This window comes from Melospiza melodia, chromosome 2 (genome assembly GCF_035770615.1).
Source record: "Melospiza melodia melodia isolate bMelMel2 chromosome 2, bMelMel2.pri, whole genome shotgun sequence".
Taxonomy (NCBI): domain Eukaryota; kingdom Metazoa; phylum Chordata; class Aves; order Passeriformes; family Passerellidae; genus Melospiza; species Melospiza melodia.
Genome location: NC_086195.1, coordinates 73245073 through 73317161, shown reverse-complemented (window position 1 = coordinate 73317161; position 72089 = coordinate 73245073). Strand labels below are relative to the sequence as shown.

General features: G+C 37.9%; 1 protein-coding gene and 1 long non-coding RNA gene across 2 annotated transcripts in view; one reads left to right on the top strand and one right to left on the bottom strand.

The window, feature by feature from the left end:
• The window catches only part of LOC134414361 (uncharacterized), a 6042-nt gene extending 1645 nt beyond the window's left edge, over positions 1-4397 (top strand). Inside the window, exons 1-2 of the long non-coding RNA XR_010026708.1 lie at positions 1-1612; positions 2186-4397. The exon at positions 1-1612 is cut by the window's left edge and continues 1645 nt beyond it. This is a non-coding gene — a long non-coding RNA (uncharacterized LOC134414361). The remainder of the gene's footprint in view (positions 1613-2185) is intronic.
• A 21188-nt stretch (positions 4398-25585) lies between these two features.
• DEUP1 (deuterosome assembly protein 1) lies at positions 25586-65424 on the bottom strand. Its single transcript, XM_063148849.1, has 14 exons — positions 65381-65424; positions 61460-61631; positions 60031-60126; positions 54731-54865; positions 51754-51867; positions 49136-49348; positions 44981-45126; positions 44217-44322; positions 42421-42618; positions 41350-41436; positions 39301-39411; positions 38652-38851; positions 32116-32416; positions 25586-25932 (listed from the first exon to the last, which is right to left on the bottom strand). The coding sequence occupies exons 1-14, from the start codon at positions 65422-65424 to the stop codon at positions 25762-25764; spliced, it is 2094 nt and encodes a 697-aa protein (XP_063004919.1). The 3' UTR covers positions 25586-25761.
• Positions 65425-72089: the final 6665 nt, after the last annotated feature.

Here is a 72089-nt window from a genome sequence, read left to right as displayed (position 1 = left end):
GCATGGCAAAGATTTGGCTGACAGCCAGAGTGAAATATTCCAGCAAAAGCTGCTGCAACAGAAGCCATCTCAGAAGCAATTCGCTGAAATTCAGGGTGATGCTCTAACATCATCTTTTAGTAAATTCTTAAGACATGAGGGACCTTAAGCAAAAAACCTTTCATGTTCCACGTTCTTGCCTCCTATTATTTCTTTTTCATGTCCAATTTTTTTTGTTATTCTTCTCTTAAAAAAGATGCATACAAGGTTCTGGGATGTATATATCCTGTGATTTAATATCCTTTTTTGGCTTTCTGCTTATTTCAGTGTTGTTTACATAAAAGTTCCAAATGAATGCAAGCAGTGATGCTTGGGAAAACGTTGCTTTAGTATGAAAGAGGCAAGGCTCTCAAAACAGGAGAGTAAGAAATTGCCCCTTGTAAAAGATGTGTGTTCTGGAGGTTTTGTATATTTTTTTCTTTTCTGAAAAACTTTGTCTCTTCCTTGCTTTTTTTCCTAGATCTTTAGATCTTTTTCTAAGATTTAAGTAAGTTTTGCATTCTCAAAGATGTGAATAAGTCAAAAAAGTAATTTCAGAAATTTAGGAAACCCCAAGTCCGTAACACTCTCCGTTTGTCACGGACATAACTGCCGTGGTTGAGTGAGCACGTCAGCATACCTGTGGGAAATGGGGAACTCAGATCACTTTGTTTTTATGGATGATCTGTATCATACTTGAAGGAGGTGAAGAGGAAACTCTTCGATCTAATGGTATAGCTTGTAATAGTCACCTGGTTGATTCTGATACCTGTTTAAAAACAAAACCAGGATGAGTTGGAAAGGAGAAAATACAGCAGAAAGGCTCAGTATCATGTAGCATATCAAGGTGTTTATCTCGTGCCTTTTAACTGACTGGGCTCCAAACAGTCCCTATCCCTTCATCAAAATAAAGTTTTTCACTTGGGTGCTAAAAAACCGTAATTTCTAGGAAAGCATTAAGAACAATAAGGGATAAAAGTAGCTGGGAAAAAATACACATTGGATTTTCAGTTCTGGAGGAAAAGCTTGTAGAATAAAGATGAACTGGGTTTTTTTAAAGGTTTGTATGTTTTGGTGTTTTTCTGGGCTCTTCCCCTTCTCCTTGAGGTTTTAAGTCCTATGAAGTTGAGTTTTTCTCAGAGGGGAGAGAACAATGAAAGGGAGGGAGATCTATCGTATATTCTGCATTTAAAATGGGCTGGTTTCTCTTTGGCAGAAAATAAATAGTAAATAGTGGATTAGCTCTTAACTTTGTACTCTCAAAAGAAATCACAATTCTAGAGTTAAGTAATGAAACCTCTTTAGGAAAATCAATGTTACCTGTATCCAAGCTCAATTTATTCAAGAGGTCAGCTTTGTTGCTGCCCCGGCATGGCTTGAGTGTAATGATTAACAACCTCTTAATGACTGTTCATGTAACTTCCATCTGGTATTTTATATAAGCGCAAGCCAAGATGGTAACAGAATGCTGTAGTAAAGCAGTATGTGCTATTCGGGGGAAAATCTCCTTCCAAATCCTGTATGCAGCATGCATCAGCCCCAGTGAAACTGAGAGAAGCCCATTAAGAAATCCGATTAGCTGTCTGCTCTCTAGGTGAGTTAAAATCTCTGTCCAGCGTGGTAATCAGTGATGTCTAACTGCTGGCTTATCTGGTAATAGTGCTGTCACCTTTTATAGGCGCCTCTCTTGCAGCTCTGCCTGGCTTGTGTATTCATTTCAGCCACGCAGAACACCGAGCAGCCGAGTTGAGACCCTGTTATAAATTCTAAAATCCTCTTCAGAGCCGAGGCCGGCACTGTCGTGTTCTGTTGTGTTGCCCTTTGTTCCTGCAGGTTTCCTTGTGAGATCTCCAGGTGCCATGTAAGCAGTGGCACACAAGAACAGGGAGAGTGAGCTTTGTGTGAAAGCAGCATGGAAAAGTGCAGCATTAGGTTCAAGTTTTAAAGTAATGTCAAGTACTAGTTAGTGTGCTTGCTCCAGCAGTAGTTTTCTACAGGTGAGAAGAAAAAGAAACATATCATTTTGGGAAGAAATAATGGAAAATATTTCAAAAGCAGCTTTAGTTAATGTAGTAGCCTGTAAAGTCTAAATTGTTTTCCTGTTAAAATGCAGAATGTGAAGGAGAGCAATTCTAATGTCTGCAGTTTTTGACGTATTTATCTCCAGATCTGGTGTCCCTTCCATATCTATAGTTGTTCATGTCCATGGAGAGACCTGGCTGAAACCTGTGGAGCACTGCAATAGCAATCAAGATGAGTTGCCAAATGGGAACTGAACTTTTCATCAGCTCTTGCCACATAAATATAGTCCTGAATCTTTTGAAGATGTCATCTGTTGGTAGTTCCTTCCCATCGATGTTTGTTCATCTTCTATTCCTTTTACTCAGAGGAGGTGAATTTAGACTGCAGCCGTTTTGATAGCTGGGGTTTCTTAATTGTTGTATGTTTTCTGCTTGTGGGTTCCATCAAGTTACTGTGATCTCAGCCATGCTTTGTACCTTATTTTGTATTTAATTCTGTACTTGGTGTTGTGAAATATTTTAATACTGTGTCATTTCTGTTTAGGTTTATGAACAATTTTGAACTGTTTTTAGCATCCTCAGCTGATTGAAACTTCAGTGTGCCCTCAAGGAAAGTGAGGTGATACCTATGGTACAGCACAGTAGATAAGAGGTTATGCTTCTCTCTTCCCCTTCTCAGAAATCTGCTTTGCAAGTTGTAGTTCTAGTTTCAAATCTCGGTTGATTTGTGAAATGAAATCTCACTTCTCTGTGGGGAAAAGAGGGGTAAGCAATGGCTGATGGACTCTGTCATAGGAGGAGTAAGCAGATCTGGTACCTCCAGCCCTTTGTAGGAAAAAGATGGTTCTCAGAGTCCACCCGAGAGTGGAGGTGGTGTATCCTGTCCTCATCTTGAAGTGCACAGAACATGTTTGTTGATTCTCTTGGGTTTTGGAGATTCATGCTCAGAAGCATTATTCTAAATAATACCAATAACTTGGTATTATTTAGAATATTTAGGTTTTGGTCTGGTTAGTAAGAGGCTCTGTTAAACCACTGCTGGGTTTTCTGCTCAGATATTTGGTTTATCCCTCCCACTGTGTTGAACCTCCATTACTTTTCTTAGTCTTGTCTATTCTTCCCGATTCAAATTAGTTGCAGTTTTGGAGGAAATTGACATTTTCCTTGTCTTTACACTTCCACCAGAAATTCAAAGGATGAAATTCTCCTTCTTCACTCTCAGGAGTGAAGTGCAATTTTATAGTACCATCAGATTAAATACTGGGGTCACTAATCTACTCCTTGCACCACAGTTCTTGTATAGAGGAACAGCTTATTTGGAGCAGTATTTGCAGAACCATTTCAGTACATCTCACTCGCTATTTCCAAGTCAGTACTGCAACCTTATATAAGCCAGTCTCCATCCACTTAACTCCAGGACAAATGTGGTGATTAATATTTATATAAAAGCTTTCATGTTTCCACAGTGAAATTGTCTCACTTTGAAAAGAAAAGGTGTCTTTTTCCCTGTTGACTTGGTGTGGAAAAAAACTTGCAAAGGCTTCCAGCAGCACAGCATCCAAGACAGGCATCAGCAGAAGAACGGAGGTCATCTTTAATTCGGTATTTCATTTTGTGAAATTGCCTATTCCAAGAGAAATAAAACATTTACATGTATATTAACCAGTGTTTGCCAGCTCTTGGAATAAAGCCAGTTCTCTCAGGGCCAAACAAACGCTGAGTGAATGAGTAATAATCTGCAATTGTCACTCCTAATTTATGGATGAGTAGATAGAGCAATGTTTGCCATTTTAAGTTGTCCTATTTGCTTGAAAGACTAGAAATCATGATTAGCTGTTGGCTTGGAGTATCAATAGCATGTCTGTTTATAGCTGATTTACTCAGGGTAGCTGTTGCAAAAGTTCAAGACCTCCGCACATGATAAGAAGTAATTTTGAAAGAAGATGAGAACACATGAAGGTTACAGATGTTTTGGGACAGTAATTTGGAATCCGCAGCCAGAAGCTGAAGGATAAATGGCATCTCTTCTTTATAAATGACATGCAAGGTCTCCCTGTGCCTCGTTTATTTTCTGAGGAAATCTGTATCGTCATGTTAAGAGAAAATGTAAAATTCCATGGATTCCCAAGATAATGTCTGTATTGGCTTTTGTTGTTGATAAGTAAGAAGAGAGCATACTACTGATTGTCTTACAATGATGTTTCCTGTCTCTGAGCCTTTCTATTTGCCTAATTTGCCAACAAATGCAGTTAAAAGCAGTTTTGGAAACTTTGTTTTACATATTCATGAGCGTGCTTTTGTCATGAACTTAACAACAATGTTGCGTTGATTGGGGTGAATAAAAACAGCAATCAAACTCTATTTTGTTGGTAAAGAGGAGTGTTTTTAATGGAAATACTTAAAATCCTACCTTATAAAGCCCATATTATATACTGCAGGGAGTCCAAAAGCACAGCCCCTCTGGAGTAGGAGTTTATGGGAATGAGAGTCACTCTTGAGATTAAATTGTCTGCAGAGTATCCTGTGAAGTCTTCCATGAGGTCTCCCAACTGCTTGTGGAGGAGGCTGCTCCATCACGCCTAAATACGTAGGCAGGAGATGGATGAGAAGTAGAAACGTCAGCTGTCAGCCTCTAAAAGCAGACACACAGTGCAGAAGTGATACCCATCACTGATGTCGGTTTTCTTTGATGGATGGGCTCTTCCATCCACTTCTTTCAGACTTTATTTTACTTCCATGCAGCTTTTCTTCTGTGTGCTAGTTTGTCTTTGTTATCATTTTGTTTCTTTTTTTCCCTGCACACTAAGGGGGCTCTCCTGTGCTTTCTGTCTGGGCTTCGTTGTCTTGCTCACCTACTTGCACTACATCTTAACTTTTTTCTTCCTCTCCCCCCACTGCATTAAACTTCCTATCTGTCATCTTGTCAAATGAAATAACAGCAAGACCAGTTGGTGTTGATGTTGTAGATACCAGGATGTCCACAGCCGAGGGTGCAGCCATTACTATTCTGTCAGTAAGCTGTGGAAGACAGACTCTGAAGATGTGCCTAAGGACATGATTCCTCAGCCCCTCTTGAAAGGTCAGACATAGGACTTAACTCCTGTACTGTGTAGCCTTAGCTGTCACTTGGTGTTTGCAAGCACTTGGATAAGATTAAAAACTAATATATCCCTCTTTTGAGAGAAGGTCAAATAATACGTGATTCAAACCCTTCACGTACTGGATCGTGGCAGGAACCTTTAAACACCCATTCCCTGCACATGCACAGCTCCCAAAACCATCCATGAGCTCCAGTGCTGACTTCCACTGTTGGGGTTCCAGGAGTAACTTGGTTTGATTGTTGAGTGCCTGCTCTTAATTGACAAGAGGGATCTACTGAGTACTCCAGTAAAATGATAAATATATATATATATAATACACATATCAAATGTGGCTGGTTTAAACAAGGAAGCAAATTGAGTTGTATTTTTAAGAGCTGGTCAGCAGTATATTAATAAATATAGGGGGGTACCACAATAGGAATAGGGTACCACAGTAAGAATTTTAAAATCCCAAACAAAAACCACTAAACTAAAGGAAAAAAAAGACAAACCACCAAACCTACTAAAAAAGCAACACCCCAAAGAGAAAAAAAACCCCAACCAATCCACCCAGCAGCTTGCAGCAATATTTCTTGAAATTGCTTTAAAATATGAAACTATTAAGATTAATCCCAATCAGTCTATGCAGAGTAAGACAGAAATGTGCTAAGATCTCAGCAGCAGCAGGTGCTTGCAGTATTATAAATAGAAAGCAATACAAATTGAGCTGCTTATTAAATTTGCCTTTACGATGCTTTGAAGAATTGCCCTAGAACAGAAAAGAAAAATTACCATAGGCTCTGGATTAGAAGGATGACTTAAATAGCTGTGCTGCCAAAGGAAACAGAACATAAACTAGAATAAGTGATAGACTTGTTCAGAAAAGGTTATCTAGCAGTGATTTGTCTCTAACGTGGAGAGGTTGGCCAAGAGCTTTGGAGGGATGTGATTGAACACAGGAGGGCTTGATTTTTTTCATCTTTTTTAATAGGTATTGAGTTTTAATATATTTTCCGGGAGATTGCACTGTAATCCTTTCTAGTACTTACATTTCTCAGGTTTTTCCTTGTTTCCCTCTTCCTCTTCCCCCATCTGACAAGACCTAATTCTACAGGAAATGTTCATGTTTGTGAAATGGACTTGTTCAGAATTTTTGTGGCCTTTTTGGATAAGGCCATGGTGAGGACTCTGTGTCTTACTCAGAACTTTCTAATATTTGTGAAATACTGTAGGGCCTCTGCAGACAAGTGGCTGAGCATAGCAGCTAAGGAATTGTCAGGTAAACCAGATCAGAGCAGCAGGCTCAACTGGCAGACTAATAAAAATAGATCAAAATCTGTAATGTTTTTTTCTTGAACAAGATACTCAAATTGATTTAATTTGGCAGGGAGCGTACCAGGAAATCTTAGCATAAGTGTGTTGGGGAGGAGCGAATTGCTGTGTGTAATATCTGCTATCCTGCTCTTGAGTAACAAAGCACATACATCCTTGATGGTGGAAGAAAGGTCTGCAGTGGCACACTTGCTCTTGCACCCTTCCTGTTGTGTCACTGTCTAGGAAAATGCACAGAAACAGCAAGGGCATCTAGGTTGGAAATTTTCTCTGAGTGAAGGGGGAAAGGGAACATGTGTAGACAACTGGACTTCTGGCTTCCATACCCAGATCTCCCTGGCCCTGCATGCATGGGCTTACACAAAGGGCTGGTGTGCCATACCAAGCATTCAGTGTGTTTTAGCTGTCATTAGGAAATCATTGCAACCACATCCTCAGGAGTTGCAGGAAAATGACAACTAAGGCAGTGCACAAGCATGACTACCCTTGGAACAATGCAGCAGGGAGTGAAGCTTAGTCTTGCACTAAGCTTACTGTGGTTAATCCAGTATCCTGTATCACTGGTGACTGAGAATGATGCTGTGAATGTAGCAGATTGTTTTAAAAACAACCTGAGTGGAAAAGGAGGCTGTTGCATTAGGGGGAGGTGGTGTTTTGGTCTTGGTAAGTGCTTTTAAAGGAGGTCACTTGTACTGTACTATGTTGAACTGTGGTACTGATCAATAGTTACTTGCTGGGTGTTGTAGAGGAACTTGAGACATCCTTCTCTGACGATCTGGGCTTGTTCAGAATGGACTCTGTTACACACATGGCTCCACAGCATTTGCTTTTGGTTCCCAGTTTTTGAGATGGGGGAAAGTCTTGGCAGTAGAACTGTAAGTAAGAATATATATGAATAAATAGGTGGTGCAAGAATCAATGTTGCAGAGTTGATCAGGCAAAACAGGTTTGTGTTTATAGGATGGCTTTGCCGAGCAATCCCCTTTGGTTAGAATGTGCAAAACCTTCTTCTTTCTGTTTGTAATTTTATTAAGTCTTAATTAAACTTTCTGCATTTAAATTAGTTTACATTAATGTCACGCTGTCTTATTATGTGTATATTGACAGACACTAACAGGGATTTGATCAGCCTAATCCAGCTGTATGTAATTATGTGCCTTCCCCTTAAATAATTGCATAGAGTCTATCAATCATGGCAGGAAAGCCTACTGCTTTATTATAATGTGGGATTGTTTAGTGAAATGTAATAAGACTTCAGGTTTAAGCTGGGGAGTAAACAGAATGAGATTTTACTGAGACCAGTAGTAGGAAGAAAAACTTCCCCACCCATCCTGTGTTGCAAGTCTCAGTTCTTATCTTTCCTCCCCTCACCCCCCTTCAAAAAAAGGTGTCCTGATTGCATTGTTTTCACACTGATGTTGAGAACGTTTCTGTAACTGAAATGAATTTGGGAAAGGTGTAGATTTCTGGCTGCTGGAGGAAGAGCTCTAGCCTAAAACTGTAACACTCATCCAGTGTAAGGTGGAGGCTTTTATTTCATTCACTGATAACTTGATTATCCAGATGAAGTGATTGTGTAGAAAGCAGCAGAGGTGGGAATGAAATCTGCCAAATGGCAGCACTGCATAAGCTCTGAAATAAAGCTAGGAAAAGTGAGTGAGGAGGGGAGTAACAGGTACCCACTTCATAGATGGTATTTGGGTTGATTTCTGTGTGATTTAGTTACTCTCCAGAGTCATGCAGTCTTTCCCTGTCACACGTAGAAGCAGGGAGAGACAGGCATGTTGCCAGCAGTCTTTCCTTAGCCTCCTACTGGAAAACTATCTGTGCCAAGAAAAGCTTGAAAAACCAGAACTTCAGACAAGCCCCAAAGGGGATGAGTTTGAGATCTGAATCCCTCATTCAGTGTGTTCTGACATTGCATCAGGCGTGCTTTAAATCTGTGAATACCTCTAAGATACTGTATAGAATAAAATGGTAAGTGCTTTTGTCAGTGCAGTGCTGTCCATTTTCCCCTGTGGGACTGTCTGGGGGATTTCAGGAGCCCAGATGTGTGCACGTCCATCTTGCATATTCCCGTGCCAGATATTTCTGTATGTTTGAGCTAGAAGAGCAAGATTTCCCTTTGTGCCTTCTGAAGAAACTGTTTCACAAATAGTTCTGATCCAGCATACACACATTGTGGTCAGGAAGTACACATTTCTGGATGTTCTAGATTTGTGCTTTTTTGTACTGTTCTTCCAGCTTTTCTCTTCTGTCAGTCACGCTGCATCCTTCTCCTCTCCAATGCACACTCAGGTGTACACACACACACACACACACACACACCCCTGCTGTCCAGGCTCAGCTCTCGCCTCTGCGGTTTCTCTGGTTTTAGATTTAACATTCCATCCTTTCTTGCTGTGGGCAAGGATTTTTCTGCCTGCTAATCTTTAGCCTGCAATGAATTTTCAGTGCCAGAGTTTTGAAGACAGTAGAATTGTAATGAAAAGCAGTGACAGTCCCTCAGCTCTCCTGTTTGCATTAGGAAACTGTAACATCAGGCTTCGGACTTGCTGGCATTGTGCCTGGCACATGCCTTGGGGATCTGTCTCAAAGGCGTTTATAGTGACGCTGTCTCACAAAGAGTGACTGTGCTGGGAACCCCTTAGCTTGAACAGGGGAAGCAACAACCAGACCTCATGTAGGAAAAGTGTGTTTCCCATCCAGGTCGTCGTCATTTCAGGAGATGAGCGCTGCTACCCTCTGGTGACAGTTCAGCTGGAGGTGTGAGCAGTGACACTCGAGGTCTGGGTGGGCTGACACAGCTGAACCGGAAAACAGAAACATTGTTTTCACACCAGGTCCCTGTTGCTGCCCCTTCTGGCAGATGCCAGAGGTTGGTCTGGGAAAGCAGCACTTAAATTTTGAGGATCTCTGACACCAGTGACTAGGTTATTATTTATTTAGTGTAGCTGTTTACAAACTGACTGAATTTATGTAAATATACTGGAAAGATAAATGTTTTGTATCCAAAGGAGCCTTGTCAGGAACAGCTGAGAAAATTACCTTTTATGAAAACAGCTGAGCAAACACATAATACCAAGTCATATGCTAGATGTTGTGGTTTATTGCATTTATGTGCAAGATCATCTGTAGCTGTGGAGATGCAGAATGCCAAGCTCTTCTTTTACAGCCTCCCCATGGAATGTAATTCATGCAGTGGCAGAAATTACATGTTTATTTTTCTTGTGTTTTCAGTAAACATTAGTTGTATTTCTTCATTGGACTGCCTGTTGCAAAAGTCATCTAGATGTTGGTTCTCTACTAGGAAAAATACGGGTTATTTATCCACCTGTTCATGAAGCAAAAGAACTTGCCTATTTATTTATTTTGTTTTAATTGCATTCTGCTCAGTTTCTTTGCTGCATTCAGGGCAGACAGGATGGCACTGCAGGTCGCCTGGCCTCTGTTTAACAATGCCTCCCCAATGCAGAGATCTGCAGCTCTTTGTTTCTAATGGAGATTGCTTGCTATACCCAAGTCCTTAGAATTGTGAGAATCATACAGAAATAGCTTTCTGCTTTGGCGGCCTTGCTCTCTCTGACTTTCTGGCAGCATTCAGTGATGACTTTCATTTTCCAAATGCTGTGAATAGTTTGGAGACTCTCAAAGCTGCATTTACAGTAAATGTGATGTTGCAGTAATGATGGGTCAATTCAGCTTTAGAAAAAAAGCCACCACCTCTCACTAAAAAATAATGTTAAACTGACTTCAAACAGAATCTTAATAGTTCCATATTGCTCTGTGTATAATTAAAAGCTTTCACCCTTGAAAACAGGGTTCTTTTCATTTGCTAATTGTAATTCCTTGCTACAGTCAAATAGACTGAGGTAAAATTTTGTGATATTAGGAATTGGCCTCATGCTGTAACGTGAAAATCCATTTTTCACAGAGCAAAAATTTTTCTCTTAATGCTTTTCTTCATCTTTAGCAGACTCTGAAATCATGAAAGTGTCACTGAAAGAGAGGATCCCAAATTTAGCATTGCAAGCATTATCTTCAGGTATGCATCAATTCTGCTGTGCAGCTTCGGTTTAGAAGGAATGCGTGACCCAGAGCATTTTGATCATGGACAGGGAAAGTTATTTTTTTGGCTGTTGCTGCAGTCATTGCTTGTTTTATTAGGAGATGGCTTGTACAAATTAAAAATTGGGGCTTTTCATGCCATTGATAATAAGTTCCCCTCTTTAGTGGTTGCACAGAACTGTGTTCTAGTACCGTAAGAAGGTCTCCTGTAGCTGGAATATTCACTTGGCCATGGAACTGCTTTTGTGTTGTTTAGAGTGGGTTGTCTGGGGAGGTTTGGGAGAGGGATGGAGTATGTGACTAGAATGGAAGGGTTTTGCTAATCCTTTGGGCAGGCCCAGACTTTAGGGTTCAGAACTCCTAATCACTTTGGCAAATCTTTGCTCTGTCACTCACAAAAGTGATTACACAGAACCAGTCAAATAATGAAGATTTTTTTTAAACTATAATTTTACTTTTAGTGTCAAAAATTATGTGTAATAATTGTGCCTGAATGTGATGGAAATACTGTTGGACGTTTACTACTGCAGTTGCCTAAAAACTGTTAAAGTCAAGCTTTTTTGTCTTTTTTTCTCCCCGAAAATCTTCTTCCATAGAGCCAAGCTTGCAAGGCACTGGGTACCTAATGGGTCTGACACAAACACGGGCAGATTTAGCCTCTGTCTCTGTGTGGGAGAAGAATTCCAAACTGGCCCAAGTGCTGCTCCAAGTTCTACCTGGGTAATAGCCACACTAAGTGATGAACATGTTCTCCAGAGAAGATGGAAGGGTTGTTACTTTTTACTTATCTGCCAGAACTAAAATGTGAACTAAAATGGAGTGGGACCTCAGTTGATAGAAAGGCTGTGTACTGAACTGTACTCTCTGGAGACCTCATCTAGAGCTCCATGCACCAGTGTTCCTGCTTGTACATCTGTTCCAGACTCCTACTGGAATGCTTTTCAACATTCCCATTTAGCTGCATGGCCAATATGGTCAAATCACCTTAGAAAGTGGTGACCTTGCTGATACTGTTCCTGCAATGGCCAGACCTTAGAGTTTCAGGAAGGAAAATTCCCCATCCAAAATGTGGTGTGTCACCTCAAGGTAAAATCAGTTATGAAGTAATGATAAAAGAATTAGTATGTGTCCCATGGAGAAGAAGCCTGGAGAAGAGGAGGCTCAGGGGTGACCTTATCACTCCCTACAACTACCTAAAAAGAAGTTGTAGTCTTCTTCCAATCAGTGGGACAGTCAGTGACAGGACAAGAGAACACAGTGTTAAGCTGCACCAGGGGAGGTTCAGGTTGGACAGTAGAAAGAGTTTCTTCACAGAAGGGGTGATCAGACTTTAGAATGGGCTGCCCAGGAAGGTGGAGTCCCTGGAGGGGTTTAAGATAAGACTGGATGTGGCACTTAGTGCTATGGTCTATTTGACCACTATTTGACATGGTGATGTCTGGTCACAGGTTGGACTTGATGATCTCAGAGGCCTTTTCCAGTTCAGCTGATTGTGTAATTCTGTGATTCTGTGGGGTAGCCTAAAATAAGACTTGTCCTTTATTAAACAGTACCCATTGTTTGTGTAACAGCATTACATGCAGTTCAGTTATTCATTACAAAACCTCAAAACGTTTGCCTGGTTTCAAAGCTAGGAAATAACGTGTCTCTGTTGCTTAAACCCCACTTTTGTTAAGGATGGAAATAAGAATGATATTTCTTCAGCTAACCTGTGGGTTTTGGGCTCGCCATGCTGGGTGGGGCAGCATGTCAGGGTTCCTTCTGCTCTGCCAGAAGCTGCTGTCCCTGTGCAGCAGTCAGTGCCTCGGCTGCAGGGAGCTGAAGTTCTGTGAGCTAAGGTGGATTAAAGCTTTGTGTGCAGGGGGCTGCACTGCTGCTCTGGCTACACAGAGCCCCTGTGTCTGTTCTGCTGGGACTGTGCAAGGAGAGGATGCTGTGCCATGGCCTGGGCTTCGGCAGCACTCAAGGAACAGTCCTGTTTCTCTGGTGGCAGGGATGGTTTTTGTCATGAGGATGAGGAGTGCTCCTGTTTTAATGGCCACACAGTGCTGAGCAGTGGCTCCCTGCTGGCCAGGCTTCCTCTTGCCTTTGGAGTAGGTCCCCACCTCCTTTTTCCAGCTCTTGGGCCCAGTGGCTCTTCCAGCCTCCATGCAGCAGCTCTGGCTGCATGACCCTGAAATAATCAGCCCAGCAGCAAACATAAGTAACAAGCTGATAAGTTTGTTGGTTTGGCTTCTTCTCAACTCTGATGCTGGTGTGTCTCGGTGATTGGGAACTACTGGTTTGGGGGCTTTTTAATGCTCAAATAATATGAAGAGTATTGTCTGCTTAGATGTCTTGTGTCCCTTTTTCCAGCTGCTGGCAGGCAGTCTGAATACTTTGTGTCCAGATTGTCTGCTGGTTTGTTGTTTGATTTTATTTTTAATGTCTCAGTAACATCCATACCCCAAGGGAAAGTTTAAATTATAAAAATTAATTCCTGTCAGATTATTTGTTTGAATTTCAAGTTGTTTTGCTGTTCCAGGAATGTTGCAGTGTTGGTAGCTGGATCATGAAGCCAGGTTCAGCCAAATTGGCTTGCATACATTTGTAATTTTGGATTTGTAGAAAAATTAGTCAGTTTAACATGGTTAATACATTCATGCTGTAGGGTTGGTGATAATAAAGTTCTTTAGACATCGAGACATGCAATTACCCGAAGTGCAGATAAACAAAATCTTTTGTGCATGTGTTGCATATGCAAATTTTCAGTACTCCATGAGCAATGGTCTAGGCTGAGTTGAGGCTGCCATTCAAGACTCACAGGAATAGCCTTGTGTGGTGTGAGGAGCTTTTAACTGCAGATTACTGAAGCTCAGGGTTAATTTTACCAAATAAAGGAGATGACAGACTGAATAGATGTGGTTGGAAGATTGTTGGTATATTTGGAAGGATATCAGTCAGGTTCCACTATAGTATTCTGGTATAAAATTGTCCCTGCTTAGCCTCAATTGACTTGGTCTAAGATGCTGTCAAATACTTCAGCATTGGTATGAGTGACTTCAGTGACTCAGTCCACCAATTCATGTTTTTGGGTTTTGGCATTAGTTCTGCAGAGACAGTTGAGAGTAACTCAACCCAGAAGACAGAATGAAGAACACTTTTGTAAATAAAAAACAATGCTGATGATAGGCAAAGAGGCATGTAATTGCTGTAGTAAGCAATCCAGAATACTAAATTAGTGAATTTGTGTTATGTTGAAGAAGGATGAACAATGAGGAATGATGAAGAACGTTGTCTTTAGATTTCTTCTCCATAGCCTGAACTTTTTTGCTGTTTTTTTCTCCTGGAAACCTTAGCTCTTCAGTATCAAGCTGGGGTAGGCTTTGTGAGATGGGCATTTCAAACAACTTTACCAAGTCAACACTCATTGTCTTGACTTGGCAATCGAAATTGTTTCTTTCTAGCCAGCAGGTTTCTGCTTTTGGGGGAAACTTTGCTATAGTGCACTTAAAAATAACCTCGTCACCCCTTACAATTTTATTATTGAATTTTAAATTTCAAAATTGATAAAAGTAAGGTGAAGTTACCGTGTCTGGCTAGTGCCAGGCTGCTGTAATATTGTTGTGGACTACAGACATGCCACTTTTGCTAGAGGGTTAATCCCTTCTGTTGATGTTCTGCTTGTGTCCCTGCTGAGGGAGTTGCTGGCTTTCCAGTTCAGGCAGTAGTTGGACCAGTTGGGTGATCACTTTCCCCCTTGCCAGATGTTTGGGCCAGTTGAGCAGTTAATACCCATGGGAAGCAGCCTTAGGAGGATGGGATGTGTGCAGCCTGTGGCAGAGAGCCCTCCCGTGTTCAGGGGAGACTGGCATGGAAAGGAGACTCGGCTTCTGTCTGAGGAGGAAAGGTGAGCTTCCAGTTCTTGTGCAGCAAGGTTTGGGTCTGCACAAGACTGAAGTACCTGTGGGACAACACTTTCTCATTGACCTTTTGATAGTGGCTTGCTCTGAGATGTTTTAAATGAGCAGTGCTAACGAGACTGTTAATTACACCCATCCCAATGCTGTATTACTTCCTGCCTCTCTTCACTGGCATTCAGCCTTCCCAGAGCACAAGCAGGGTGGTTGCTGGCTGAGGGAGGATGTAGCTCAGTAAAGTCAGATCATTTGTTCTCGTGGACTGTGCGCGCCACAGGGAACAAGACCCTAATGTTGTAATCCTGCCCCTGTCACTGCATTGATGTGCTTTATGGATCTGTTTCTTTCTGCCCATAATTTTTAGTAGTCAGTGAAGTCTGCAGGGACTGGTAAGAGGCTTGGCAGTGTAAAGCACTCTGAATGTGCTTGTACTACATGGGCTGTAGAGTTAATTCCTATCCAGCTGAGCACTAGTTTTTCAGCACTGTTTCATTCCAGGATGAACATAGCAGAATCTACAACATCCTGGACTTTTCCTATGGGAAAGTGTTGTCTCTTGCAGCAACTGTCCAATCCTGGCAGTCACAGCTGGGCACCTGGTGGCAGCAGGACCCTGGCAGCAACTTGCAGAGATTCACCACGTCCATGTTATGGTTCAGTTAAGATGAACCCTAAGGCTCATTTCTCTGAAAACTCTGGGTCAGTTTCTGTGTGAGTCCATCTCTGCCAGTAGCAAAGCCAAGGAACGCTATCCAGTCTACTGGATACGTATTTGGAGATTGATGCCAGCCTCCCAAACTAGAGAGTGTCAGCTTGCAATTCAAGTGGTGCTGACGTTTGCAGGAAGGCTTGCTGTTCAAAGCTGTCAGATGTTAGCCAGTGTATGTAATTAACTTGGTAGAATTCTGCTTCAGAATGAAATATTCATTCAAAAGAGACTTTAAAAAAAACATCCTGATGTTTTTAGTGTCTGGATAGTAAGTGGTGCTGCACAGAGCAAGGCATATACTTATTGTTAGAGAGATTGGTTTCATGGCAGCTCCTCTTTGTTACTGTGGTACACAGAAAGTCCCAGAGGCTTTTGCTGTCCATCACTTCTTGGGTCTTGTGGTAATCCAGATACAAAATCCACAGACCTACATTAACAGTGGAAACAGAAAATATTACCAAAATACAGCCTGAAGGGCTCTGGTTGGCTAATTATCCCAAAGAACAAAGGTAAAACTTTATTTTGCATAGTAGTTTTTCTAGAGATTGGTAATAAATCTTGTGAGCAGAGGAGGAGCAGGAATGGAAATGGAAGGGGTAAAAAATTTGTTTTGCCCCAGAGGAAATTCAGGAATTAGGGAAGTGATAACACCATCAAACCAGAAACTCATGGCTTGCAGGTGGTGTATATCAAAAGCTTCACCCTGAGTCAGAGAGAGTTGAAGATTTGCTGAGAAGAAAATTATGGAAGTTTAGAAATTACAAAGGTCATTTGATTTAAAGATGGGAACAGGGTGTTGTGTGTAGTTGTGCCATCCAGGTCCTGTTTACCTCTCCACTGTGAAGTTCATTGAGCACTTCCGGTCTCTAAACCTGTTACATGTTTTGATTCTAATGTTGCACTGTGCAGAAGGAAATGATTCTTTTTAAGACTTAAATTTTATTGTTTCCTCTTTGAAAAATATCTTAGGCACCAAAATTCCCTTTTTGTGCTCTATCAAAACAAAAATGAAGGGTTTGCCTCAGACTGTAAGCTGAACTTGTTAAGTTTATGATCAGAAAACAACTTCCTGAAAGATGGAGAGGCAGAGAATATAAAATTGACAAATCCAGCTGAACACTGAGATCTCATCATGCTTGAGCCTTTTTTTTTTGTTGGGAGTGAAGTTTTTTATGGTTGTTTTGGTTTTGTTTATTTGTTTAGATTGCATCCAGGGTGGACCATATAAAACCAGAAGTATTGAGTCTTTGCCTTGTTGCTGGTTTTCTGGTACCACAGGCTTGCTGTGATAGTCTGGTCACTTCTATCAGTCCGATTTTACCAGAGTTATTCCATGTTGTACCTTAAATGATGTGAAGTAATTGTCTGGATGAGATTCGCGGCAGGCAGGTTGTTACCTGTGAGGAAGGATGAAAAGTCCTTTGTAGCTGCAGATAACCTCTAGGTGAGGATTCTTGTTCTGTATGTGAGTGTTTGAATGTTTTTAGCTCTGTTGTGCTTTTGTGATGAGGCTGATGAATGAGATTGAGTGGCAACACCAAAATAAAGCATCTCACTCTCAGTGAAACCTCTAGTTTTTTGAAAAAGTAGTTATAAGACAAATTGTATCATCAACCAGAGATGACAAATCAAGAGGAAATCATGTCTGGGCTGAACTGAGCTTTGCACCTTTGCTTGTTGACATATGCTGCTCATCTACAGCAGCACATTAAAATCATCTTTACATTTTCATTTAAAGAAGAGGGAAAGAAAAGAGGAAGTTGCAGTAACCCACTAATTTCTACATACATTTTATTCTGAGTATATTAGAGTGATGGAAAAACCTGAGTACATCATTTACTTTGATTCAACTCAGTATTTGATACCAGTAATTTTTACCCTCCAAATCTGTGTTTATTTATGTGTGGCCTGTGTTCAGCTGTTGTGCCATGGCAGAATTGGGGGATGTGGTGGAGAAGAATATAACCAATGGCTGGCATCCACCCTCGTTGTGCAGTCAGGGAATTGCACAGCTCCAGGCATCTCAGGGGCAAAATAATTTTGGGTATGGAAATACTAAGCCCCTACTAACTCTCATTTCAGAGAGGCTTTCACACCATGCTGTGTTTTTGTTAATCTCACTTAGTAGATACTTCTGTATTTAAAAATTGTCTAGGAGATACTTCAGAACAACTAAATTCTACTTTATTGATGACTGCTTGTCTACACCAGTGGTTTGTTAGCAGACTCATTATCGCTTGGGCTTCTTTTCAATTGTCAATGACAGCTGCAATAAGTGTGACAGCACTGAGTCATGTTATGATTTAGACTTTGTTGTGTGGCAGCAGAACCAGAAGTATTAAATTAAGCAGCTCTTTCTCCCTATTCCTTCCTGTTGGAGTACCTTTATGCCAATAAATACCTGTTGTGGATGATAAAGGCTTGTGGCAGGGTGTGTGCTTGCCCCTCCTTGTTCTGCAGGTTTGAGGGAGCCACAGCCCCTGAGCAGGGAGCCTCCTCCCTGCCTCCTCCAAGGGCAGCTGGAACCTGTGTTCATGCAAGACTAATTCAGATTATTTTCATTAAGTCTTTAGCTGTATTACTTTCTTTGCTTTGGAGGATAAAATGTATGGTGCTGGGCTTTGTTTCTGGCTTAACAGAGTACAATACAAGTTCAGGGTCCTTGGACTGATACACACCATGATGAACTGCTCTGGTTTTTATGGGGAAAGTGTTGTGTGGATGGGCTGAACTCCATGATTCTGTTTCCTTGAAATAAGCTCCGTTGGTGCCCATTGGATGAAAGGTTTACCAAGGGAGCTGCAAATGTTTTTAATGACTGCAATATGTGTAGATCTTGCTCAAAAGAATTGTTTTCTTCTTTTGCAGTTTCTTGCATAGCCAAGCACTCAACAGAAAAGGAATTCTTCAGCATCTTGTTTCAAAAGACCTTGGACAATCTTCTGCTGTTCCACTCCCTTTGGTCCCACATTTAAGCAAAAAAAAGATCCAAAGAAGAGGATGAGGCAGCTTAGAGGAAAACCTAAGAAAGAGACCTCCAAAGATAAAAAGGAGAGAAAACAGGCAATGCAAGAGGCCCGGCAACAGATCACCACGGTGGTGCTTCCCACACTGGCTGTCGTAGTACTGCTGATTGTTGTGTTTGTCTATGTAGCCACTCGTCCCAATACAACTGAATGATGCAGCTTTTCAGACTCTCTAGCTTTGGGATATTAATTTTACCAAGAGCCAAAAGGAACTCTCTGCCACTCTTTTAGTACTTTGCAAAGGATCTTGCTGGTATTTTCAGTCTTTCTCTTGGCTAGAGTCCCACAGATTCTCTTTAGGAATGTAACATAAAACGTATTAGTGAATGTGCTAGTACGTTTTATGGTCCAGTTATGTGCCTTTCAGACTTTTAAAAATGGTGTTTTTCTTAAAGCTGTTTGAAGCTCTATATTGTAAAAGAAAATCGTGTTCTGCTATAAATTTGTAAAAAATCAGCTTTCAGCTTTTATCACTGTTACGGATAATGTTGCTCCCATGAGCTCTTGTATGTCTATTTCAGAATTTCCAAAGAAGTACATTTCTTCTTTGTACTTAATGTCATATGAAGTGCTTTGATTCAGAAAGGATATATTTATTTTTTGAATAAAAGAAGTCTTACTTGGAATCTTCAAATTATTTTGCAAAAAAATGTGACATTGTGAGAGCCTACATTGTGTAATAATTTTTTCATCAACCACTATATAGTTCACTCAAAAAGAATTTCTTTTTGGTGCAAGATACCAACATGCAAAGTGAATACTTCAGGACCTGCTGGATGGAATCATACAGAATTTGGACAGGGAGATTCTGCCAGGTTTTGGTGAAGTAACTAATAACAAACTACATAAACACAGTTGCTTATCTGAATGTTCAATATTTGAAACTGTGTAAGTGGCAATTAAAAAGGTGATTTTGCATACAAATTCTCGATTATTTCTTTTATTAAGAAGAGAGAAGTAACAGTATAACTTTGCTCTCTGACATGTTTGCTGAAGGTAGCTGTTGTCCTCTGGCATGCCCCCGTCCCCTCATTGGAAGGAACCTGTGAGCACAGCTTGGGCAGTTTAATTCTAGGAAATTAAGCAAAAAATTCTCATCAAAATGCCTGAATGACCGTGTATTCTACTACAGTCCTTTCTCACTGAAGTATTTTAAGGCACTCAATAGGCATTAACCTTCAGAAGATTTTGGAGAAGGAGATTGAGAATTCTTCACTGCTGCTTAAATGCCGGCCAAGCAAGGAAGAACGTTGATGCTACAGTGCGCTGGTGCATGGCAGGAAATATTTCTATGCTGGAAGTTAAAGGTCCCTTGAGTCTTTCCTTCATGTGCAGTTTTTTGGCTCAGGCACAGTCCCAGTGAAGTCAGCGGGACTCTTCACTGAGGTGCCAATGAAAGAGGGGGCTGTGTTTCCTGCATCACCCCCAGGTACTGCTCCTGTGCAGAATGCTGCTGCCAGCCAAAGTTGCTTAACAAAAAAAACACTTCAGGTGAGCAAATGCAGGTCCTTGCAGTGTACTTTGCCCTAAGGCCCACGTTCCCACAGCAGGGTGAGCCTATGGCTGGCTATAAACCGGCTCCACTGGGAATATGCAGATACCTGCTGGTGTGAGGAGTGGCCATGGCTCCTGACACATTGCTACTGCTGTTGGGAGTGTCCAGAATAAAACTGGCCCTGGAGACCGAGATGTTTTTGAAATAGAAAGTTTACTAAAACCTAAAGCAGGAGTTTGGATGAGCTGTGAGGTTGTTCCCCCCTGCAGGTTGCATCATAGCTGGGATATGTGCACCAGGAGCTGCACAGAGAGCGTGGCCGGCGTGGTCTGACTGCCAGAGCGCTTACCCGCGGAGCGGCCAGCGGGAAGGCTGCTGGCCAACCCCTGTGCTCAGCGGGCCGTGTGCTGACACTGAAATTATCCGTGCTTTGCACTGACAACCGCTCCCTCTCCTTCAGCTGGGGAGCTCTGAAACGATGAATCTGTAATGGTAATTGCTTAGTCTGTCATCTCCCAGCTGCTTCTGTTCTCCTAGGCACCAAATCCTTGTCCTATTTTTATTTTATCCTCAGTCAGGGATGGCTGTAGTGGAGCTCTGGTAGTTTGCACCTTTTTCAACTGAGCTGTTCAGCTTGAATAAAATTTGTGCCTGAGCAACTGACCAAAAGTGTGTGCAATTTAAATATGCATGTATTGCAGGGTACTTGGTGTCTCAGGTGTCTAGAACAGAAGAGCAGTTTTTGATAACCTCTTGCACAGATCCCTCCTCATTGCCCTCTTCCATAGATTCTTAACCAGGGATTTCTGACCCTTATTGTTCTGTAATACCTTGTGATAGCTCTAATGAAGTTCCTGTGACTTCCCTATCTCTGAGTAGTAGCTTATTTCAGTTTCTTTTACCTGCAGGGTTTTTTTATGAGCCCAGGCAATGATTTTATAATTCAGAGAGCCTTCCCCGAAATTGTTCAGAGTCCTTATGTGGTTTTGCCCCACCTTCATTTTCTGCAAGAGTGGAGTCTGCGACATAAGAGCAATGGACTGATGAACTGGCTGATAACAACTAAATAGGTAAAAGGTCAGTTGGGTTAGATAACATTTATGATTACTCCTCTAATGAGATGTTACATTTCTGCTGCTTTTTCTTATGCTCTTCCTTTATCTCTTGTCATCTGTAAATTCTTCAGGTCACAATAATAATATTTTCAGAGACAAATGTCTATTAATATGAACCTAGAGCTAATTAAAGATGTGTATTTCAATTCTCTGAAATGTGCAATTTTATTGAGTGCTAATTGAGAGGAAAATAGCGTTACACTTTATGAATAGTTCCTTATGTAGTTCCTTATGTAGAAGCTGGAATTGATTTCACAGTTTAACTTAAAAAAAACCCCAATATTGTTTTCTCTAGTAAACAATAAAGTTGGATTCTGACATTTTCCACCAAATTCCCTTTTGCTAGTGTTGAATATAAGAATGTGGATTTGGAAAAAAGGTATGAAGCCTCTACAGACAGAAACTGTCAAAAATCACTGAGTAATAATGGGGAAATAAATAAATGGTGGTTGCCCAAATGTCAACTTGTGTGAGCTTCTCAGCTAAAGGTGTAACTGCGCCTCTGTTTTTTTAACTGTATGTATTTCTCCAACTGTCATTGCCTTCAAAAATGTCTTAGAAATAGGGTTTCAGACATTTTCCCAGCATACAGTAGCTTGTGGGCAAAATGGAATGATTTATTACAAGCATTTTCCAGAAAACTCACACTGAAACACTTCTTCAGCAGTGTCTTATGATTTCCAAGAGTGCTCATTATCAGGTGAAGTCATTAAAAACCTGCCATCGCCTTCGGATAAATCAAGTTATAGAAGCAGTTTTTTAAACCTGATTTTTCAAAGCATAAATCAAATCTGAGTCAAATACTTAAACATCAAGATTTGAATGGAGTTTTAGAAATGTCTGCGAAGCGCTAAGAAAACAAAGTGATCGTGTCAAGCATTCTTGCAGTGGATAAATGCCCAGCTGTGTTACACAGGGCCCCCACTCCCCAAAGCCAGGTGGGAGAAGCCAGTGGCACTGCCTGTGGTCTGAAGGAAGAACTACACGTATTTTTAGAACTCAGAGAGATTGGCTCCTGGTCTCATGTTTCAGTCCATCTACCAAGAAAATATTTACTTATTCACTGATGTTCAGTTTAAACGCACACACCAGAGAAGATGCCCTGTTCTTTTTTCAGACCGTTTACCTTCAGTGCCCAGATGGTTCATGTACAGCTTTGAACACTCCTGTAGCTGTGAAAGAGGTGAAAGAAAGATTCATCTGTTGGTTTAGGAAGGGACACAGGAATGCAGCATATCACAGTCTAGGGCATTGCTCAATCCACTAGCAGAAACTTAGATGCAGTACATTAAATTACAGCCTATTTATGGGTTTGAGGCTGTCCATGTGATTAAAGAGTAACTCCAACACAGAGAACTTTGAGATCTGATCCCCACAGCGAGGGAAAAACAACACACAGTTCCCACATTGGTTTACCCAACTCCAATGAACTCTGCTTAACCTAGCATTTTCTCAGCAGAAGCTGTGTGTGAGGAGAAAAAACCCACGTTTTCCTAGCACAAGGCAGTTTCTGTGTAAAATCTAGTGGATAGCTATTTTGAAAGGAATTAAACAGGGAAAATAAAAGATTGTGCATGACGTAGTTGGCTGTTGTAGGTTGTAAAGCCAGCGGGGAATGACACAAGCTAAGGACCTTCTCCCCAGTGCACTCTGCCAGCTGCTGAGTCTGTGGGAGACACAGGAGCAGAGAGCAGCAGGAGAGAGGAGTTCAGCACACACCTGGGCTGGCACTGTACTCCAGGCTTTGATGGCTGGCAGGACAGACTGTAGATGTGAAGTCACCCAGGGCTCGTGCATTCAGCAGGCTCTGTTGACGGCTTCCTTCTCATTCCCACCAGTGGTGTTGAGCTGAGCTTTGAATTACTGAGTGCTGGTGGGCTTGATTCTGTGTGCTGTTGTAGCGCTGTTAAACCAGGAACTAGAACCAGTTCCACTACAATAAAGCCAGAGCAGTGACACTGGGGGTTAGGCACTTCCTGTACTGTCTCTGATCACAGCACAGATTCATTGGCTGTTGTTTAAGCCTTACCCATTGGAAAAGCAAGAGAGCCCTGCCTGTGATTGCTGATTTTTTGGGTTCATCTGGCACTGTGTTTTGCTGCTGCAGTTTGCATTCCTCTCCACACTGGCTCAGAGTAGTACCCACTGTCTGACATTCTTACATTCTTATACTCCTAAATTTCCCATACATAAAAGGAGAGAGTAAGAAATGGAAGAAAATGTGCTAAATATCCAGCTTTCATGTGAGCCACTTTAAAATGGCTATTTAGTATTCAGTAAGTGCTGTTTCAGCTCCCTCTGAGAAAGTTTTGGGAAGTGAATTGGACAGCAATGCTCTGGCAGCTCTTATGCCACCAACTATTTCAAAATTACATCTTGATGAAACATGTTGGCAACTGCATGCATTTGACCTCTGTTTTTCCTTCAGCCAAAAGAAAAAAAAAAGCTGGTGACAGCCCGAACCATTGTTCTTTGTATTTAAAACAAGTCTTTCAACTGGGAGCCAAAAAATTGCTTTTCAGTACAGCTTTGAAAAATCATCAAAGTTCAGCAGCTTACAAAAATTTTCCATTGCCTTGCTATTCACAAAGTAGAATAGACATTTTCTGTATTTTTGGGCAATTTGCAGCTCCTGAAGATTGCACCTTGTCCTGTCAAATGAGCCTAACGATTAATACTTTTTTTAATTTTTATTTTTATTGGTGTTTAGAGGAATTTATAGCCTTGAACCCTTCTGACTATTCCTTTTTTAGTAATATACATCCATGTCCAACCCCTGTCCATAAATGAGTAATTTCTCAGTCTTTATTATTTCTGCTGTCCATCATTCTTTAAAAAGATTTTATGGTGTGATAACATCAGGAAGATGTATCTTCCTTCAGAAACCTCTCACCTGCTCAGTTGGGTTTCTGCCTTTTAATGCAACTAAGGTATTCAAAGCAGTGGCCTGGCTCCAGCTATACTATGGTAGGATTGGCCTCATTTAAACTGGGGATTGTCAGATGAGCAACTTTTGCTGTTTGGTTGAGAAAGAGAAGGACAACCCTTCTGGTTAGTAGGTGTTTAAAAAATGGCACCTTGATCCATCGTGTCTCAGTACATTTGTGGCACAGTGTTCTCTGAGCAGGCAAGAACAGTAACAGGCTGTTCAGATATAGGTACTTCACAGTTTTCAGTGCTTCTCACAAGCAGTTCACTATATGGCATTGCACAAAAGCCAGGCTGAAACTAACTCTGGTGTTTTATTAGCCAAAATTAGTAGCCTGCCCTAAACTAAAAGTTCTACTGTATCTAAGTTTCTGCTAGTGGATTGAGCAATGCCCTTTTTAAGTAGATCTTAAAAAGCTTTAGGAAAAAAACCCATTGTATCCATTTTTTGATGATTTCATTCACTCATTCTGCATCATGTCACAGATCTATACCTTGAGTGGTGTCCTCATGCCTGAACTGGAGGCAGACACATATATTTCTTTAAAGATCTGGAGCAGACTGTCATCTTGTATGTTTGAATCTGACAGTGGAAAAAGACTCTGGCTAACTGGCTACTTCTTTTGCTCTTCTGAAGGGCAGTATTTTGCTGTCTTTTTGCTTATACAGATCTTCCCAGCTTAAAATTTAGCTTCATTTTCAGAGGTTTCTGAATTTCTTCATTAATTCTTTTAAAACTGCATCTCCCCCTAAGCTGAGGGTATGTATATATTTAGTTTGTTCAGATGTCCTTCCGTCATCTTTTTATTCAGTCCTTATTCCTCCAGCTGAGTCTAGTAATTTTCCTGAATTGTCCTGTAAAAGGTTCTTTGATGTCCTCATCTTCATTGCTCATTTTACTGCAAGCTGAGCCAAACTGGTATTTAAAATCTTGGTATTTTGTGTAAGTATGATGTAGTGTATTTTGTCTTAGTGGAAATATAGCATCGAAAAACAATTTACATTTTAGCCATGGTCCTGAATATTAATGAGAAATCTTTTACTCACAAACTGGAGCAGTTTAACAGCCTGGTATTATTTTTATCCAGATTTTCCCAGGAAGTTGGCAACAGTATATGGTGGAAAGCAGTTCTTCAGTATCTCATTCACTGAAATTGGTGGTTCATCAACAGTGTCTGTAATTTCTGTTTCGCTTGCACAGCAATAGAATTCAGTGTGAATTGCAAATAAAAGGAATCTCAATATTATGCAGATTTTCGGCACATGTAGTTGAATTAACTCTGCTTGGTTATATAATGTTTTCCTGTGATGTAGGAAAATGTAAAGAATTTAGAACCTTACCTAAGACTGATCACATGTTGTATGAAGTTAAAGTTTTTCCTCACTGTTCCAATACAGTTAAACAACGAGCCAACATGGGAACAAAGCTTCAATCCAAAATAGGTGCTTTTAAACAAAGGTTTTAAAAATTGTAAAGTCTAAATAGAAAGTGCCTGAGATCAGGTTCTGCTCCAGGTGAAGTCCATAGGTCTGGTAAAAGAGGAAATATGGATGGCTTCAAAACATGTGCTTGGTCTTTTAATGCTTTTCTCACAGAGCAGCATTTCCAGAGGCCCAGGGCAGCCAAGAACCACCAGAGCATAGATAAGCTTTTCATGCCAGGAGCTGAGCCATGGTTAAAGGCCTTTATTTTTTTTCTGTACAATCCAGAGAATTTCTCTTCGTTGATTCTAATTTCAAGGGGATAATTCCACTTACTAGCGCCCTGTACATTACAGAATTTAAAGTATTTTAATTTACAGTGCTCCAACAGGGTCTCTGCTGCACACAATTTAACTGTGCAAAACCCACCGGTATAATTTAGAATATGTTCAGAGTTTATTTTGTCATATACTCAAGTTACAATATACTTAAATCTGTAGGAGAATGATGATTTTCTTGAAAACTTGATGTTACAAATACATGCTATTGGCAATGTGCCTAAATACATTAACCAGCTAGTTGCAGATTTTAGTTCTGAGAAACTCATGAGTGATTACTTGGTTTGTTTTTCTTAATTGTGTGACTGTCTTAAGTACGCCTGCTTTGCTGCATCCTGGCATATTTTTTTAGAGTATTTTCAGAATATCTTTGCAGCTCTTCAAGGTGTGAATTTAAATGTTCTTCAAATTCTCTGGCGTGTTTCTCTTCCTCTTGAAGGAACTTTTCTGCTGTTGCAAGGAAGGACATCTCAGGGGGAGACTGAGCAATGAATAGAAAATCATGGTTAGGAAAAACCAGCAAGTGCTACAACGTGTTTGCCTTATCAAATTCTAGATGTGAAAAATACCTTGACAGCAGCTAACAACACTCTAATGCTTTACACCTCTTCAAGAAAGCACCATTTTTAAAGGCATACATTTTTAAAGGCATTCATGTGCCTAAATGACATGGACTGAACATCATGTTTGATTATCTCTGATATTCATAGCATTAGGATATAGCTTGGCCATTAAAAATTTAAATATCCCACTAGACAGAATTAAACTGCTGCAGAACCTCCAAAATCTATCAACTACAGATTATGTTAGTTATTTGCATAATGTAGACCAGGGCAGAGGACAATAATCTTTTTTGGAATGACAGAGTATAATTATCTTGGATACTGCTGATTGTCTCCTGTAATTTTAGCTCTCTGCTTCTATGGTATGATGCTTTCTGAGAAAAGGAAGAAAACTTGTGCTCATTTCAGTACTATTAACTGCAAGCCCTGACATTCTGGAGAATGTACTAAATTTTTGTTCACTGCAAGTAATTCACTGAAAAATCTTCTTTCCATTTAATGAGCATTTAGTAGACTCAGACTGAAACCGTACCAATAATCAGCCTTTAGATGGTTGTCATGGGATGCAGAGTTCTATAAAGCAAAGGACATGTGTGAATCTTTGCTGGAACAAGTTCTAAATTTTTAAGCACCAATTTCTGTTAATTTTCTTGCTAATACCTAAGATGCATTCATTGGAATATCTTTATCAATAGAAATATGAAATAATTTTTCTTTTATGAACGATACTATGACTGTTTAAATACATTCAATGGTTTTTTTTAGAGATAAATGCAATTTTATGACATGATTTTTTAAGATTTGGCTGAGGAAAAAACATAGTATAGGGGCTTTAATATAAAAAGAGAGGTAATCCTCTATTTTTATATTGTCATAAACTGGGAAAAAATATTGACATATTTAATCTTAGTTAAAAAATATCTTAAATAGCTTTTGTTACTGATTAAGTTATTAATCTAGAATTTCAGGGTTTTTTTCTAGGATTTAAAAATGTTTGAAGTTTATGTGTTAGTGCATCAAATAGGAATTCAAATATTCAGATGGTCTGTGGAAAAGGCCAATTTTTACTCCAGGCTCCACTGTATCAGAATGGGGTATTCTGTATTTCCACAGAAACTAGAGACAGATTTGGACTTCAACTTTGTTGAAAACTGCTCTTTAGCAGCTTTTAAGGCTAAAAGATACTAACTAGAAAAATGCTCTGAAGCACCAATCCATTGAAACCCTTTGCAGCAGACTCTCAGATGAAATTTAGAGATCTCCTATACGAAACCCCTTTTCTTTTCAAAGTACAGAAGTGAGTGATAGCTGGAAATAAATTCAGAGTTTAATACCATCCTTCTTGAGTGAGAGAGGCTTCCTGATGTATAGGGCTCCTAAAATGAAATTCACAGAAAAAGCAGAATCTTCCTTTTCTCAATCCCTCCAAATGAATGTTTTAAAATGATGGCAAGATAAAGGGACTTAATTTGACATGTATGAATAAAAAAACCTAAAAGTACTGGATCACTTTTTACCATAACACCTCAATCCTAGTACTAGCAAGAATAAGAAAGAACACCAATCCTCTAAATTTTAAGAGAATGGAGGGACATCACCTGCCTTTGATTTTCTTCACAAACACATGCATGATTTCCCATTCATAAATTATCACTGCTCCCATATGAAGAGTTTTTCCTGACATGCTGAATGCCATGGCTACATGCCATTTATTCCTTCATGGGCTAGGTCACAAATACATCTCCTCATGATGTCTAGACTCAGTGACAGAATTGTTAGTACTATTTTAAATTATTTGAAGAAGGCTTTTGTATTATGGAGAATACATTGAATTTGGAGGTTTTTCCTGAAGAATCACCATGTGTTCCCCTTACTAAATACCAGAAATGAAATTGTTGATTCAATGCTGAGCAAATAAAACACTTTCAGTGAGAAGCATGAGAAACTGGGAAAATCTGAAATACAAATTTAAGAGGTGTCATCACCTAGAGAAAAATGTCATGTTAGACTTTTCCTTGTGGACTGCAGATTTACACAGGTGCCAGTCTCAGAAAATTTAAATCTAGTTAGAAAGATTATTAGAGATTCAGGATAACGATGCTTAGAATTACTGACTTCTCATTGGAAACAGACTGGCCTCACAAATCAAGCCATCTTCCCAAACTGTTAAATGTCCTTTGCTTCAACTGGTACTTTGATGTGTTTCTTCTTGAAATACACTGTAAACTCTGAAAGAGACATTTCTGAATTTCCTCAGAGTTGAGAGAAGAATGTTTATCACTTAGAATAAGCAGGTCATGGCTCCCCACAGCTCCTTACTCAAGGGTCCGACATCACAGGCTATGATTTTAGATAGGTCCCTAATGCATTGTTTTTCATGCACTTTCAGAGATGATTTTATCTAAGCAAGTCTAAAAGGCAACATTCCTTGTTAGCAGCATTTTGCGTTCCAAGCCTCTGGTCTGTTCTTTCATTCTGTTCTCTATTGTCTTTACTTTTGGCCACTGAGGAAGAAAAACCACAAAGAAAGGGCTTTAATCCATGTCTCAGATAAGATGCATAGTTCTTGGTTTTGAATTTCTTTTTTCTCAGATATTACTGCTTTTATGTCTTTTGGGTTTCTAACTGAAGCTGGATAGGGATGGGTTCGTAATAAGCTTTCCATCTAACTTGTTTGGGTAGTAAGGCAAGGAAGACTCTATATTTTCATTTCTACAATGCCAGCTGATCTCATATTTCTTTGGTGTATACCAGTAATGCGAAACACCTTTCTGCCTCATCATTTGCTGGAAAGGAAGGAATGCACCTGACAGAGATGCATATTTCTATAGATGAAATATGTGCTAAGTATGTCTTCTCCTTAAATAAGAACTAATGGTTAAGAATTCATTCTGGATTGCTGGGGAGGAGCCATTCAGGAAATTAGCTCTCTCAAAGAGAGAGAGACAGAACTGCCTAATTAATTTGCCTAGAGGTAATCTCTCACTTGCCCCATGAGTTGTCCCAGCATTCTTGGATGCACCTTCAGCAAGGCAGCAAGAAAGCTTTAACACGTGGGATATTTTAGCATTTACTGGTCAAATCATGAGCTGTCAAATCCCAGTGTTAAGAGTCTTCTCATGTTTAGCTGCTTCTACTTTCCAGGAAATATTTTGTAGTACCAAGAGTAGAAATTGGTCTGGCTAATTTTAGTTTCACGATGACTAAATTTGGGATGTTTTGGGAGCAGTTTCCTCTAACCCTACACTGCAATACATGTTAGGCAGCAGGCCCCGTCTTAAACGCGCTTCTGCTCATATATGAAAATTAAATTTGAGATGCCTAGAAAATTGCTGAGTGACATAGAAAGATTTTTAGAGGGCCTGCATAGCTAGGAAATAGCTAGGAGTGAGAGACATGGACTATAGCATGCCTCAGGGTAGGATCAAGACTGTCAAAATAATTCCTAATGATGTCCAGGGGTGGAATTGCCACAACTTTTCATTGCAATCTATTTGGTTAAGTGAGTTCCCATACTAATGTTAGAAAATTTCCTAATGCCTAATTTAAATTTTAATTACTACAGCTTAAATCTTGTATTTCCAAGCCTTAAAGCCAGAACAAACAATTGTCTATCATCTCAAGAGAAACATGAGAAACTATTTTATTGGTTGATCTTTTGACTAAAAGATCAACCAATCATTTTCTGAAGTTGTTCATTTCAGAAAGAGAGCAAACCCTAAAGTAGTGTTTAGAGGAAAAAGTATTTCCCTAGATTTGGAAACCCTTAAAACAAGAATTTTTGGGGTTATGGGAATTTCCAGTGAATCCCAGCTGAGCTTTCTATGACTCTTTCTATACATGTCACCTCTAAGTAAGAATGTGAAAGGGCAGAGGTTGCAGTGGAACATTAACTAATCTTTGTCTGAAGATTCTTTACTGGGAGAGAGACATAAGTCACTGTCTAAAGCCCTACAGACTATTTTCTCTCTTCCCTCAATACCAAGAGTTATTTTGGTAGGTATCAGGACATCACCTGGAAATTGGATGTTTTCACTTTGTGCTACAAATACTCTTCAGAAAACTAGTGCTTGTAAGATTTTCAGAAATCTTGAACATACTGGAGATTTCACATGGGTCCTGTGTTCTACACCCCTGAAGACCTCAGAACTCAGTCAAAGAACTCTGGTTTAACATATTGTGCATTCTCCTCCCTCTTTCTCCTCACTGGAACAGCTTTGCATTTGAACACAGAACTCTGGAGTAACAGACTGTTGAATGATTTCTGCACTAAAGCTGTGGTATCCAATGTCAGCCTGAGTGATCATTTAATTTCAGTGGTCTGAACTTGTACCTGCTTCAATGCCACCGATTTGAACCTAGACTCTGCATGAGAACTATCTCTTGCTTAACAGTTTTGTTATGTGTTTGCCCACACACCAGCTTGGCATTGAGCCTGGCCTGAGTGCCAGCTGGGAAATAGTTTCCCTGCAGCTTGCAGAAGTGTCTCAGAAGGGACATTTTTTTCCAGGTGGTCTGGAAATGGAAGCTTTGTGATTTGATGTCTTTGTCTGACGTTCTGACAGAAGAGAGAAGAACTGGTGTTTATCAGACTCATCTGGAAAAGTCCAAATGACTCTTCATGATTAGCAGTTTAAAGAGGAAAACTCTCAAGCCATAAGAAACCAGAAGCTGTTTACTTCAAGTTCCTGTGAAACATAAGAATATCAGATGGAAGTGAGGTCAAGTACCTGGGACAACATGGCTCTCAGTGTTCTCAGACTACTGGGACAAAGCTGATGGGACCATGGTGAGTGAAGGGCTACCCTGCAATCCCTGCTTCACAAGCACACCATCATTACAGTTCCTCCTATCACATTTTTTTCCCCAGAACTGCTTCTTTATGTATTTAATAAAAATTATTACTGTTGTGTTATAATTCCTCTAAGAACAGAATTTTCAGACTTGAGTGCCTACTTGACTTGGGTTATGGTAATCTTTAGATAATCAAAACAGATACCACACCTCCCCTCCCAAAAACCAGTGAGGTTCTGGACTATGGAGATAGTTCTGCAGCAGCCACACCTCTGATAGCAAAGGCTGTGCATTTGTTTCTGAAGCGGACAGCAGAACCGGGGTACAACAACCACAGGTACCACAGCCTGTCAATCCCCCCTAATAAATGCTGTAGTCTTCCCTCTTCTGCCTCTACAGCTTCAGCCCAAGCCCTGCAGCTGAGAATCTCTTGGTGACAAAGATCCATGCATCACAGCTGGACAGAGGGAGGCCTGTAGCTCATTCCTCACTGACATTCCTAGTTTCACTGCTTACTGATAGTATGCTTTTGTGTCTTGAGGTCAGGAAAGTGCTAATTGTCAAGTGCAAAACAATAGTGGCCTGTAGTGGAGGCCTAAAGTAGAAGAGAAAATACTAATGAAGAGGTAAAATCTCAAATTTAAAGGGAGCTCTAAAGCCAAATAATTATGGAAAGATTTTCTTAAGTTGTCCTAGGCAAAGTGGGATTTGTCTCACTTGTCATGGAGGGTGGTAGTCTCTAGACTATGAAGACAAAAAGAAAGAATGCTGTCCTATTCCTCTTTCACTCAAAGAAAAATAAGGATCACAGCACTTATAATTTGTTTCTTTTCAAATACAATAGCTAACATATGGAAAATAGTTGCTATGATTTTTCTGATTTCATCCATCAGTCAAAGAGATGTAGATCAAATAGGAACTTGATTTGTCTAACAGCACTTAAGGCAGTAAGTTTGCAGGTATTATGGAAATACACTTGTAGCAGAGTGCTCTTATATAGGCAATACAAAGCAATGAGCCCCAATATAGAAGCCAATAAAATGCAGAAATCTTTCTCACAGTCACATAATGGCAGGTAATTATCACCACTGTTATTATAACAGAGGTATGGCTCAGTAGGGGATGTTTAATCTCCAGAAAAACAGCATTTCTGTTAGGATAAGGTACTTATATTTTTGCTGGGCTGGCACTCTATAAATAACAATGACAACAAGAGTGATCTAATTTTTGGCTTCTCCAAGGCTGCATTTGGAGGTCCACAGATGGATTTTTGAGAATATATGTGTTACAGGAAAATAGTTACTTACCGATAATTTGATTTCTTCCGCATTGTAAGCAGGGCTCTGAAAGCTGCCTGTTCTGCCCACTTCACGAAATGGCCCATGAAGGCCCAAAGGATACCCCACTGGTGGTAAGGGAGATTTAGAATCTATTTTCTTTTCATGGCCTCTGTGAAGTGGATGAAAAGATAAAGTGCTATCACTTTTTGAACCAGTGATATTGCAGTGGCCATACAAAGCAGGAGTGCGGTGTCTGTGGTATCCACCAGCAGTGAGCATAGCAGTCTGTTGACATTCCACTTCCCATGAATCTTTATTTTGGAAGGATCTAAAAGAAAAAAAATTACATATGAAACCCAGTTAAAACTCTTAAGCTATCACAGCAAAGCCAAGGAATTTTCATTTTACTTGTTGACACAGTTTTGATTACTTAGCTGTTCAAACCGCTTCATGCATGAAGTTGCATGGGCACAAGATTCAGCATTACCAAATTGCAGCAATTTAGCAATTTCCACCTAGGTTACTGTAAAACTCTCAGTGTGCTTTCTCTGTCTGCTTCAGCTGTGAATTAAACCACCCTAATTTAAACCCTTTCACTGGAGCTTAGGCTGAGGAGCCTTGCCTTGGTTGGTATAACTGTGGCAGAACGAGCTTAAACACAAACTCACCTCAGGTATTGAAGATGCCAGTTCTCCTTAAGTGTTTGTTACCTATCCTTTGCTAATGGCTACCATTCCTTTTTCCAGCGGAAAAAGCTATGCAAGCACCAGAGTGAATTCAGCCACACAAATAGAGGAATTAAAATGTGAAAGTGCAAGAGGAGAGAAAAAACCTATTATTAGTGGTTGGATAATTAGTCAATTTTGATCTAATAGTAACTTAAACAACTATGTTCAAGTGGCTAGAATTGAGAATAAATACTTAAACAAAAATAGTACAAGAATCTTTGATTCTGCATTTTTACTGCAATGATAACTTTGTCACTGATTTAATGGTAACACTTTGGAGATTAATATAAAAATTATTAGATTTTTAAAATGCACTCTCTGAAAAATTGTACAATAACTTTCTTTTGTAACAATAAATGAAATCTTCAAGCTTAAAAAATTATTTTAAAGCATATTATTAGGATTTTCAAAAACTCTTGTATCTCAGTGATCAGAATTGGTGTGCAAGTACATATTTCTAATCATTTGTATTTCTGTAAAGCAAAAACTATTAGGGTTAGTAGCAACTTAAAAAAAAAAGAAATCCATTTTCCTCCCATTCCCAAAATAGTTAACTGAACAATTCTGATACTGTATTGATAAAAGCAGACATTTTTGAGACTCACTTGCCCAGATGTCTGCAAAATTACACTAATTTTCAATGGCATCATTCCTTGTATTACATACCAAAACATGCAAACAAACTTATTCCAGATTCTATTAATTTTACGTTACAGTATTTCTAGCTGAGATAAAAAATTCTATCATATTGAGGTCTGTGCTTATGATGAAATTTTAATCTTGGGAGGTAACTATTAAAACATAATAGCAGTTTGAACAGATTCTATCGTTGCAAATATCCTAAAACACTCTAGTAATTTGAAATGCAGGTATAAAAGCTTTTTAAGAGCATGTTCTCTGCCACTAAAATATAATTTAATAAATGTTCAAGAGTATGCAGTGCTAGTCAGTACTTTTTTTTCTTTTTAAATAAAAAGAACTTGCCAAGTGCAGGGAAAAGACAGTGTTTTCTGCAGAAAGATCACACCATCATTTTCTAGTCTTAATTTAAATATTTGGTGTTGGGAAAGGTGGCTGTGGAGCCTTGATGGACCTGCTTTTACAGAAGCCCTTCCGCTGGTTTTTACAGGGACAGAGTTGATTTTCTTCAGAGTAGTTTGTACGGGGCTGTGTTTTGGATTTGTGCTGGTAACACAGGGATGTTTTAGCCACTGCTGAGCAGAGCTTACGCAGAGCCAAGGCCTCTTCTGCTCCTCATCCCATCCCACCAGAGGGGAGGCTGGGGGTGCACAAGGAGCTGGGAGGGGACACTGCTGGGACAGCTGATCCCAGCTGACCACAGGGATATTCCAGACCCTATGGGAGCATGATCAGCAATAAAAAGCTGGGGGAAGGTTGCCTGGGCATCATGACAGGTGGTGAGCAACTGCACTGTTATCACTGGGCATCACTTGTTTCATATATTCTAATTACAGCATTATTATTATTTTATTATTGTCATTTTTATTATTACTACTACCTTATTTTTATGTCCCATTAAACTGTATTTCAACATATGAATATCACTTTTAAAAAATTCCAATTCTTTCCTTGTGAGTGGGGGAATGAGAAAGTGACTGTGTGCTGTTTACCTGCCAGGTTAAACCACAACAGCCCTAAACCAGGAAACTGAGTATTCAGCACAGGGACTGTGCAGAACAACTCAGAGAACTAATGAAGAAAGTATTTTTATTCTCTGATTATAAAAGAAGCTGTGATTAAGATAATCTGAATGCTATGGCAATGGAAATTATATGCATGATGCTGTATTACTGTTTGTTACTATAATTTTATTTTTACTCTAATAATAATAGTATTATTATACATGCTAACATAAAACTCTCTCAGACTATTCACCACACTTTCCAGATTTCTAAAGCACCTAAAATGTTTACCTTTGTGGATGCAGAGTTTTCTCCTTTCTTTCATCCTTTTCTTTACATATATACTCTGCTCTTTGGGCACAGGAGAATACTTTTTTTCTTTATTTTTCTCTCTATTTTAAAGTCAATTCCATCTATAGTGTGGATGAAGGGCACTGTGAAAAAAAGCCTGCCATAACTGAAGATAGATGGCAAGAATAATAAAATCACAGGTTTTTTTTTTTTTTAAATCTCATGTTCTGACCTTTTTGGAAGTAATTTTCTCTCTAAACCCATAGTAAAGTCTGTGTGATCTGTGTTCTTTTTTTTCCTGCCAGAACTGCTTCTTTATGTATTTAATAAAAATTATTACTGTTGTGTTATAATTCCTCTAAGAACAGAATTTTCAGACTTGAGTGCCTACTTGACTTGGGTTATGGTAACCTTTAGATAATCAAAACAGATACCACACCTCCCCTCCCCCCCAAAAAAGTAAAAAAATAAAAAAAGGACTGATTTTTTAAAAGGAACTCCCATTCTCCCATTCCTAGTGTAATCCATAGCGTTGCTGGGGCTGCTTGGTATTTTGGAAAAACATGACACCTACATTGAGGTAATTTCATAGGGATACTGGGCCTTTACTCTGGATGGTTTCCACAGCTGTGGTTTAAACTTCTACCAGTTCATGTGCAAAATAATATCTAAGAACACAGATCTACTTTAAATACAATCTGCACATTTGTGAAAAGCTGTCCATTTGTTAACACTGCCAATGCAAATACACTATTTCTGCAGCTGAACAACTTATGCTTTTGGTGGGATTAGTCATAGAGTATTTAACATGTACACATGCCACACAAATAATATCACTGTTGACATGGTGCCATAGGGGACAAGCAGTGAAATAACAGTGTTCTCACAAAGGAAATTTAAACAGGATCTACTTTTCCTGACTCATACATAAAATCTGCCTGGTCCCTGTGTGGTCAATGACTTCAGTGATGCAAAAACCCCAAATCCCTTACTCAGCTTTGCTGGTTGACATGACCAGTGTTGAGAAAGAAAACTACTGATCTTTAATGGCCAGAATGTCTTCAAGAATTTGTTTAGTTGCTTTAACCTGGCAAGTATAACAGCTAGCTTGATTTTAAAATGGATAAAAAACCTTTTCCTGAAGAATTATGTTCACTGCTTCCACTTTATCTATTGCAGTAACTGATACAGTGGTGTGACTAAGAGTTGTATGATCTCCAAAAACCTCCTGAACACAGATACTCAGTGTAAACACACATCCATTAAGTGATCCCCAGCTATCTTAGCAGGCATTAAGCCTTAGAATTTACCCTTCACTTTCTCCACATGATGGAAGTGCACTTTGGCTTGATCAGTTACCTTTTTTGTACATATTTTTGTGCGAAATAAATAGCTTTTCATTTCATAACTCACAGGTATGTTTTACTTTTGGAAGAAACAAACTGAACATATCAGCTTCATCAGAGAGTTCTCTTTGACCATGCACAAATTTAAATCAACTGCATATGGTCAACGTCTAAGTAAAGGATTGAAATCTTGAGAGTGGGGAAAGCTTATGTAAATGGCAATTAGAAGTAAGATAATTACATAAGAAAACAGTAATTAAATAAGGTGGTTATAGGTAGAATGCGGGCACAGTCCTTTTTTAGCAAAAAAATGCTATTTCTGCATATCTTACTTTCTAATATTTAGAAATTTACTGTACACTGAAAGAAAGAAGAAATCATTCTGCTTTTTGGATTGCCAGTATAACTTCCTGCAATTTCCTGTGTTTTCTCTAGAGGGCTCCTCCCTAAGACATGATGGCGCCCGTACCCAGGATTCCAGTACTGACTGAGACACAACTGAAAATTATTGTAGAATATACACCTGCCACTTGCACAAACACCATGTTTTCTAATTTTTTACCATATAAAAAAAGTCTTTTGTGCCCTTTCTCCAGTGCCATAATTACCATGGAAACAGAACTGCAAATTAAACCAGAAATAACAGGGTTTATGCTCAGAATAAAATAAATATACTCCAGATTTTAACTTAACCAACATCAACTTCCTAGTTTATCTGCATACATCTGATGGTTGAAAATTTAATTTTAGTTTTCTGGAAAAATTTTAGTTTTCTGAGGTAGTTTCCTGCTTGGGAACAGAGAACTGATAGTACAGAGAGGGCCCAATCATAAAAACACTGGCTGCACAGTACATGTCAAATTTGCACGTTTTAAAATCTGTGTATTTATTTATCTGAATAGCTTTACATTTAGGAATTCTAATGAATGATTTAGATCCTGAAATCTAGGCTCAATATATCTGTTTCATCATATTAGCTACAATAATAATAATAATAATAATAATTTATATTGTGTTCAGTAGTCTGGCTGCGATTTCTGTTGTGAGAAAGGTCAAATCTCACAGGTGTCTCTCTCACAGTTTTGATTGATCTTCCAACAGCTATGAAATCACAGTCCTGCAAATTACATGCATAATTCTATTGTATCAAATATTTATGTTCTCATAAATTAAATTTCACGGTGTCTTATGTACAGCAAGTGTAAATCCTGAGAAGATGGGGAGAAAAAAGTCTTATTTTTTTCCTCACTTTAGAGGAGTTGAAGCATGAGCAAAAATGGCACTGACCAATTTTGTTAAGTTATGAGACCTACTGGTGCAGAATAATCTGTATCTTGATTTACAAGTATTTGTTTCACCAACATCTTCAACATAATTTCAAACTTCATAGGAAATCAGCCATACCTGCCACTTCCAAAGATGGGAGTATCTGTATGTATATATATTCATGCATTCTGTATATGCATATATATATATATATATATATATATATATATATATATATATATATATTTATTTTTATATACACATGAATGCTATCTCCAACACAAAACAACACTCTTTAAAAAGAAATTTTAGGCTATGGAGCTACATTTACTGGGATGCTGGTCTATTTTGCAGAAAGAAAATATTTTTAAATTTTGCCAAAACCTAAATGTATGAGTTTGAAATCTTAACATGTTCAATTTTGGCTCCAACTATTTCAGCTTTACTTCACAGAACTATTTCATGTTAGTGCTATCATGTCAGTTCTTTATTACAAATAATCAGTATATTTAGCTTCCTATTAATTTTATTTTCCTGTACTGTGAAATATTGTTTAGCAGGGTGTTGTTTTTTGTTTTTTTTTTTTAATTGCAATGGCATGATTATAATATGTTTGAAGGTAATTCATTGGCTCACTGAATACAGGGAAATAAGAAGAAAGTCATCACAACAATGCTTTCTATGAGTCTGAATATTCTCATTATTTTTCCCTAACAAGGAGTTTATTGTAGTAATGACTTACTCAGAGCATCTGAAATTACGTTTCTGTTAAAAATCAGGTCACCCAAGAACACTGAAACCAGACAAGGCATTAAAATACATTTAATGAAACTTCCAACAAACGAAACTGGAGGACACAAAGCTTTTCAGCGGGGCCTATAGTTCAAACTGCTTATTAAGAAAACCTCCTGTCGAGAAGTTTACGCTCATGTTGATTTTTCTAGCCTTTCCTTGTCTTGTTTTTATTTGGTAGTAAAAAATACAGTTTGCTCTATCTTGCAAAACCTGGAACTGAGAATAGCTTGAGCAGCACATAAAAAGTTTTAAAGTTTCATGTGATAAATACTAAAACAGATATTAAACATTTCTGGGACTTCATTTACTGCCAATTTCCATTAGCCATGCAGAAAAATGCAGAAGTCCTTACAAACATACTAACTAGATCTGATAGTTATATTGCTGGGAGTTCTGAATGAACAGAAACAGCAAAAAACTTCACAGTTTGGCCCAGTCAGACCTTCCAAAACACTTACAAGAAGTTTCATAAATGTGTACAATCTAAATATTACCTCTCTTCCTTTTCTTGCACCTTTGAATGGGTTTGGCAGCTGTGCTCTGTTTCTCTGCATGCATCCATGCAACTCAGTATAGATGTTCCTGTGTCATTTTGTGGTTTAACAAGGCTATTTTGTAGTCTTAAATTCTCATGCTTCATTTTGTGAACAGAAGCTGTGAAATTTCCATGTTCTTTGTTACATAAATCTATACACTGTGAAAGGAGATAATACCATCATTAAGTAGTTATTTTTTCCACAGTAAATGGGTATATTTTTAACAAGCAAACACAAAACAATGTTCTATGCTAAAGAAAAGACCTAGCTACCATATATAATCATGCAACATTTAGGGCAAACCAAGAGAATTGCCTCCAGAAAAAAAAATCACAGTAGATAAATAGAAAAGAAGGAATAACAGCCTCTATAACACAATAAAACAAATTAAAATTTCTCAGCAAACATGCATTCAAAATATTATTGTTGTAAATTTATCGCTTGCTTTGTAAAACTGATGACATTAACAGCTATAGTTGCAGACTCTACTGTTCCCTTCAGTAACAATTCCTCCAAAAATAACAAGCAAAATTATAGGAGTTCATTACTACACTAGATACAGAGTATGTGTACAGGCACAATTTAATATGTGTGTTGAGACAGTCACCTTCAGTTTCAGAAGCAGTGAGTAAAGCCACATCAGCCCAGTGCTCTCTGTCCTTGTCACTAAACCCTGCTGCTCAGCTGGGTTAGCCCACACGGAGTGCAAAGCCAAATACTGGAAGTGCAAGCCACAGGTGCACTGTGATCAGGGGCTAAAAAGCCCCATCCACCAGGATATCCAGAAGGGAAGATGGAGATTAGCTCTGGAAGTTGTCTAGCCAGGATACTCTGTTCCTTTTTTTCTGTCACTTAATCCACAAAGCCTATGCTGCACACCTGAGCCAGCTATTTTGGAACTATCTCTCTGCAGAGTACTGCACTGCATTGTGTAAAATATTTGCAATAACAGTATGCTGTCATCACCAGGAAATTTTCAAAAGGTTTATCAGATTACATACAAAAGACTAAAACCCCTCACATTTCATTAACTTGTGCTTTCATATATTCCTAGATCTACCTTATTCTCTGGGAACTCAGTAACTCATTACAGATTTGGTCTTTGTACACTGCTGGCACAACTGTGCTCCTGCATTTGGAAGCTTGTCTATTCCTTGCACTGATTTGATGCCATCTCTTCCTGTGAACCTTGCCTTCCTCAGTTTTAGGGTGAATTTATGAGCCAAGCTGGCATGGAAATGCCAGAAGGTATAATAAAATTTAATATTTTGTGCAACTATGGGGGAGCAGGGGCTCAGCTATGTCTCACAAGTGGGAGGAGTGGCAGAACCGAGGGAGAAGGAGAGCACTAAGTCATCCTACCACTAATAGCTCTAGAATCAGCAGTAAAGTTATAATGGCATGAACCCCAAAACTGAGCTGGCCCAGCTACATTGCTTTTGACATCTAAACCCTGACAGTAACCCTGCCTGATGATGCATCACACCATACTGACTTAGGCTGGCACTGGTCTGAGAGGTCTGTGTAGTGCTGCACTGTACAGCACAAATGCCCATAAAAATCTCTCCAGTCCCTGGAATCTTAATATCAAATACATCACAATCTAATTTTAGATCCTCACAATACATTAGTAAAGCAGCAAAGAATTTTTAAGTCCACAAATCTACTGAAACATGTATTGACCTTGGTATGCATAGTAACTGGATTTTACTGTTAAAATATAACAAACATGTGATGTCTCCAAGGACCCTTGTCAGACAGCTCTTCTCAATCTTCAAGAAAAGTGTCACTGCAGAGAAGAGTTAGACATGCACACACACACATCCATCTGTGCTTCCACAATAATATATCAAATATACACACACAGATACCCATAATAGTGTGTATGTATGTGTAGGTAAGACATCACTGATGGACATCCATGCTGTTTTAAGGGTGTGGGTAAATGTAACATTCTTTCATGACAATTCACAGGCTACAAATCCCCCCAAAATGTATTTACATCAGTATTTCCAAACAACATTCCAGTGGGATTTTTTTTAGTGATACAGTAACTGCAGATGTTCTGTAAGAAGGGGATCTTTTGAAGCTTTTTGTGGAAAACTGCCTATATACTATTTATTATACCTTCTCAAACCATAGTTCTAGATAATCTTATGGCACACTTTTTATCAATTAAATTTTAAAGCCCTGCTGTTTGGAGAGATATAAATACTAGACTCTGAAAATAAGCTGGGTGGGAGCAAAATGTGTCAGTTTTTTACACTGCTATTTAAATACCATGTGAACAAAGGGGTAAGATATTAAAAAAGGGGCATATTTTTGTCTGTGAGGATGATGACTGTTTAAACTTAAATAAGTGGTATCACTTACAAAAAAAAGAACCTCCCAGAAATTGTTTAATGTCTAGACAATTACTGAAAAATTTAACTTACTTGTGGTTTAATACAATTAAGGTAAAAATTACTCCTAGCTATACTCATCTTCAGTCTGTGTGTGAATATCACTTGGTTTTGATTATGTTGCTTACCTGATATTTATTTTTTTTATTTAATGTATGCAAGCCAGAAATCTCTAAATCTGCCATGATCTTAATCTGCATTTACAATAAATATAAGTAACTGTTCCGCATACTTCATAGATTATAAAAATTTACCATGCAACTTTCACACTCCTGGTTTTCCATCATTTCTTTTAGATGTGTGTTTTCAGATTTGATAACTTGGTAATGGAATTCCAACAACTAGGAAAAGATTAAGATCTTAGTTAAATACAAGAATATTACTCTCAACTGAAATAACACTGAGTATAGATATATTTAAGCTTAATTTTACAAAATGTGCATTAGTAACTACAAAACTTACTATAATATTTTCAAATCTAACAGTATCAAAGTAGGAAGAAGTATTAAACCATCTATAAAAGAATACAATACCTCTGAATTTATTTACCTTTTTGAAAGAAGTAATGACTTACCAAAACAAGCTCACATGCAGTTACTACATAGAAAGAGGACAGATTTTACAGGCCACTGAAACTAGATGAAATCCTGTTCATGATATCTAGAAATTATATATATTCTTTTATTGATACAGAAATACCTGGTAAAGAGTGCCACACAACAGGAGATATCTCTCATTTTCTCCAAACACTAACTTTTCTATTGTCAAAAGTAAAGTATTACTTCAATCACAGTTTTCCACATGTAGTGACCCTCTCAGAAAACACAGAGATGCCCAGAAACCTCTAATACTGATGATTCTTTTGTTTTATAAACTAAGTAATGAAGCTGACAATTTTTTTTCAAAAACAAAAATTTTTCATTGAAATCCCCACTAGTATCTTACAGTTTCCAGCTATAAAATTACTAGAATTTTCTATGCAGATTTGTACCATTCTTCAAAAAGCTTTGGAAAACACTGAAAAACTAGAAACTTAAAGCATATGTAATAACAACAAACTGGAAGTTTTCAAGATCTTTTGCATGTTGAAATGACAACTAGATGTGATGGTCAGAATGAATTTCTATTTGGAGGTACAGTTGACATTTACTGGTGATTTCTTGTTCCAGCATCAATTTGGCTGCTTTTGTAATACTTCACAGATATTACAGCACCACTGATAAAAACTACAGCAAGAAATGGGATGTCTTTTTTTCCACAGATAATAAATGTCATTATCAATAGTGGAGTAAAATGATGTGGGCTGCTTTTGCCTACTTGCATACCTGCTGTTTTGTTAACAATTTGTGTTTTGTCTCTAATTCCATTTTTAACTGTCTTTCCAGAAGAGTAGCTTTCTCCATGATAGTTGCTATAGTGATCTCCTTCTGATGAAGCTCCTCTGTCAGGTCAGAGATTTCTGTCTTCATTCTTTCCTGCTCAGAGCAATGGGACTGCTCCTCTCGATAAACATGGTTTCTTATCTGTAGCAAATACATTTCAAAAAGAAAAAATGCTGTGCAGTAAATATGATTGCATCACTTGCTACTTATCAGTGACTTTTTCTGCTGTTGCTTCCAAGACACCAACTCTTCTAACTGAACAAGAGATTCTGAAATTGTAAAATAAAATGTCTTTGGAAGTCAGTGCACAGAGCTTTGTTTATTTTTACATGTTTTCTCACTTCTCTTGTACATTAATTTGCTATTTAATATTAGAAATGAACAAAGCACAATACACTTCAGTTAACCTTTTAAAAGAAAGTAATAAAAATCATGTATAGAATTAGAATTCATGGGAAAGAATACCCAGGAAAATATCCATTCAATGAATTTAAGTACGATTTAGTTATAATGCATTTAAGTTTTGAAAAAGTTTGATGAAGCTTAAATTAACTTAGAAGCAACATAAATCAATCAATCTAGAGGTTCTTTAATAAGAAACTATGTTAGAAATAAAGGGGATATATGGAAAATCATTTTATGAGAATTTTTCCTGCCATTATACGTAAAAATTTAAGGTCAAACTTTCTTCAATACTTCCTGTGCAGAGTTCTGCAAAGTATCAACACAAAAATTGTTTTCCTAATCTTTCTACTATAACCAACAATTTAGTACTGACAGATATTTTAATTGCATAAGAAACAGAAGAACAAAATCCAGCACAGCAACCTTTGAAGACATTTTACCAACTTTTTGCAGTACTATACACAATGAGTAACAGATTGCATTCTGATTTTATTTATGCAAACAGCACAGAAATATTAGAATTAAAAAAAATAGATAAAGATACAAAAAACCTAAGAGCTAGATCATGACTGTCATGCCAAAACTGATGAACCAAAGTCAGATGCATCCAAACAGCCACATTCTAAACCCACTTGGTAAGCATTTCTGTAATTTGCTATAGGTGGCAGAGTGATTGGACCCTTCCAATCTAACAATTCTGTGATTTTGCTTACACTGCTACTTGGCAAAACCACAACATGCTTGTAGGATGAGTTCTGAGCATCCTCTACTTCCAAAGTATTTCAGCCTGCCAAGCCATACACTGTTCCACAGTGCCGTGCCACTGCTGCTCGCTCACAGCCCCTCTGAAATGTGCAGTGCAATGTGATGCACAGCTCCAAGGAGAGAGCTCTGCCCTGCACCGTGCAGCAGGTACCTGGGTCTGCTCAGCCCTGTGTGAGCACCTGCCACACTGACTTGTATCACTTGATCTGTTTGCATATCCTGCCTCTGAGACCACCTACAAACTACAGCTTAGCTCTACAGGTTACCAATTAATCAGAGATTTGGAGGCTTTCTTAGTTGCATGTTATTATCTGAACCACAATAATGTGTAGGCATGGTCTCTTCCATTATTTCAATGGAGTAGCTAGGCACAGAATCAGAATGTCAGTTTTACAGCTACACAACTCAATGCAACCATATATGAAATCTTTTTCATATCAAAAACTTCAAGCTCTCCAGTACCAACAATGCATCCTCCTGCTCTCTACAGTACATGCATATACCCTAGCTCAGTACCCTCTCCTAAAAATTCTATAGTGCAGTTAAGATCTGGAAATTATATGAAATACCTTGTTCAGCTCTTCTTCTTGGCATCCTTGACTTTCTGCAAATAGCAATAACTCAGGGTTTTTATTTTCCAGTTGCTCAGTAAGCTGAACATGAGATGACTGATGCCTTTAAGTAAGAAATAAACAAAACATGAAACAACCAGAACATTCAATACTCTTCACCTTGTAGTATCCTCTCCACAGTGTAAAACTGTAGAACATCTGCTTGCTGATGAAAAAATACCCCCAAGGACAACCAACATTTGGCCTAAACCAGGCTGGATTTTGGGAGATGTCTAGGAATCAAGGACAATACAACTATGTGCAGAAAGACTCCTGAAAACTCCTATAGACTGGTATTTCATATAATTTGAAATGGCTACAGCAGATTAGATAAGCCATAAAACCATTATGATTTTATTAAAAGGAGATTAGGGAGATCTCAGCTGCATTGTTTCCAAGTGTTTTAATGCTGAGAAAACAAAAGGCTGTAAAGATATAGGTAGAAATATCTGAAATGCATTGATTTGTAAAAATCTAGGCATCATTAAATCTTTTTAACAGAGCCTGCATCTGCCTGAAATTGTCTGATATAATTGTCAATGAATTTCCATTGCCGAAATTGTCTGATATAATTGTCAATGAAAACATCCAGTCTAAAATTCAGAAGCTGACATTTGAATACAAAGTATGTTATCAAACAGACTTAATTTAAAACAAATGTAAGAAAAAAGTCATTAGCTCAGAAATACTTGTTAATTTAAATAGGTCTTCACCATCCATACTTTATTTGAATTTCCTGTATATCTTTGTATTCCTTGATTTTCAATAATTCTGTATACAACTTTTGGCATTCCAGTTGTATCCTTCTCCAGAGATCATCCCTTGATTGAAGCTCATTTCTCATGTCTGAGATATCTGCCTCCATGTTCTAAAGAAACAAGCAAACACAAAAACAGTTAAATAAAATTAGACAGCTTAAAATGCTGTTTTTTTTACACATCATATTCAATACCTGTACATAAATGATCTTAATTTCAGGAAAACATACTGCTTCCATCTAAAAATCAGATTCTGAATATTCTTTAGCCCTTGCAATGTTCCAATGAATCTGCTTCTGAAATTATCATAGGAAACATAATTCAGAAGTTCTTTATTGTACTAAATGCATCTAAAATATATAGCTTGGTTGTTTTAGCAGGTTCTGCCATCCTGGAACATGTTTCACATGCCAGAATTGGTGCTATAAGTGGCTTCCATTCTTCATTGCCAAATTTATAAACTTTAGAAACTAAAATGCTGCACAAATCTTAAAAACTAGCTTTATCTGCATGGAGTTAATTGCTTATTTAAATGAACATCACAAAATTTTCAAACAATCAAAAAAAAGATTTTTCTTAGGGACTTGACAAACCTTATTCTGTTTTATCTTTTATTTCTGATTGATAGTGTGTTAGACAACCTGAAGACACAAGCTACATTCGGCATGATAAAATATGAATTCCAAAAAATATCAGAATTTCACAAAAATATACTGAAAACATACTAAGTATAAGAAATTGGAAATATAACCCACAAATTACAAAAGTAATAATAACAATCAGGGCTTGCAATAGTAATATCCAGAGAATATGTATTGCTTCTTACCTAAGATCCTAATGCATGTTTCAGATTAAAAAAAAAAAAATTATTCTAAGGATACTGATCCTTTACCTTTCAAACTATTACACTAAAAACATTCACATTTTTCATAATTTCTTCATTTTATTTCAACATAGCTTCCATCTTTAAGAGCAAAAAAAAAAGCCTTAAAAATTTCAAAAGAGAAGTGGATTCCAGGAACTGCACTGCAAGGAGGAACTTCAAAGGTTTATTTCCCCTAGAGGCTCCTATGAGAATGACCCTCCTCCCAAGAAGTCAGTGGTCTTCCTCAGGCTGAAAGGGTTGCTGAAGATGGATATTGAAGTGCTTTTGCATTTATTTTTTTTTTTTTTTTTGGGAGGGCTGCATATATGGACTCATTAATCTTATCCTTTGTTACATTAAGACCAAGAGAGCTTTTTGAAACACCAAAATGCAATTCTGGGTATATTCAAGTGAAATAAAGCTTAACAAACTGTTAAAGTTGTTGGTAAGACTTGCTTATTCTCTTCATGACTCCAACGTTCAAGAAATAGCCACAATTGCTTTATAACACATGAACTTGGGAGATGGTTACCCATCTGACTTCATTCTCGGGTGGATAAGGGAAATGAATTCCACACAAATGTGTGTCAGAAGTCATATTTTCTGTGATAGACTGCAGTCAGCACACATATTTACATAAATTTTATTTTCCTGTGAATTAAAATAGTAGCAGGAACAACAGTAGCCACAGGAGCAGCTGCAATAATAATTGAAACAGAATTTCAGGTCAAGAGTTTCACAGTTTCACACATCAGTTAAAAAAAATTAAAGATGCATCACTTATTATTTTAGAAAATATCTACTGCATCTGGTTAAAATGAAAATTAATTTTGAAGCAGAAAACTTTAGTATTTGTTTAGAAAATATCTCATATAGTGACTCTATTTCAAGCTGAAAAAATAATTAAATCTTTTCTTTTCTTCTGTGAAAAGTTTTGCTTCTACTAGCTTGCCAATCAAAACAAAGTCCCAAAAATTTCCTGATCAGCTCTTGTTCTGATTTTACTCAAAGCTGTTTGTGGTGGGCTGACCCTGACTGATGCCAGGTACCCACCACAGCCACACTGTCTCTGCCTTTTCCAGCTGGACAGGGCAGAGAAGCAAGAGAAATGCTCTTTGTTGGTTTCTGGAGAGAATGACAGGGAGAGATCACTCACCAGTCACTGCCAAGGGAGAACAGACTCACCTCAGAGAAATTAATTTATTCCTAATCAAATTAGACCAGGTTAATGAGAAATAAAAACTAAATCTTAGAACACCTTCTCCTCATGCCTCCTTTCTTCCCAGGCTCACCTTCACTCCTCAGTTCTCAACCTCCTCCCCTCCAGTGCTCTGTCAGACATGGGGGAAGCTTCTAGTACCTTCTCACAGAGGCCATTCCTGGAGTGCCCCCATTACCAAAACCTTCCCAGCATAAACCCAATACACTATTCAACCTTTGAAATATAATTATATGGTGTATTTTTACAGAAATTAGTATCCAGAAGCTGACTTAATGCTGACTTTTCAAGAACCAAGACCCTTGTGCAATATTTTCAGGTTACCTCTCATGTTCTGCCTGCAGATAAGTTTGTCAGATAATTCACAGGGTAGAGAAACAGACTGCAGTCTCCACTTAGATCTTTTAAACTTTGCGTTTTCTGTAAAGTCAACAAACTGCTCTTCCGTATATTTCACTTTATTATTTGCTAATTAATAGTATAAGTGAAACAATTAGAAGCACACTGAAATGATCATAGGCATAAAGGAATATATGAGTCTGAATGTTTCTTGCTTTCATTGCCATCAGAGTTCTCCACACCAATATTTCCATCTACTCCTTCCTCTGCTACCCATATCATATCCAACTATTGCCATCCTCCACCTAATTCTCCTTCACATAAATATGCCTACTTTTTTTGGCTGACAACAGGCCTTGTAATTTCTTCTTTCTCATACAGACATTCCTAAAAAAATATTTTCCCTGAGCTACTCCTTTTCATCAAACATTGACATCAGTGCTTCCCTTATGCAGCTATTTCCAAATGCATCTTTTCTAACTAACATAACAGCATTCCACACCACCAACACAGTTATTCTGCAACTTTCTGCCCTTCAGATGACACTGTTGTGTACATCCAGCTCCACTTCTACTTAAAGTGTCTTCAAGCTTCCTACAGCTCCTGAACTCTCTTGAATACGTGATTCCAAAATTCTTCCTGCTTGAAGATTTTCTCCAAGGTGATGGCACAATCTCTCCACCATTCAGCTTGTATCCACTTGCTCCGACTGCCATGATTTGTTCCACTGCATATTCTACTGCCACTGCTTTGATGGCAGCCTTTTTAACAGGCCCCAAAACAGAAGTTTTGCTTGCACACTGATAAGTTGTGCACAGGCAAAAGACTCAATGAACTAATGTGCAAATGGCATGTATAAACTTGACTCTTCTGACAACACAATCTGAAATTAACCTCTGCCACATATATGCTAATTCCTATAAAGTGCTAACATGCTGTTAGCACTCTGTGAGACTATCTGTAAACAGAAACAAATCTTTCTCCAAAAAGACTTGAAGTTACTATACACCATTCAGTGCATTACTGAACCTAGAAGTGCTTAAATAAATAAGCCAAAGCAGAACTGATATATGTTACCAGAAAAAAAAAAATGTAACAGGAATCTCATTCCTGATGTGTTTCAAACAGAGATAATAAAAAGGTTGTAACGATCTTGTATTATCTCAATCTTGTCAAAACTCATATACCATGACCAAAAGAAGAGGAGCAAATGGCTGCCTTCATAGATCAGTGCTATGCTGAAAAACAATGAGCTAGGGATAAAATCTGATGGTTATTTACAATAGCCAGAAATGTAATTTTTTTTAATTGACTGCATAATCTCATTTCAAAACAAACAAAATATACCATACATGTTTGTATATACTTATTTACTAGTTATATGGCACAATGAACAACAAAGTGTAAATCAGATAAAGAGCTTTTACAGAAGTCATTTATATTCAAGGAACCAAACTAGGGGAAGTTCTAGTAGATGCCATGGACATAGGAGAGTTATAAAACCCTAGATACATAGACAAGAGAAAAAATATACTGCTACAATTCAAACTAATTTCTGTTTTACTAAAAAACTCCACCCATACTGCTCCCAGATTATTCTTTGCTCAAGCACAGAATACACCTAATGTATATTTATGTAGGCATCTCATCTTGATTTTCCAATATTAATTCCACAGTCATCATAAAAAAACATTACCTGGCACTGATTTTGGTAAATTTTTAGATCCTCATGGAGTTTCATGTTTTCCTCTACCAGTTTGTTCTTGTTTCTTGCTATTTCATTCACAATTGCCTTTAGCTTTTCAATAATCAAATCATCATTTTCACTTTTGGGCTGGGTATAGGTAATTAGCTCTTCTTGGTCTTCTTTCTTATTGCATATTTGGAGTTGATAATTCTGGCTCTGCCTCTATAAAACATGAAAATATTTTAAATTAAACTCAATAGTTGTATGTAAATTGCTCGGACCAAATCGTTACTACTAAAATCGTAAGGCTATTCCTGTCTTCACCTGGATTCGCTTAGAAAAGATGATACAATTCAAAGAGTTTTAATTACTTGCCCTCAGTTAAAAAATAAGAAAAGTTTCAAAAACCTTCAAGGGCACGGGAGTTTTTCAAGGATTTTTTCCTCCTGTGCTGTGTATTTTCCTAATACTTAATGTTAATGAGCCTCAAATGTGAAAAAGGTGATTATGATGACCTACTCAAAGCAGTTACCTGTGAGAAATAATTTGAGAGAAATGTTCCTCTTTGATTCATTGAACTCAGTAGGAGCTGTGTGTATGTGTGCCTCAGGATAGATATTAACCTTTGACTAGAGGGTACCATTACATAGGACATGTACAAACAGCTCAGTTACGACAGGAACTGCACTTCTTTGAGATCATTATCCTTAAACTTGGGAAAGAATCATTTGTACATTTGGCAGAGTCCTACACCCCATGCAGCTTCTTGTACCAATTAAAATCCTAAACACAAAACTTCAGAAAATTGGTATTGCCAGTATTTCTGAATCCACAGGCATTGTGAAGAAGCATAATTACTATGGCAACTGTTTTTGCTGTTTAAAAAATTATCCACATGAATCCCACTACTGGGAGATTAAAAAGCAGCACTAATCTTTCAGAAGACTGAGAATTACTTGAAAAATGACAACAAAATATGACCTGGAAATCATACATCATGTGCAGAGAACAAGTTGGGCAAGAAAATATAAAGTGAAAATAAATAGGGTTTAAAATACCATATTTCACTGACAAGGACTGCAAAAAGTCATACTTTAGACAGTTTTTGATGTTATTGACTATGTCCCCATAATTTGTGCTGGCTGAGAACCTAAGCAGAATGGACCACTGGCTGCATATCAAATAAAAAGCCAAAAAATATTTGCAGGTTAAGTTTCATTTCTATAGATAAAAAAATTAAGGTCTCTTTGACATCCAAGTTATGAATTCTGATGTATCCAAGTGTCAATATATCCTGTGAAAACCACACTGCAAGACTGCAACTGAAAATCAAAGATCTCATGAAAGACGAATTTCAGGCAAAGATGCAGGAACAATTAACACTTTTGAAACAGCTAAGGGTCCATCAGACTTGGATGTTAAAAAATAGTTGGTGTTATGTTACAGTTGTTAAGGAAATTGTCTTCAAAGAAAGTTCACTGATGGAATTGAAAGCTTCAACAGAAACATGTGAATCATCACCCTCACTACTCTATTATGACTTGTCTAAGTGTACAATCAACATGTCATCAGTCAATAGTTTTGTCTAGTCAAAGACTTGCTTTTTTAAGACATTTCCATGAAAGCTCAATTGCTGGAATATAATGCTCTCAGCAGCTAAACCCAAAACATAACTGTCATCCTTGGAAACTCTGGATATGTGTAAAGAGTCTCACAGGAATTGTTAAGAAAGTGTTTCACTAGATTAAGATCCAATGAGCTTAGTAACAGTGGAAAAGGGAATTACTAGTGAGCAACATAATTGGCTTCCCTTTACTTAATCTTCAAGCTGTCTTGTGGTGCAGTAAATTTGTAAGTTATTTTCTGGGTTTTTTAAGAGAAGGATAGGTCACCATGATTGCATTAAATAGCTTTTTTTTTCTGGATTAGAAGGAATTAAAAAAAATAAAAATATGTAATATCAATAGTCTATCTATAAAAAAAGCAATAAGCAAATTGGCAAGTAAAAAATAATCATTAAGTCAAGCAAGGAACTGCATAGTAACCAAAAGGCTGAAAAATATGAAAAAAGGGGGCTAAGTGATCCAACGAACAACTCCAGGAGTGATTCTGGAGTAGCATATGAAAATTCATTTTTCTGCATAACTGATGCTACTGTATATTTATGATCTTCAAAAAAAGAAGGCTATCAGATTTGAAGGAACTTTATACTTGCGTCAATACCTCAATGGCATGCACTATTTACTTGGTAAGATACTTTTTAATAACTTGTCAAATTAATTGCATATTAGCAAATAACATGGAAAAGTGTATGTATAATATGCTTAAAAAGCAAAAAGGAACAGTCAGTGTCTTCTGTCATTGTTTGTGGTTTTTTTTTAGAAATATTAACATTTCCATCATGATCTTTATTTGTTTTCTCACTTTCATGAGAAAAACTAAATTAAAATAAGTCCATGTATCATTAGATGTTCCAGTATGGTTCTGCCTTACCATATATTCACTACCAATACACACATGCATTGTAAGATTCACTGCAATCTTAGTTTTTAAAAATTAAGTTAAAGTAAGCTCTAGCTGAGCAAAGAGTTAATTTTCTTCCTCGAGCAGGAAGGTAGGAATTTTACCTGAAATAAATTACATTTCTCAGGCAATAATTTTTGTTGCATATCTCCATAAACAGGGTTATTTACACAGGTTGTCCCGTTCTTCTCCCATTCCTGTGATTTTGCCTTAAATCCCTGAAAGACAGGAAAACAAGCCTAGGAAACATAGAGGAATTATCTATTTTCCTCAATATAAAAAATTTTGCAAATTGTATTGTTCTAAGAAATACCTAGTTTTTAAATTAATACATAATCTTTCCACAATTTTGGAAATAAGTTAAAAAAAGAACAATTCTATAAACCAGCCATCCAGTCACCCCCACCAGAGAAAGACCAGTCTTAAGGGCTACTGATCAGAGAACAATGAGTGTAAACATAATAATTGAATAAAACAAATAAAATAGAGTTATTACTATGATACACAAATTGTATTGGATGGTAGTTCCTGTGAGTTTAAAGCTGTATCAGTGTTGAGCAGTGTAATCAGCAGGGAATCAAACCCTTAATATTCAGACACAAAGTGCTCACTTTTCACCTTGGTTTTTAATGGGACAGCAGCTACATTGAATAAATTTTACTTCTTGCTCTCTTTAAAATTGCTGCTTCAGGTTCTGAGTTCATCTGGTTTAAACAAAAAGCTGTTTAAGAAATTGTATTATATTAGATTTATCTAATACTGGTTTTGTATTTTCACTTACATTTATATTTATAGTGTATCTGAATATGTTTTAAACTCATGCCAAACCTTGTATGTTCATAAATATATTTTAAAGGCAGTACCCTAAAAATAAGCAAAATTTCAGTTACTAGAACCATTGCTCTTTTAGTTTGAAAATTCAGCAAAATAACAGTACACGGATTTATATATTGAAAACTAATGGAAATGTTGTTTCAAAAAGACAGATGATATTTTCTAATTAAGCTAAACTGGCATATTCCCCAAATTTAAAACAATACGGAAATTTTTTGCTACTGAAGAAAACCTGACTATTTTTCAACACATATTAATACAAATCTTCTTTCACAGCTTTCCTGATATCTGCTTTGGCATTTATAACAATAAACATCTCCCTATTTTATAAAACATGATTCAAATGGAGTTTCAGACTACTTAATAAAGACTGTAGGTTCAAAGCCTTACTAAAGCACTGCTGAGCTTAGTAGATTTTCACCACAGTAATTATTTCCTGAATACTCGAATTTGCTGAATATATTCCAAGCACCCATTTTTCATACTGCATAATTAATCAAATTATAGCATTGTCTTACATTATTTTCACATTTTAATCTTGAGTAAGGTTATTCTCAAATTAGCTGACAGCAGTGATATATCAATGATAGATGTACAACCCATTTATTATTCTTGCAGTAGCTGATCTTGGCAGCTATGCTGCAGTCCAAAGCATCGTAGCTTTTCTGATGGTGAGAACTTCCACGTGGAGGAGACAGCCAACATCAGACAGCCAACATCAGCCACCATCAGATAGACACATCCCAACACAGATAGAGTTGGGATGTGTCTATGTGGATACAGGAACCTGGAGGTCACAGAATTAGTCCTGTATCTTACAGAATAACGTAAAAGGCAAGTCCAAAATACAGATCCCGAGACCCGCTTAATTTGGGTTAAAAGTAGGAGACTACTTAAAATCTACTAGTGCTGAATTTCTTGATTGCAAAGTCCTCAAAGTGTCCAAATCACCTACATTATAAATCCACATCATAAACATGCAAGTCCTCCCCATGCTTAGAGCTGGGCAAGCAGCTCCCAAATCAACTGGTTCCACTCTTCTTGCTTTGCCTACAGCACCCAGCCCAGTAAGCATGTGGAGCACACACTACTTTATTATGCTCTTCACAAAGGATGGACAGAGAAAACATGGACTTTGTGACCATCCTATGCTTCATCAGATTACTGTTTAGACTGTTCTTCCCATAAGTGGAGAGCTCGGTGTAAAAATCTTTCAAGAGAGAACCTGAAGTATAATCTTCCCATGTTAGTTTTCTACCTAACAGACAAATGTTATTTTTCAGCAGGCTCCAAAATTCTTCCTTTTGAAGTTGTTTCATTTAGCTCAGGATATCAGGAAATTTATCAGATAAAAAAAAGCAGCAAAAATTAGCATACCTAGAGATGATATTGCTCAGTTAGAGAAAATAATACTGGATATCAGTTTCTGCCCCAGTGAATGCAGCCAGAGCCATTTGGAGAGAAGACACCACTTGTGGGCACACTCTTTATAAGCTCTCTATCTTGCCTAACTTTCCTGCTGGTCCAATAAATACCACAGATCATATTATTCCACATATTATTATCATATTATTCCACAGATCATAAAGTAACCTCTGAGAAGTCAAGATTGGGAATTATGAACAAAAATCAGTGTCTTCCTGTATTCAAGAATAAGTCCACTAAAATCCAACCCTGTCCAAAGGGATAGGGAGTATGACTGAATCCTGTCCTCAGCATCTATTATCTAGTCCCCCAGCCAGTATGCTGGATTCTGCAGAATGTTTTTTTAAGTGCCTCATCCTTCCTCATACATTGCCTAGGGAAATTAGGCACTGAGGTCAAGGTCATGGATTGCTACAGGCATATGGGTACTGACAGGATAGAGGTTTAACAAGCAATTTTCCAATCCAAAAAACTTTTTTCTATGTAGCCCAATATGCTCAAGGTTGTCCTGAGGTCTATAAAACTTGAATTAATGATAGGTATTATGTGACAGTATCCTGTACATGTACAACCTCTCATGCCTCAAAAGAGACTGTGCTATCCAGTACACATCTATTCATCAGGAAAAAAGTAAAATTTATTTATAGTTACATTTACAAAAATTTTGCTATTAAATAATATTAAAACTAAGAACCATTCTCACCAAAGCAAGACAATGATATAATTTCCTTTAACTATGAGCAAAATAAAGCTTACAATTTTAAGTCAAAGATTAGTTCTAGAAGCCCATTAAAATTAAAATATAATGACGACTGTTCTTACCTCCAGTTTCACATATAAATTCCTTGGGTTAGATGATGTCTCCAGATTTTCCTCACATTTTTCTCTGCTTTCGAGCTTTCTTTGTTTTAACTGGTAAGACTGTAGCTTTTCATAGCTATGTATCAACTTTGAAAACTAAAAACAAAAGTAGAGTTGAACATGCAGAATCTATCAAGGAGGATCACATGGCCAAAGTTTTCTTTAAACTAGAATCACCAACTGCATCTTTTGCATTCTAAATGTTTAATCAATGTAACAAAAAATCTATTAATGACGTTAAAATCAATTAATAAAGTTATCACAGATGAACAAGACTATGCTCTCATATAAATGTTAACTAACTGTTCAAATGGGTTCATTTGACAGCTACTTAATTCTGCTGCAGCTCTCCATGGCATTGCTACCCTCAGAGTCATTTCCTCTTTGGTGTTCACATGGATTGTTCTACACTTTTTTACTGCCATCTTGTGTTGGCAATTTAAAGGGTGCTTCACTAGTCAGAATGAAAGATTATCCTTAATGTACACTAAACTTGCATGTTCTTTCTTATGATGAAAATTGTGGAAATGTTATGTGTGTGATGATGGCACTCTTCTGGTACTACTGTGTGGGTCTCAGAATTAGACCTAAATTGACAACAGACACTGCCTACATGTCACCATGAAAGCCTGGCTTAGGAGTCAGAGGCACAGAAGAAAAGGTGCCAGGAGAAGGACCAGCCTCTCCAGAAAAACAGCCAGTTTTCACATCAGTTTTTTCACATCACACTGCACAAAAAAAGGGTCTGTCTAGTGCCTGTTTACAGATTTGATACAGAAAAGTGATACTGTTTGCTAGGAATATGTACATTTGGTTTTGAAAAAAACAATGCAGACCCAAGGATATTGATAAAGGAAACCCTAAAAATACCATCTTGTGGAAAGCTGAGTGAAAGGACTTTGGGAAGAATATTATGCAGAAAAGAAGCTTCCAATAAATACTGATCATGTCTCTTGTTGTTTAGTTCCTTTACATTAAAATATATATGACTTTAAAAAAACTTGACTCTCACGTAAAGTTCTTTGTATACCCGAACAAAATCCATAAAATCTCATATATTTGTTAACAGCTCAAAGTGAACTACTGTTTGGAAATGGAATGGAATCCTGTTGAGTCAACACTGAATGAGCAATTGAGGTCTGTTCAGATAACAAACATGGCAAAAAGAAGTCTAGAAAAGATACAGAACAGAAACAAATTAAAAAATAATCTGGAAACTTCCTAGACACATTTGAGATGAACCTGAGAATCATAATATGGGACAGCAAAAACTAATTGAAAAGATGACAAGAAGACAGATTGTCCTGGACTAGGAAGTTTCATGATATGAAGAGGCCCAGGCACAGATTTCACCAACTCAGAATGTCTGAATAGCAATTCTGTAACATGGGCATAACAGAGCTGAGTTATCACCTTTAAACCCAAATCAAAAGTCTTGCAGTGAAGCTGCCTATATTTGAAATTGACTTTGTCAGAGAACAGAGTTAAGATAAAATATTTAAAATGAGTCAGAGTATCCAGGCTCAAACAACATGGAACTCATTGACTTGGAAGAAAGATATCCTTTTTCAAATAAGAGTTTTGCTCTTGAATATGTTATGGCATATGTGAACTGCCTGGGAAGACTCAATTCAGATAAGACAGGTATTGGAATGCTTATGCTAAAAAGGCTAGGAAATATAGTATCCAAACAATTTGGTAAATCAGGCCAAAATGGAACAGAGTGGCCAAAATGAGAACATTTAGTTTGAATCTTAGATATTTAACGACAGTAGGATATTAAAGGCATATTGTTGTGTGGATGTTACAATGACTGGAAACCAGACTGAAAGACAAAATCCTTTCAATTTAAGGCCAGATATTTGCTTTAAAAGGTCCAAGTTGTTCTGCTTGCATGTTGTGCATGTTAAAAAAAAAAAGGCATTTTAGTGAGTTCTGGGGTAGAATCCATCTTAGTTTAGATTTCTGAAAGTTACACATACAAGCCTGAGATACTCTGCATCAGAAAAATCTGCCTGTAAATGCTTAGTCATTTCAGCTATCTCAAATTCTTGTCATACACTGACACATATTGTATTCTGAGGGTGTCCATTTCTTTCTGGTGATTCTAAAGGGAGCTTGGGATAGCTCAGATGTAGGTTTTACATGTCTAAGTGAGGAAATTAGTTGCAAAGTTCTTAGAGCAAGAAAGGATCCTTGTTCTTTTGCTGAGAGATTTCCATCATTTTCAAAGTCAGAATATTTACTAGGCATTAATATAAAAAATAAAAAAGAAAAAGAAAGATCAAAGTAATGCAGATGAACCTCAGAAAATTTTGCTATTTAGTTATGACAAAATGCTGCATGTTTGAACGAATACAACAGTGTGGTCTAGGAGTTTCAGGTTACATACTAGGAATTATTTCCCTATTACAAGAAAAATATAGGTTTTACTGCATTCAACAGGCACACAATTCAGAGGGAATACTGTTCATTAAACAGAAAAGAAATTCATTCTGAATAGCCTAGCATTCTGACAGCTAGAAAAAGTCATCCTTACTATTTTTATCACGATTAGGAAGGAAGAAATCTTCAGTGGGATTTTAAGAATACATCTGTAGAGAAGATACAATGCTACTGGTAAACAGTAACACACAATTTGTGCAAAACTAAATTGTAGCTCGTAAGATTGTACCATTTAGAAGGTGGTATAACTTCCAAGTGAGAATAAGAACTGAAAGAAGGGAATCAAAGGAGATAAGGCAGAAATTAATATTGCCACAGAAGGTCTATATTTTAGATAAGAGTTTGTGTAGCTCAGAATTTGGGACATTAACGTCATTCCATTGCAGAAAATGCAGCCCTGTAATTCAGGAAAGAAACTCAGTAAGGAGATGTGGCAAAAGCTAGAGGAGCAGAGTGGGACAGTCCTGTTGTCTAGCATAGGTGCTAGGAATTGTTCTGACAGGCAGACTTGTGTTTATCACATGGAGAATCAAGGCAGGCCCCTTAACAGAGGCATTTAACAGTTTTCTTTTTCAGTCAAGGTGAATGAGGTGGATATTTCATGAAGAAATATGGTTTGGTCAAAGGAGAGGAATGGGCACTGGAAAATAAAATGCAAACATCATCAGTGCTGGAACCTTTAGAAAAAGGAATAGGATGACTGAGAGAATGTAATGTTTGGAGACATGGATTGGTAAAGTGACCTATATTCTTAAGAGCTAGAAATCCAAAGTTCTATCAAGTTTATCTTGCATAAAGATAGAAGAAGAAGCAATCAAGAAACCCAAAGAAAGGTTAAATGGTCTGAGTGGTAACTAAAAAGGATAGCTTGGGGACGAAATATAACCAGATTTATAGAGAAAAGCTTGTAGGTTAGAAAATGTCAGGTTCTTTAAAAAAATAAAAGAGAAAACAGGTTGTATTTGCCCGTGGAAAGGACTTGTAGGACAATTAAACACTCCAAAATAAAAATCTTTATGAAAAATTGCCTGGACTTTCAGAAGGTTCAATTTCAGTGAAGATATTAGCAACAACATGTAACATAAAGCCAAGCATTTTTAGCACAGGATAAAAAAACTAATTAAGAAGTGAAAAATATAGCAGCAAATGTTATAAAGAAAAAAGAGCTTTACTATATTTCTGAGAATAGTTCTGCACTGCTAAAAGATACCCTACTACTTATGCATAAAATGTCACACTCCTTTTCATTATGTGATGTTTATCTTCTCAACAATCATGCCAATATGATGCTTTTCTGCAATTTGTGTAAATTATAAACCAGCTTTTATTTCTAGCTACTTTCCCAAATGATTAGAAGTGTTAATTACAAAACAGCTAAAGCATTCACTGCCTATTTAAAGAATTGTTTTCCAAATCCATTTTCAATTGTAAAAGAAAATATAAATTAAATACAACATAACATTAAAAATAAGTAATAGATTTATTCATTTGATGGACTCAGGTGTACTATCACTTCTAAATGAAAATAATGATACTCAGTTTATGCAATCTGACATCATTATATTCTAAGTGTGGTGACTGGAAATTCTGAATTATAACACTATATCTCTGGTAGAAGAATCCAGTGAAGGGAACAGAAAAGTAGCAGGAAAAACAATGCAGAGTTGTGTACCTTAGTTGTTAAAATCTCAGAAACAGAATCAACTCAAGTTTGCCACGAATTTATATTCATGATTGAAGTAGAAAATACTGAAGAAACAAACAGACAGGTGCAGAGCAAACACAGCCAAACTGCATCATAAAACCTCAGAATGGTTTGGGTTGAAATGGACCTTTCAAAGACCATCTAGTCCAACTCCCCTGCCATAAACAGGGACACCTTGCATTAGGCAACTTGCTCTAAGCCCCATGTAGTCTGGCCTTGAACACTTCCAGGAATGGGGCATCCACAACTTCTCTGGGCAACGTTTTCCAACGTCCCATCACCCCCACTGAAAAAAATAATAAATTGTTCCTCAGATACAGTCTAAATCTGCACTCATTCAGTTTTAAACCCTTGTCCTTTCACTCAGCCTGTCTTCACTGGAGAGCTGGTCCAGACCCCTCTGATCTTTTTCATGGCCTCCTCTTGACTTGCTCCAACAGATCCAAATCTTTCTCGTACTGGGCACCCCAGAGCTGGACACAGCACTGCAGGTGGGGCCTCACCACAGCAGAAAAGGGAGAGAAAAACCTCCCTCCATCTGTTGGCCACATTTTTTTTATGCAGCCCAGGATACAACTGGCTTTCTAGGCTGCACGAACACTCTGAAATAAACAAAGTCAGAACAAATTCCCAACATCATTAATGTGGGTTACTCCAGTTTTGATACAAGGGAAATCTATACCTTATGGAAAACTATCAGACCACTTTAACAGTTGTGTAAATCAGGGAAACTAAAACCAGAAAAAGATATAGCAAAGACATGATAAGCACAGTATAACTCTTAAAATCCCTAGCATGCATCAGACTCATATTAACATGAATCCAATTACCTGTTTTAGTAATTCACCAAGGCTTTAGTTTATTAGTCTGAAGTTAGGAAATCAAGTATTTGTCTTCATAACAGATGTCACATTCACATCAAAATCCATCCAAAGAGTTTTGACATGACAGTACATAAATTATAATGGAGCCTGGTAGGAAGCTGTAGCCATCATCATTTGTATGACACAATTCATCTTTCCCAAATCCATGATGGCACATCTATACAATTTGGCATGTGTAAGCTTTTTATACTGCAATCACAAAATAATGAAACTGACATTTTTCTTACTTGAGATTTCAGTGCTTGAAGCTGAGTTTCGTAACTCTGAGCCATTTCATTTTTAGTTTTCTGTAAGTTTTCCAATTCTTGTTGAAGTAGTCCCACCTAAAGTTAAAATAAGCATTCAAATGTACCTTTTATGACATTTTTCAAAATATGTAATTTTTGGGAAAGTAATTTGAAACTTTAAAAGAAGATCACTGCTTTAAGAAGAGATATTAAAAATAAGTATTAAATCAGTAGCTTGATAATAGAACTGCATACCACAGACCTAGATTGTCAACATCAAACTAGGAATTTTACAGTAAAAAATCTCATTACATGTTGATGTTATGATTTAGTCATAATATTGTACAAGTCTGTCATGAAAGACCATTCCTGAAAGCTTTTTAAACGCAACTACAGTGTTCCCCATTGTGAAAATTTTCCTTGCTTGGCTTATAAAATGATACAAATTACCTTCCGGTATTTATGTACAAATTACCAGAAGACACTGTGGAGTCATTTCAGCTCCCTAAGTGCAGTGCCATTTGTGATATCATAAATTATTACTGAGTTTCACAGAGACCTGAGAAACATGACAGAGAGCATACACAGCACCTGTGCTTTTCTGGAGGGGCACTTGGAAGCTTGGTAGAATATGCTGAAGTATTTCAGACAATGTCCCGATACAGCAAATAAATTGATGCTTTCAGGACGGGCTACTTGAATTCTTGTCTTGGTTCCTCTGACTGCAGGGACTAAGGGGAAGTTCCTAATTGCTCATTAGGGAAAGTCACTCCATTTTCAAAACTCCCACAGGCAATTTAGCCACCTAGCTCACACAAGGATTCCCTCATGCAAAATTCAGCTGGCTTGAACTAGAACTGAATGCTATGCAAGGATTTCTTGATGCTTCTGAATAATTATTCAGAAGAAAAGACTGTGAAATACAGACAACACCAGGTACACTGGGGCTTTAAGTTTCATATGAAAGTTGAAGTAGTAATACATTTCAAGTCTTCACAATGAGTAAAATTATCATACAAAGACAGTATATTATGTAAAATGTTAAAAACCAGGAATAGACAGGAGTAACAAAGACATGATTTTGGGAACCTTTTTGAACTGCATTCTTCCATTTAAACTTTCTGATGAAATGAGAAACACTGGCATTTAGAAAAAACACCAAACTATCTTTTTACAGCTAACCCGAGAATATTTCATGTAGACTTTAGGGAAATAGAAGAAATATGAGATTTTCAATGACATTTTTACAATCACTTTTCAGAACAGAAGTACACTTTAAAACAAAACACTAAGGATAATTAGTGACCTTTAAGGGGTGTTTGGTATTTTTACATGATAGAACAAATGGTCTTATGGAGAATTTAATGCATGCTAATAAGAAACTACAAGAATAAATACTTTCTTTATAGAATGTGATATTCTTAAATACCTCTTGACCTTTTTGATCCAGTTTGCTTTGGGCACTTGCTAATTCTTGATCCTGGATATCCATCTTTGCTTCCAAAGCTCTCATCTTTCTTTCCCATTCTACTTGCTTTCTGTTTACCATGATGTCAATTTGATGCACTAATTCCTGAAGTTCAGCTTCACATGGAGAAACTCTAAAAACATAAAGAAATTTATTTTTTCAAATAAAGAGTAAGGGAGAAAACAAATTTTTATTTACATTTATTTACAATTCTCTTTTAATTGTGACCAAACTAACCACTTTTCAACAACAGAAAGAAAAAAATGGGAAAGTTAAATGATGCCTTCAACTGTAGGTGGAACCTCACTCATCAATCTTGAGTTTGCCTGCATGCTCAACTTTTGACTGCACTAAACTGAAAAAACAGCTCCTTAATGTGGATATCACAAATCTTTTATTTGGTGCCTAAATTGTGCACATCCCTTATTTTGATAATTATTACAGGAAATTTGAGTGAATTTGTTAGATTTATATCATCATAATTAAAATTTAGCATGATTTTTTGAAATTAAATTCTTTAGAACTTCTTTTATATCCACAAATCCTTGAAACTGTGATGGTATCAATGTTAAGTTTGGAAGGGCTTTTTAAATGCACACATAAATCTTAATGACTTTTTAATGTTAAAACTGTTGGTAATGCTGTTTTGAAATTTAATATGAATCACAGGATGACAATAGCCGAAATGCAAGCAAGTGATGTATATTGCTCAAACCAAAAACACCCCTCTCCTAAGTGCCTGGAACCCATCTCAAAAGTAGCATTAATGATGGGTAAACTTTGCTGCCTCTGGGTGGAATATAAAATGGGATTTTGAAAACAGAAGATGAAGTGATACTGCTTTATCAGGTCTACCTGTTACATCAGGAGTACTTTTTCCTTGACACTGCTGTAAAGACCTGTGCACTTCAGCCTCCTCTAATGGCAACACTTTGGTGAACCACCAGCAATGACTCAGCTGTACTATTTTAGCCTTCAGAAACAGGAGCTTGCTTTATCATGTGTCAGATGGATAATCTAAATATTGTTATGCAAGTAAGAATTCAACTTCTGGCCTAGATCATCAGATTACCCTTTCAGATCCATCATGGCTGACACCTTTCACTCTTAAATTTCACCTGCCTCTTTCAGATCTTCCCGCACACGGCAAATTTCACATTTGCTGCTAATAAAAAATTTCTCTTAACAGTTCTTTCATGCTTCTTGAATCTAGAGTCATGGTTATATAAAAGGGAACTGTTGAAAGAAAAACCCCTTCTGAAAGAGCTTCTCAGTCTGTCTTCACTTTCTTTAATTTCTTAGCTGGATCCTCTTATCACATTTGCAGCTGCAAAAGGAAATTTATATGTGAAGTTGTAGATTACTGCTGCTGTTCTACTACCAAAACTACTCTGTGCCAAGGCTCTGGTATTGAAGACAGACCTGCAGTTATCCCCACTCACTAGCAGAGAGGTGCTACTTGGTGCAGTAACTATTGCTTTAGTCCACTAGTGTTTTGGAAAGAGTGCTCATTAGCTCCTTCAGAACATGGCCAAATTTTTGGCACCACAGTTGTGAGAATTTATTTTGATCATTAGATATAGAATGCAATGGTTTCTTTAGTAAGACGTGTAAGCAAACACACAAAGAACAAATTTTCTCATAAGCAAAGAAGTATGCATGGGTTTTTTTACCCATGTGGATTCAGCATTACCAGTTTTCTGAATGCATACCTAGAATGGATTTGCCACACAGGGAAGTAATGACCTGTACTTCAGCAAGGGGCAGCTACTTTTTTTTTTTTTTTGGTTCATTTACTTTGAAACAGCTCAAAACACTTAAAGTTATCTCATTTTAAAGTGACGTAGGCAAGCTCTTAATCTTCTTTTATTCTGTCTCCATATAAGTGAAAATAGAGATGAGTCATATTCTACTGTCATTAATAACTATTCATCTTCATGTAAAACAAAATGTTTCCAAATTTTGGCAAAAATCCAGATAAAAAGTTTCACCACCTCCAGGCCTTTTTCGTTATCACAAAGGATTTTTGCACTGGTTAGACCTTTCTAGCTCTATTTATCCATCTTTTGCTTTGCAGTTCTGCATAGGTCTGCATTTTTGTGATTGTTTCCTAACAGACAGAAAAATGAATGGTAGAAAGAATGGTATTGTCCATACACTCTAGAATAAAGTTGTTACATAAAAACAGATGATTTAAGAAATATTTGGTTCATACTGTCTGTCTTGAATTTATACCTTCTTCCCATATTATTTACATTTGCTCACAAATAGGCAAGTAAGTATGGCCATATTTATGCAAACAAAAGTAAAACATTCAATCTTACATAGTATATTCATTAGATTTGGATATTAACCACAGCTTCTACAGTCAGTACTAATGAATTTAATTATTGCAAACTGTGCTCTAAAAATAGGAAATATACAAACCAGTTGTGGTAGAATATTCTACCCCAAAGTTCCATTATAAGAACTACAACCAACTCACTTAACAACTTTCAGCCATACAGAATCATACACATCTATGCATAGACAATTTGTGATTTATGAGTCCTTGCAGCTGGAATGTAATTGTCATGATTTTCACCACCATTACTCAGCCATTATCCCAAGTTTTAAAGGCACTGTATTATCCCTGGAATACTGTCAGCATAGACTGAAATTGTTTCCTTTCAGTGAAGATGTATCCTAAGCTACTCTTCCAGCATCTTTGTATAGTTTATGGAACTAACTAGCTAGCAAGAATTATGGTTTATGATGGGACAAATTCTTCTAGATGCATCTGCAAGTAGCCTGAAATTCCATATATTGATTAAAATAAAGGAAAGGCAGAATTCTGAATTTCTGAAATAGGCTTCTGACTTGTAGTCAAAGAAGTAGCAATACTTTTGGGTTTTTCTAATTCAAGTTTTTATATGGCTACTTTTACAAATCATGTAACCATGATGTGAAAAAAGAATTCCCTCAAAGAACACTTTTAAATCCCATTGAAAACTTTCTTGGGCCAGAATAAGGTATGACAGATCATGCCTCTTTTATTTTAAGAAATACTTTTACACTTAATATGTGTCATATCACGTTGTGTTGTTTCTTGGTAATGATGGCAGAATAACCTGGTTTACTTGAAAAGTAGTTAGTAAGTTTACTTACAAAATTATGATGGATAAATACTCTGTTTTAAGTAATTAAGTGGGGAACTACTTCTTATATTTGTTTGTTCCTTAAAATTGCTGAATGGGACGAGTTCCTACATCAAATCTTACTCATGTTCTCATTTCTTTAGAAAGACTGTGCTAGCATATTTTTTATATTAACTAAATACTAACATATTTTTCAGATTAACATTAAAAGAACTAAACTTGGATTATATAAAAATAAAAAATGATTATGTGCTCTTATGAAAAGTGCACTTAATACTTTGGGGGAAAAGTTGTAGTTCTTATCTGTGCAAAAAAGGCTAGGGCTTTAGCAATGAATCTTGTTTTCAGGATTCTTAATGTTTTAAGAGCTGTGATATGTAAGTTTATATTGCTGTAGCCTAGCAACTCCAAGTACTTTTAAAAAAAAAGTTTGAAATAACGTTTCTTAACATCTTAATAAAACCCTACATAGCTTTGATCCTCCCCCCCCCCACCTCTGGTTCAGGTATTAATATTTAAAACATTAAAATAATGAACAGAAACAGTGAGTCGACTACTAGCCAAAGCAATAAGATGTCTTGTCTTAATTATCAGCACCTTCTCCAGTTTGCATGGAAAGCAGAAGAAATACAGAATCAAGTTTGCTTCCAAAATCATTAATATTTTGCGTTTCCAATGTTTAATAAACACACATAGTTCAATTCCATCATATATTCAACTCCCGAGAGAGTAAGTCATTACGTACTTAGTCACAGCTTGTTCCTGGAACACTTCTAAGTCCTCCTCCATACCACTGATTGTCGTTTTAATCTGTTAAAACACCAAAAATCAAATAATTCAGACTCTTAAATGCATTCCTTTACATAGCCAAGTAGGGCAAACTGGATGGTTCTGTGCTTTCCTTTCATATTATGCTATCTTCTCATTAAAAACAACAAGGACAGCGGAGTGCAGCTCTAATTACAGGCTGGAACGGGCAAGACAAAAACTTCGGGAGTAAGTTCAGCTCTGACAGCAATTCCTGCACTTGCTGCAACACTGAGACACCAGAGGTGGTGCTGAATTTGAACCTTGCCCTGGGTCTCCACACGGAAATTTGTTTTGGACCATTCCCTGTTGAGTGATGTCAACGATTTGCAAAGACTCTGAAGCACATGAACATTAATTTGCCATAGATCCATGGCTGAGCTCATCAAACATTTGTACCTTAGCGCACCGTGATTAACCTGCACGCCGGCTGTAGCTGCTCTCAAACACAAATTCCTGTTGTCCGGTCGCTGCCTTTCCCGGCAGGTGCAGTCTGAGACATGCAGCCCTCAAATACCTCGGCAGGACCATCAGAACAAGGCTACTGCTGAGACCGCCCGGTTCTGCGGGTCCAGCAGGACACAGGGGTGTGTGGGGGCATGCCAGCCTGCATGCAAGAACAGTATGGGTGACGGGGGAGCATGAAACAGCCCTAATTCCTAATTCCTGGTGGGGACAGCATGGGGCTCTCAAGGGCACGGTCCCAGCACCCACAGACGTGTGGGCTATGACAGACGGCACTGCAGCCTTGGCTCCACAGGGAGCAGGCACCTGAGGTGACACGGCCAAAGGGGCGCTGCCTCCACAGGGGACCCGCACCGGAGGCGACACTGCCAGAGGGGCACTGGCTGAAAAAGGACCAGCCATAGGAGACCGGCACCTGAGGTGACACCGGCACACGGTGTGCCGGGCACCTGAGGAGATCGGGGCACGGACAGCACCCCCCGGGCTTCCCCGCCGCCCCCTGCCCTCCCGTTACCTGCCGTGCTCCCCCCTCCGCTCCTGCCGTGCCCGCTGTGGCCGCGGTACGAGCCCCGCAGCCCGGCCAGCCCCGAGCCCGTCCCGCCGCAGCGCCCGCCCGTCGCCGCGGTAACCGGGAGGGCGGCGGGCGAGGCGGGAAGGCCGGCGGGACTGGGCCGGGACACGGCCGGGGCAGGGCCGGGACAGGGCCAGGGCTGGGCACCGGCCCCGACGGGCGCAGGGGAGGGCGCGGGCGTCCCGGGGTCACTGCCCCCATCCCTCCTTCCAGCCGAAGGAAGCTGGAGTGAATTTCACCACGGGAAAATTTCACCCGGGGTGAAGAACACGTACTTCTCCTTTAAGATAATTTCAGAAATCCGTAGGCAAGGTGTTTTTCTTCTTCTTCTTCTTCTTCTTCTTCTGGCCTTCAGTCTGTCTTACTGAACAACAAATTGCTTTTAGGAATCACAGCTATTTCAGCTCTTCGCAGTAATAATTTGAAGGACTTAAAATTTCTTCAAACACCAGTGAGGTTTTCTACCAGGATGGTACCGCTCACTTTGCGTGTATTGTCTTGAAATTTCACAGAGCAGTTTCAGGACCTGCTAGTCTATTTCTGTGCACTACATGTCCAGCTTTTGCTTTGTTCTTCTTAATATGTTTACTGAAATTAACCAAGTGAACAGAAGCTTTAGTACAATTTCTAAGGAATAATCTATTTCATTGGGTTCCTACATACTGTGCTGTGTCAGATGGTTTTCGTGTAAGCAGAACTGCTGTTTCAAGCTGTAAAAAATGATTTTTAAATTTTTTTTTTTTTAATAAGAGACTAAAATAAAATTATATGTGGAGTTTCAGGAAAGTTACAGAATGACAGAATTATTAGGACTGGAATGGACCTCTGGAGATCATCTCTCTGGAGATCATTTTGTCCAACTCCCTGGCCAAGGCAGGGTCACCTAGCACAGGTGACAGGAACTCCCTGATGAGGTTTGTCTATTCATTCTAGAAAAGAAGAGTTTTCCCTTGTAGCCAAGCCAGTCAGGATGACAGGAGAAAGCTGTAGGACCAGTAGCTGCACTCTGAGCCCTGAAAACATTTTCTTCATTACACTTTTAATACTTCATTACACTTTTCTTCATTATTTACATACTGTAATTGAGTTAATGTTTCAAATATAATTTCTTATAATTGAAATAGTTCTGAGATTTTTTTAAATAGTGAAATTTGGGTTTATTTATTTTAAATACAGAGCATTGAGATGATCTGAAGTATTATGTACTAGAAGTAATTTCTAATGCAACTGCCAGCAAATTTCTATTTTTTCATCTGCTCAATTGAAATGAACTTTTCAGCCATATTCCCAGTGTATATATTTTAATTTCTTCCATGTCTTACCCTATCTCAGTGGTAATCAGTTATTCAGAAATTTAACTTCCATCTGTCATGCCTAAATGGAATTGGGAGGAGGGCAACTTAAAAAAATACAGAAGAAGAATTTTTAAATTACTTTTCTATATTTTCAAAGCTTTTTAGAAGGACAATTCCACGGCCACTAGCTGGAGTTGTATTTCTAACTCTCTTAGGTATATCCAAATACCTCCCCCACTATATTAAAAAACTCCCATGTCAAATTTCTGACCTTTTTTATTTGCTTTTGCTCATCCACATCATCTCTTGACTAGAGCTTGTCTTGTGAGACTCATAACTGTTATTTGTTGACTTTAAAGAACATGCTTTACAAATTGTGACAGCCAGTCAGCCAAAAAAAAAAAAAAAACCTAATTTCAAATCAAATTCAAATTTAAAATTCATGGAAAGCTATAAGTGCATTTCTGCAGAAAAAAAAGAAAGTAGATCAGGGCAGGTGCACAGCAGAGTGTGAACAAATGTCAAACAAGGTGCAACACTGATCTGTTTACAAAAATGCGGGGAACTAAGCATTACCTAGGAAGCTGCCTTGCAGAGGGATCTCAGATTGGGCCATGATTAATGGGATGGAATTTAACAAGTCAAAATGTTGGATTCTGTACCTAGCAGGTGAGAGTTTCTAATAATAAAGCAATAATACACAATTCAATATAGAATATTTTCAAAGCAGGATAAAAGTGGTGGTGTTAAAGGAGTAGCATAATTTAGATATAATTTCAGTGATAAATTATTATATAGCTACTAGTTATCCTTCCCAGGTATTTGTCACTTGAATTCTTCAATATGTGTTGGGTCTGTAGTGCAATATGTAATAACAGGTAAAACCTAAGTGCATTTGTGTATTTAACTTCAAATGCAGATTGTATTTACAGGATATATTCACAACTTACTTTGCAAACTCAGATGACAGATTTGATTGAACATTTTGTTCCAGTAAGCTCAGTATAATTCTCATAAGAAACAGACTCATTTCTTTAGCATAGAAACCACACGATTTTAGTGATATTTATGTGATGGATTCATAGCAGCTCTATAAAAGTTTATTAATTGCATTCTGTGTGTTAGTTTGAATGCATGTGGACACCCCGGCTTGATTTACAGAAAAGAAAGGAATAGCTGAGTATAAGCCATCCATCAACAACTATGCAGGAGTCACTGAGAGACAATAAAATCTATGAAAAAGATCCTTAAGATGTAAGCAACAACAGAAGAATGACATTTTTAAAAAACACCTTTGCAAGACGGATTTCTGCTTGTGAGAATGAGACAGGCACATAAAATGTGCCTGAAGATTTTGAAAGTGCCTGACTAATTTACTGGCAGCAGCTGCTAAATCCTGACATAATACAGACATAGATGAAGAGTACTGTTTCTAAATATTTTGTTTCCAGTTTAAACTGAAAACTACTCTTTTCTTAAGCTGCTTATGAAATCACTGAAGGAAAGAACAGAAAGAGTTTGGATTTAGTAGGATTTGCCAGGTAAACCAATTGATATGTCACACTGTAGGCTGAAACCTTGGAGTGGAGAATTTTGAGAATTTATCCTGTAAGAGGAAACCTGAAAATTAAGGGTAGTGCTGTAGGAGGATGTAGACAGGAGAGAAAGGTGCCATTAGGCCTGTTTTTGTGACACAAATTAGTCTTTCTGTGTCCCTAAGGATGACAAAAAATAATGACAGAATCGTGTAGGCTCTAAAAGACCCTTTAAGATCATGGAGTCCAATCTCTACCCCAGCACTGCCAAGTCCATCACTAAACCATGGCCCCAAGCATCACATCTACGCATCTCATACATACCTCCAGGGATGGTGACCCCACCATTTCCCTGGGCATCCTGTTCCAGTGCTTGACAAGCCTTTCAGTGAGGAAATTTTCCCTAATGTAGGATGTAAACCTCATCTGGTGCAACTTTGAGGGCATTTCCTCCTGTCCTATCCTTTGTTATTTGGGCGAGGAGACTGAACCCTACCGGGCTACAGCCTCCTTTCAGATGGTTGTACAGAGCAAGAAAGTCCCTCCTGAGCCTCCTTTTCTCCAGGCTAAACACCCCCAGCTCCCTCAGCTGTTCCTCACCAGTCTTGTGCTCCAGACCCTTCCCCAGCTCCGCTGCCCTTCCCTGGACACGCTCCAGCCCCTCAATGTCTCTCTTGCAGTGAGGGGCCCAGAAATGAACACAGGATTGGAGCTGTGGCCTCAGCAGTGCTGGGTACAGGGGGACAGTCCCTGCCCTGCTCCTGCTGGCCACACCATCGCTGATCCAGGCCAGGATGCCATCGGCCTTCTTCACCACCTGGGCACTGCTGGCTCATGTTCAGCCACTCATTGACCAGCACCCCCAGGTCCTTTTCCACTGGACAGCTTCCCAGTCGTTCTGACCCTAGCCTGGAGCATTGCGTGAGGTTGTTGTGACCTAAGATCTTTGTTGAATTTTATCTGTATAGTGCTAGATATTTTCCACACAAAAGAGCAATCACTTGTTTAAAGCTTGCTCCTAATATTTTTTTGGAAACTCATAATAGCATTTATCATTACTGCAACATCTTTCTGTATGGCATAGTCTTTCCTTTGTACTTATTCCTACTGAAGCAGAAAAATATAAAAATATTTTATGATTTGGCAGCATGTGGATGGTTTCTAGCTCTATAGACAAAAATACTTCTTGGTTAACTTGTTTTTACTTATCAAATGTTATCTGTGATCTTGTCTGCAGTTAAAAAAAAGACTGTTTAACTTGAGACTGTACATTTCATCTGTGGCTTTATATCCTGCCACAGTTGCCTCAGTTTCTATATTGTGCCATAGTGACATAAGAATTTATTAAAAAATATTCCGGTTAAAATAGGCAAGTTATAGAAAAAAATAAACACTCTAGAAGCATAAATTTGAATTTTTATTGTCTGAGAGGATTACAGGAAAAAAACTGGTTTGTTTTCATCCTGAATGTAAATTATTTTGTGATAGTTTGACAGTTTTAGTTTTCAATGGCACAAATGTGCTAACAATTGTACAAGCTACTTTTGGTCATATTGAAATTTAATGATGGAAGAGTGTGTAATTGGAAGTTTTGTAATGTTGCACAGATTTAAGTTTTTATTTTTTGAATCAAGCACATTAAGTGAATGTTCTGTTGAAATACCTTGTAGAGAAATAATTAACAGTGCTGACATTTAAGTTGTCATTTGGGGTTTCAGAGATAGCAATTGAGTAGATGTTATGGGAGTTCACATTTCTCACTTGCATAAGAATGTATTAATATAGAATACAGTGCTATATTGGTTATATTAAAATGATATTTTCAGGTTATGCTTGAGTGATCAGGTGCTGTGCCTTAACTCATTTTATTTCTTTTATCTTTGGAGTTCCTGTTTAGTTTTCTAATTAACTGAATGTCATGATTTTCAGATTTAGTATTGGGGTACAGTGGTAGAGCAATTAAAAAGTATTGCTGTGTTACGTTCTATAGAAGTGCATGATGAGGCCTGAGCTATTTGGCTTGCCTGGAAAAGTAAAGACCCCATTTAACTTGACTGTAGAGATATTTGGCTGGGGATTCAGAGGCAGGCACATAGGATACTGGCTTTGTCATTATTTTGCTTTTCTCTAGAAACAGAAAAGAGCTTTTTATCAACCTAACATCTAAACTCACCCTTCTGACCTTGAGAGCCATAATTCTAATCAGAGTGCAAATAACAGCAGCACAGTATTTGCTCACTGTCTCTGCCTTCTGCAGACACTTGCTCTGAGCATTTACATGCTCAAGGCTGAGTCTGGGCTGAGCAAATACTGCATCTGCTTGAACATCCCGCTGTGCTTAGCAGTTGGCAGCTCACAGTGATGAGACTTGGGTTAGTGTGAGTGCTCCTTGCAGGACCAGCTGCATCCAAATGTATAACACCACCAGCAGCAATGGAAACTTCACTTCACCTTCCTGGTAAAAAAAGCAAAAGCAAGCAAAGCTTTCCTAGAAAATTCAAGCTAATAAAAATACTCTACATTTTCTACAAGCTGAAAATGAGGATTGTTCATCAGAGTAACCCAATTACTTCAATTACCCTTGACTTTCCCTCCCAACCTGAACACCACCATCTCGTAAGACTACATTGCAACTTTATTGCAGGCATAACTAATTATTATGTTATAAGCACTCTGCTACTATCCAAAAGGTTAACTGGCCAGACAGATATAAGCCATGGTCAGTTTTTTTTTTATTTTATTTAGGGTAGCTAATCAAATTAGTGGGGAAAAACTGTGCAG

Excerpts from the sequence above, each read along its gene's own strand:
- DEUP1 (XM_063148849.1), bottom strand. The coding sequence starts at position 65,424 with ATGGAGGAGGACTTAGAAGTGTTCCAGGAACAAGCTGTGACTAA. Across the intron at positions 41,437-42,420 it reads AATTGTTAACAAAACAGCAG|TTGTTGGAATTCCATTACCA; the intron begins GTATGCAAGTAG and ends ATCTTTTCCTAG. Across the intron at positions 38,852-39,300 it reads CACTGCTTCTGAAACTGAAG|TGTATAGATTTATGTAACAA; the intron begins GTGACTGTCTCA and ends CTCCTTTCACAG.